At 39.5% G+C, this 72089-nt stretch overlaps 1 protein-coding gene and 1 non-coding gene across 2 annotated transcripts; both read left to right on the forward strand.

The window, feature by feature from the left end:
* Positions 1 to 353: 353 nt before the first annotated feature.
* On the forward strand, positions 354 to 36733 carry FMR1NB (FMR1 neighbor). The gene is made up of 6 exons (XM_058713515.1): positions 354 to 770; positions 14616 to 14735; positions 21072 to 21212; positions 22588 to 22684; positions 34943 to 35094; positions 36567 to 36733. Exons 1-5 carry the CDS (start codon positions 449 to 451, stop codon positions 35058 to 35060), a joined length of 798 nt encoding a protein of 265 aa, XP_058569498.1. The 5' UTR covers positions 354 to 448; the 3' UTR covers positions 35061 to 35094; positions 36567 to 36733.
* Positions 36734 to 53432: 16699 nt separating this feature from the next.
* Positions 53433 to 53560, forward strand: LOC131503324 (small nucleolar RNA SNORA70). Its single transcript, XR_009257414.1, has one exon. It is a non-coding gene; the product is annotated as a small nucleolar RNA SNORA70 (small nucleolar RNA).
* Positions 53561 to 72089: the final 18529 nt, after the last annotated feature.

The raw sequence follows: 72089 nt of genomic DNA on the forward strand, positions 1-72089 counted from the left end.
TGAATTAGAATTGACATTTAAACGGCCACATGTGGCTAGTGGCTACCGTCTTGAGCCCGCGGGGACTAACCGTAGGGACCGCAGAGCCCACAGCGCGTCACAGGGACTGAATCTGAGGGACAATCAGCAGGCAAGGCTGGAGCCGGATTCTCGCGAGGCGTTGTGCCGTCCGGGACGAGCGGACGCGCACGCGGCGCGGGCCTCGGGCCCCATTCGTTCGTTCCTTCGACGACGTTCCACAAGCGCTAGCGGGCCGGGCCTTGATTGGGGGAGGGCCCCAGGCACCACCCCCGCCCCGCCCATAGCCGTCAGAAAGGGGCGGGGCCTGGGGACGACCGTTGGCACGCGCGGCCGAGGGGGTGCCACGCCAGCGTCACCGCCCGGGGGCTTGTGGGAGACGGGCCTGCCGTCCGGAGGCGTCGTCTCGGCAAGGCTGCCGTCCGGAGCCATGCCTTCTGACAGGAGGTCGCTGCGGAAGAAGACCAGGTCGAAGATCGGCTTGCTGAAGGGGCCTCACTCCAGGGTGACAAGCTGCGACGCGGGGCGCACCAGGGAGACCCCGGCCGACAAGTCGCACCCGGGAGGCAGCGTCCCCGGGCGCGAGGATGGCGCGACGGCCGCGCCTCAGGCGGGCTGGCGGGCGTCCTTGCGCGCCGTCGGGGCCTCGACGCGCCGCGCTCTGCTGAAGCTGTGGGCCCACCGGTGCCTCGGGCTGCTCTTGCTCGCCTCGTGCGCCCTGCTGCTCGGGCTGTGCTACTACGTGAGCGCCTGTGAGTCCCCCCGCCCCCCGCGGGCCCCCTCACCCCCGGCCCCCCGGCCGCCGCCCTGGCCGGCCGCGTCTGCGCGTGTACCTTCGGTGGGACGGGTCGTTCCCACGGAACACGGAACCTGTGTCCTGGACCCAGCTTCTCCCGCTTCGCGTCGCGTTCTCGAGATTTACTCCCGTGCGAGCAGGCGTCGCCCCTTCCTTCTGTTCAGTGGCCGAATGATATGCTGTGGTGTGAATATTTCGCATTTCATGTCTCCGTTTCTCACTTGGTGGGCATTTGGCTCACTTCCAGGTGTTGGCTGTGGTGGCTAACAGTGCCGCGGATGTCCCCGTACAAGGTTTCGCGGTACCAGGTCTCTCGGGCCTGCCCCTGGGAGTAAAATTGCTGGGGCATGTGGGAATCCCGTGTTGAATTCTTTGAGGGAGTCCTAAACTGTTCTACAAAGCGATTGAACCGTTTTACGTGCCCACGAACGATGTGTGAGGGTCCCAAGTTCACCAGCATTTGGTATCCTCTCCCTCTTTGGTTATCACCGTCCTGGTTTGTATAAGTGATATCTTACTATGGATTTCGTTAGTATTCCTGTAAAGACTAATGATACTGAGCATCTTTTCATGTGCTTTTAGACATTTGTATGTTTGGAGAAATGTCTGTTCGTGTTCTTTGGCCATTTTTAACTGGATTGTTTGTGGTTTTGTTATTGAGTTGTAAGAGTTCTTTATATATTCCGGATATGTGAATTGGAAATATTTTCTCCCACTCTGTAGGTTGGCTTTTTACTTTCTTGTTAATGTGTTTGTTTGTTTGTTTGTTTGTTTGTTTGTTTGTTTTGGTGGACAAAAGTTTCTAATTTTGAGGAAGTCCAATTTGTTTTTTTAAATTATTTTGTCATTTGTGCTTTTAGTGTCATATCTAAGAATCCATTGGCAAATCGAAAGTCATAAAGATTTATTTCTATGATTTCTTTAAAGAGTTTTGTGGTTCTAGCCCTTCTAGGTAGGTTGTGGATCCATTTTGAATTAGTTTTTGTATATGGTGTGTGTTAGGGGCCCAGCATCATTCTTTCTATATGTGGATATCCAGCTGTCTCGGCACCATTTGTTGAAGAGACTAGTCATTCCCTGTTGAATGGTCTTGCCACCCTTGTTGAAAATCAGTTGACCATAGATTTATGGATTTATTTCTGGACTCTTAAGTTTTATTCTACTGGTCTGTGTATCTATCCCTATGCCAGTATCATCCTCTTTTGATTACTATAGCTTTGTAGCAAGTTGAGAAATTGGGATGTGTGAGTTCCCCAATTTTGTTTTTTATTCATAATGTTTTGAGCATTCAAGGCCCCTTGTAATTCCATGTGACTTTAAGGATGAGCTTTTCCATTTATGCAAAAAAGCCACTGAAGTTTGTTTTTCTTTTAATTTTTTTTATACATCCAAATTAGTTAGCATCTAGTGCAACAATGATTTCAGGAGTAGATTCCTGAATGCCCCTGACCCATTTAGCCCATCCCCCCTCCCACACCCCCTCCAGGAACCCTCTGTTTGTTCTCCATATTTAAGAGTCTCTTAGGTTTTGTCCCCCTCCCTGTTTTTAGATTATTTTTGTTTCCCTTCCCTTATGTTCATCTGTTTTGGATCTTAAAGTCCTCATATGAGTGAAGTCATACAATATTTGTCTTTCTCTGACTGACTAATTTCGCTTAGCATAATCCCCTCCAGTTCCATCCATGTAGTTGCAAATGGCAAGATTTCATTCTTTTTGATTGCTGAGTAGTACTCCATCGTATATATATACCATATCTTCTTTATCCATTCATCCATCCATGGACATTTGGGCTCTTTCCATACTTTGGCTATTGTTGGTAGTGCTGCCATAAACATGGGGGTGCATGTGTCCCTTCGAAACAGCATACCTGTATCCCGTGGATAAATACCTAGTAGTGCAGTTGCTGGGTCGTAGGGTAGTTCTATTTTTAGTTTTTTGAGGAACCTCCATACTGTTTTCCAGAGTGGCTGCACCAGCTTGCATTCCCAAGGCCACTGAAGTTCTGATAGGGATTGCTACGAATCTGTAGATAACTTTGGGCAGTCTTGCCATCTTAACAATATTAAGTCTTTCAACCCATAAATATGAGATGTCTTCAGCGATGTTTTGTCGTTTTCAGGGTACAAGTCTTTAACCTCATTTGGGTACATTTTATTCCTAGATATTTAGTTCTTTTGAATGCTGCTGTGAACGGAATTGTTTTCTTAATTTCCTTTTTGGATTGTTCATTGCTGGTGTATAGAAGCACAATTGATTTTTTTCATGTTGATCTTGCAAATTCAGCAGAGCTGCAGGGTACAAGATCAACATGCAAAAATCAAAGTACTAGCCTCCATTTTACCCTCCCTTAAAGCTCTTCCACCTCTAACCTCATCTTACTAACCCCCCTTACCTCACCTCTCAAATTCCTTTCTCTATCACCTCCCTTCACAGAGACCTTTCCTTGCTCACTTCCCCATACCAAGGCCTTCCCTTCTTTTATGGTTGCCTCCTCTGCCTCCTTTACTCTCATAATTGACTTCCCTCTTTCACCCTTTTCCTTAAGGAAGTCCTTTTCTTTACTTACACTCCTAAAAGCTTTCTCTTCATCACCGCAGTTCACAAATGTCTTCCCTCCATCATTATAGCTCAAAAATTCTTCTCAACTTTCAATCAAGGTCCTTTCATTCTTCACCTCCCCACAGACTTTTCTTGGCTCACCTTACAGGCCTCCTCTTCCCTCATTCAAAAGCTGGTCTTCTTTATCTCACAAAGCCCTTTGCTTCTCTCACACAAGGTCTTCCCTCCCTCCCCTCCCTTCGAAAACACCTTCATTCACATTGTCCTCTCTCTAACTTACCTTCACAAAGCCCTTCCTTCCCTCAGTCAAAATCCTTCTGTTACCTCCTCATTTACCCTCCTCCAGGCCTTCTTCACTCACTGTCCTCTTAGATGCCTCTTTCAGCCCTCCAAAGCCTCCCCCTGCATCTCCCCACTCACAGGTTTCTCCTCCTTCTCCACTCAAAGGCACTGTCTCCCTCTTCCCCCAAGTCTTCTTTTCCTTCATTTTACTCCGTGGTCTTGCTGCCTCACTCTCCTCGCTGAAAGTCTTTCTCAGTTCCTTCTCCAAATATTTCTTGCCCCCACTCGAATACTTTTCCTTTCCCCACAGCCTCTCTCCTTAGCTCCAAGTCGGCCTTCTCAAAAGGGCCTTCTCTACCTTACCTCCTGTGGCCTGCCCTCCCTCCCAACTCCCTCACAGTGGTATTCTGTCTCCTCATCTGTACAAAGGCCTTGGCTTTTCCACAGCCTTCCTCCCTCTCTCAAGCCCCAGCCTCAAGCCCAAAGCGCTTCTACCATCCCCACCTCTAATCTCAATGACTTCTCTCTCCCTGCCTGCTCCAGTGCCTTCCATGCCCCCAGCCAATGTTCTCCCACAGTCAAAGAAGGAGGCAAAAATTGGGCAGGGGCATTGTAAGTAAATGGAACAAAGGCTTCTGTATACTGTGTCATAAAGTTGTGGGTTTATAACTTTTGGTGAAGGATGAAATTCAAAGTTAAATAATGTATATCCTGTGCATTCTTTTATCAGCTATTTTACATAAGTTAGGAAAATATGATTTCTGTTCTTTGACAAATATCTTAAGGTACTTTTTAAATGATTGCTTGCAAATCATATTACTTCAAATTATTCATTTTTCCTACTATTCATCTAAAATACCAAAGTATTTCTGAATTACTTTTACTGTATTTGTAAATGTTAGTTACAAATACATTTGAGAGCCTTACAAACTGAGGGCTTTTTCATTCTCTGAAAAAGAAAGTTAAAAAAACAAAACTATAAATTGTACATCATGTTTTTCTTAGTCCATGAGTTCTTCATTTTCTGTTTCTATTTTGAGTAGAACTCTTACAAAAAAAGAATACTGTTATTCAGTGTGATTTCTTTATTTCCATGGGGACTTTTTCCAATATAGGTTTAACATGTTTTCTCCTAAAATAATCCATGATTCATTCTTTATATTGTCAGATTTCCCAGATTCTGAGGAGGTGATCTATGACTAGATGGATTAAGTATCATTTTGCATTTTGAATGATTTAACTTAATGAATGTAACTAAATGCACTGTGTTATGGGTGGAATTGTGTCCCTTCCTTCCATAAAAAAAAGTTGGAATTTTAACCCCAAGTACCTGAGAATGTGACCTTTTTAGAGAAGAGGTCTTTATAGAGTTAATCAAGTTAAAATAAAGTGAGCACTAATCCAATAGGACTGGTAGGTATCCTTATGAAAAAGGGGAAATCTGGACACAGAGTTAGACATTCATAGAGGGAAAGACCAAATGAATAAACACAGGAAGAAGATAGGCATCTACAAGCCAAGGAGAGAGGCTTTTTCTTCCATGCCTCAGAAGTAACCAGTCCTGTTGACATCTTAATTTTGGACTTTTAGCCACCAGAACCGTGAGATAATAAGTTTCTGTTGTTTTAAGCCACCTAGTTTATGGTGCTTTGTTACAACAACCCTAGCAAACTAATAAACACGGAAGGGTAAAATAATCTGGCCATAGGCTGGAGTTTAATGGTGAAAGCAGGGCATATGATCCTAGAGCTAAAATTTCCCTTCTCCTTTCTAGACAGACCCTTGTGAGTTCTCTTAGATTTAATGCCACAAATGGAAATTGAAGTTGAGGGACTTGAGGTAGCTCAAGTCTGGGATACCTCCAGTTTTGTATTGTCATTTGGGCTCCCAAGCCACTTTGCTTTTCAGGTTATATTTATGTAGAAGGCATATAGGCTAGTGGCATACAGGATGAGGAGACTAGCGGATTCGGGACTGGGAGTTTGATCCCCTCCTCCCCCACCAACTCTCTGTAACCTATTGGATCAGTCCTCACTGCACATCTTTTTCAGGGAGATTTAAAAAAAAAAAAAAGATTGACTAAGAGGTGGTATTTTCACAATGCTTTAGCTCCATGGACAAAACCATGGGACTGGTTTCTGTGTTATATTAGAATACTTCATTTATCTGCTATCCTTGGGGAGTGAATGAGGCAGTGCACATTGAGAGAGGGTCTGGCTACTGGCCATGTACCTCATTAAGCACCAAGCTTGCTCTTGCCTTAACCATTTGTGTACGTGGTGTGGTTGGAGGAGCTCTGAACTAAGAGCTAGGAGACCCAAGTGGTCTTGATTCTGACGTTGACTTGCTGTGTGACCTGTGATGAATCACTTTTACTCTTTAGGTTTCAGTTACCCTGTCTAAAAACTGAGATTTCACTAGATCAATGTTTCTCCTGCCTCAGTCACTTGTATAACACCTGCACAGCTCTTGGTTATCTTAACGTTACCAGTTTTTCATATTTTTTTAAACTGCCTCACTTTTTTACGTAAATATATTTATTTTATTTTATTTATTTATTTTTAAATATATTTATTTTAAAAGGACACACTAACTGTGTAGCACAATTATAATGGAAAGCTGGTCATATTTGCTATTAAGAGAATTATTTATAAAAATAAATATCCTGAAAACAAGATAATGTTATTAAATTTAAAATTATAAACAATAAAAATAAACAAAGGCACATAACAACATGTTTACTCATTTTACATTGTACTAAGCACTTTATTTATGACTTCATTTAATCCTTCTAATCCTTCAAAATAAATAGTATCCCCATTTTGCAGATGAATAAACTGAAGCATAGAGAGGTTTACTGACTTGAAGCTCACCAGCTAGTATGTGGCAGTGCCAGAATGCAAATTCAGGTCAAGGCCAAAGCCCAGAAAGACTGCAGCATAGGTAGACCCTCTACTTACTAAAGTCCCAGCAGAATCTTCTCCAGTGTGATACCATTAGCCATCAATATGCCATTAGCCACTGCTCCCATTCTGTCTCCTCACCATTTAATCCAGTTCCTCATCTGAGAGACCTCCCTGCAGAGCAGAGCTGGCAACATAATCTGCATAATGAAAAGGTGGGATCCCTTGTTCAAAACGTATTACACATTTCAAGAACATCGAACCAAGAGTAGGGTCCTTCTAAGAGCCAGACTGTAGATTACACAGGTCTCATAGCCATAGAGCCTGCAGCTTTGAGTTTGTTTTCTGAAATGTAGTTAGATTTTCAGTCTTTTATTTTTTAACAGGAAAATTAAAAATAAAATTCTTTGCGACTGGGAAACATAATTGGTTCTTTACCATTTCTTGCTGCCATTTAAGGAAGCTGGCTCCTAATCTTTTGTTTGCTGAGCATGTTAGTGAATGTACAGATGCAAATTAGAGGCAGAGAGGATGGAATTATTCTGCATATGAAAAGCAATTCAGGATGGGGAAAGAGTCTGGAGCCTAATAGGGTGGAAAGGAAGATCTGAGAAGACTTGGGTGAGGGCTGATGGGAGATTTTGGAGAGAGAAAAGGACAGTTGAGTTGCTCCCAGGGATGAAAGAACAGAGATGTTAAGGGGGATTTTATAAAGGTTTACCATGCAGTGAGTTATGTCAACCTTGTTTGGTGTCATGGTAGTTTTGATATGCTAGTCATATGGTAAGACAGAGAGAGAGACACACACAATTGTATGTATTTCTTTCTACACTTTTAAAATAAATACATAAATAGTAAAAATAAATACATCCATAAATATACAACTGTGTTCCTCCTGAAATCAACTCATGTAATGCTGTTGGTACGGGATATACTGCTCAAAGCAACTTGTAAATAATTGTCTTTCAGAGTAGGGAAGAAACCAGTGGTAGAGGGCAGGTTAAACATGCTGCAGAATCTTGGTTCAGGCTGCCACTGATGGTGCCTACCTGCGTAATGTTTAATTGCTTCCTCTATTTCAAATGCCCGTTGAAATGACTAAGAGATCTATAATGGTTGAAAACCAAGGGAACCAAGAAGGATGCCATCTGCCATCAATATGCCAGAAATTTGGAGGGATTTTTGAAAGATAGAGAGGAGGCCAGGCCAAATACTACTGAGAAAAGTTGCAGCGTCCTTCGTTTCACGTCGGGCTAAGGCCAAGCTTGTCTGGTAGGAGCTGGAGGCTAGGGTACTTTGAGTTGGGGATAATCTCTGTCCTGGAGGGACTCCAGAAAGCACACCACCTGTAGAAGATAACCTAGAGTGGAGACTCAGGCCACAGTATGCTATTACTGCCAGCCAACACTTCCTTCAGATGATGCTGGGACAGTCAGTTGGGGAAGGGGAGCACCAAGTGAACAAATGGCGGTGTCTGGTCCTGTCAGAGCCACTTGCGATTGTAGTTCCTTTCCTATATGGTGTAGGACAATGAGCCCTCTACTCGGTTGAAGTATGCCTGGCAATACTAATCTCATTTTTTGTACCCTGTGCTGGAAGCACTCTTCCAAGACCTTTGTGTGCCCAGCTTCTTCTAATCCTTTTTTTAAGCTTAAATATTATCTCAGCTAGGCCATCCTCTAGTTAAAGTAGGTCCCCTACCTTATACTGTATTGATACGACTTTCTTTGTAGCACTCACTGCAATTTGTAATTATTTAATTTGTTAGTTTACTTATTTTTTGCCTGTTTTCTCCACAGTACTTTAAGCCCCATGAGGGCAGGGTTCTTTTTTTTTTTTCTCCTTTTTTTTTTTAATATGAACTTTATTGTCAAATCGGTTTCCATACAACACCCAGTACTCATCCCAACAGGTGCCCTCCTCAATACCCATCACCCACCCCCCCCCCTCCCACTCCCCCATCAACCCTCAGATTGTTCTCAGTTTTTCAGAGTCTCTTATGGTTTGGCTCCCTCCCTAACTTTTTTTTTCCATCCCCTCCCCTATGGTTTTCTGTTAAGTTTCAAGGGCAGGGTTCTTATCTGATTTGTTCACTAATGTATCCTCCAAACCTAGAATATAGTAGGCATTAAATGTGTATCTATTGAATGAGTAGGAGTTAGGAAAAACAAACAGAACAAAATCGGTTATTTTAAATATTGTTAAGATGTGTAATATACAGTGAAGATAAAACTGTCATGAATGAACGTTTATGCATAGTGTTAAAATACATAAAACAGATGGTTTTAGAAATTCAAGTAGAAATGGACAGAACCACACTTGTGGTGGGAGACTGTAATACATATCTTTTAGTTCTAGAAAAAAAAATAAGGATATTGAGCATTTGAATAATACACTGTAACTTGATTTAACATGTATAATAAAGCTCATATTCATATAATAAGGTTCATATCATAAGAAAGTACCCTACAGGCTGAGAATACTTACTCAAGTGTATGTGTATGGAAATTGCTCTCATTAAAATGAGAAAGAGAATATTATCATTGATGTAAAGGAGATTTAAAAATTATAAGTGAATATTCCTATAATTCCATCCTAATAATAATTTTGTAAGTGGATGATTTCCTAGGCAAATAAAAATCTAAATTGGCTCATGAGCACAAAGAAGTGAAATGTTATTAAGGCACTATTCCCTCCACAAAATACAGTCAGACTATTTATGGATGAGTTTTCACAAACTTTTAGTGGATCAAATATTTCCTATGCTGTTTAAATAATTTCAGTATAGAAAAAAGATGGGAAGCTTCCCATATTATTTTATGAAGTAAATATAAACCCCATGCCAAATCCTACATAGATAGCACAAAAGGAAAGGCAGACACACTTTACTTAGGAATGTTGATCCACAAATCCTACATAAAGCATTAGCATTTGTGGGCTTTATTTCAGGAATGCAAGAATATTTTTTTTTGTCTGTTCAGAATTTTTAATTTAATTTTTTTTTAATTTACATCCAAATTAGTTAGCATATAGTGCAATAATGATTTCAGGAGTAGATTCCTGAATGCCCCTGACCCATTTAGCCCATCCCCCCTCCCACAACCCCTCCAGGAACCCTCTGTTTGTTCTCCATATTTAAGAGTTTCTTAGGTTTTGTCCCCCTCCCTGTTTTTAGATTATTTTTGTTTCCCTTCCCTTATGTTCATCTGTTTTGTCTCTTAAAGTCCTCATAGGAGTGAAGTCATATGATATTTGTCTTTCTCTGACTAATTTCACTTAGCATAATACCCTCCAATTCCATCCATGTAGTTGCAAATGGCAAGATTTCATTCTTTTTGATTGCCGAGTAACACTCCATTGTATATATATACCACATCTTCTTTATCCATTCATCCATCCATGGACATTTGGGCTCTTTCCATACTTTGGCTATTGTTGATAGTGCTGCCATAAACATGGGGGTGCATGTGTCCCTTCGAAACAGCACACCTGTATCCATTGGATAAATACCTAGTAGTGCAGTTGCTGGGTCGTAGGGTAGTTCTATTTTTAGTTTTTTGAGGAACCTCCATACTTTTTTCAAGAGTGGCTGCACCAGCTTGCATTCCCACCAACAATGCAAAAGAGATCCTCTTTCTCCGTGCCCTTGCCAACATCTGTTGTTGCCTGATTTGTTAATGTTAGCCATTCTGTGAGGTGTAAGGTGGCATCTCATTGTGGTTTTGATTTGTATTTCCCTGATGATGAGTGATGTGGAGCATTTTTTCACGTGTCGGTTGGCCACCTGGATGTCTTCTTTGGAGAAGTGTCTATTCATGTCTTTTGCCCATTCCTTCACTGGATTATTTGTTTTTTGGGTGTTGAGTTTGATAAGTTCTTTATAGATTTTGGCTACTAACCCTTTATTGGATATGTCATTTGCAAATACATTCTCCCATTCTGTCAGTTGCCTTTTAGTTTTGTTGATTGTTCCCTTCAGCGTGCAGAAGATTTTTGTTTTGATGAGGTCCCAATAGTTCATTTTTGCTTTTGTTTCCCTTGCCTCCAGAGACGTGTTGAGTAAGGAGTTGCAGCAGCTGAGGTCTAAGAGGTTTTTGTCTGATTTCTTCTCTAGGATTTTGATGACTTCCTGTCTTATGTTTAGGTCTTTCATCCATTTTGAGTTTATTTTTGTGTATGGTGTAAGAAAGTGGTCCAGGTTCATTCTTCTGCATGTCACTGTCCAGTTTTCCCAGCACCACTTGCTGAAGAGACTGTCTTTATTCCAATGGATATTCTTTCCTGCTTTGTCAAAGATGAGTTGGCCATACGTTTGTGGGTCCATTTCTGGGTTCTCTATTCTGTTCCATTGATCTGAGTGTCTGTTCTTGTGCCAGTACCATACTGTCTTGATGATTACAGCTTTGTAGTATAGCTTGACGTCCCGGATTGTGATACCTCCTGCTTTGGTTTTCTTTTTCAAGATTGCTTTGGCTATTCGGGGTCTTTTCTGGTCCCATACAAATTTTAGGATTATTTGTTCTAGTTCTGTGAAGAATGCTGGTGTTATTTTGATAGGGATTGCATTGAATATGTAGACTGCTTTGGGTAGTATCGACATTTTAACAATATTTGTTCTTCCTGTCCAAGACCATGGAATCTTTTCCCATTTTTTTGTGTCTTCTTCAATTTCTTTCATAAGCTTTCTATAGTTTTCAGTGTATAGATTTTTCACCCCTTTGGTTAGATTTATTCCTAGGTATTTTATGGTTTTTGGTGCAATTGCAAATTGGATCTATTCCTTGATTTCTCTTTCTGTTGCTTCATTATTGGTGAATAGGAATGCAACTGATTTCTGTACATTGATTTTATATCCTGCAACTTTGCTGAATTCATGAATCTAGCAGTTTTTTTGTGGAATATTTTGGGTTTTCCATATAGAGTATCATGTCATCTGTGAAGAGTGAAAGTTTGACCCCTCCTGGCCAATTTGGATGCCTTTTATTTCTTTGTGTTGTCTGATTGTGGAGGCTAAGACTTCCAAAACTGTGGTGAGTAACAGTGGCGAGAGTGGACATCCCTGTCTTGTTCCTGACCTTAGGGGGAAAGCTCTCAGTTTTTCCCCATTGAGGATGATATTAGCATTGGGTCATTCATATATGGCTTTTATGATCTCGAGGTATGATCCTTCAATCCCTACTTTCTTGAGGGTTTTTATCAAGAAAGAATGTTGTATTTTGTCAAATGCTTTCTCTGCATCTATTGAGAGGATCATATGGTTCTTGTCCTTTCTTTTATTGATGTGATGAATCATGTTAATTGTTTTGCACATATTGAACCAGCCCTGCATCCCGTATAAATCCCATTTGGTCGTGGTGAATAATTTTTTTAATGTATTGTTGGATCCTGTTGGCTAATGTCTTGTTGAGGATTTTTGCATCTGTGTTCATCAGGGAAATTGTTCTATACTTCTCCTTTTTAGTGGGGTCTCTGTCTGGTTTTGGAAGGAATGCAAGAATATTTTAATATTGGGAGATATATTAATATTTAACAATTAATAGTCAGGGGGAAATATCGTGGCAGTAAGTATTAAAAACATTTGATAAAATCCCACTTCCATTCTTAAATTTTTTTAACATTTATTTATTTTTGAGAGAGAGAGAGAGAGAGACAGAGCGTAAGCAGGGGAGGAGCAGAGAGAGAGGGAGACACAGAATCCAAAGCAGGCTCCAGGCTGTGAGCTGTCAGCACAGACCCTGACGCGGGGCTTGAAATCATGGACCTTGATTGAGATCATGACCTGAGCCGAAGTCGGACCCTTAACCGACTGAGCCACCTTGGCACCCCCCCACCTTTTAAAAAAAATTTTGTTTCACATTAAAAAAATTTTTCCCCACTTCCGTTCTTGAATAAAAATGAAAAAAAAAACGAGAAAATTTGTAGTAAACTAGGACTAGAGCAGTGTACCCTTAATTTAATAAAAAATATCTATCCTAAGCCAGTAGCCAAAATTATACTTAATGATGAAACACTAGTGCTTTCACATTAAAGTCAGGATCAACTGTAGTATGCCCATTATCATAGCCTTTTTTTTCTCACCATGGTTTCAGAAGTTCTAGGCAATGCAGTGAGAGAAAAAAAAGAAATGAGCTGTTAGTATTGGAAAGAAAGGAGGCATATATTTAGTGATATTTATATATATATATATATGCACTATATATATCATATATATCATATATATATTATATCACTATATATCACTCTATATTTAGTGATAATATGATTATGAAGAAATGAAATGAACTTTCATTTTGAGAGAGAAGGAGAAGAGAGAGAGTGTGTGTGCACATGCAAGAGCAGAGGAATGGCAGAGAGAGAGGGAGAGAGAGAATCCCAAGCAGGCTCTGTGCTGTCACATTTGACATGGGGCTCAGTCTCACGAATGTGAGGTCATGGGCTGATCCAAAATCAAGAGTTAGAGGCTTACCTGACTGAGCCACCCAGGCACCTTGGAAATCTTAGAATTTAGAATGTTTTTCTAAACATGACCTGAAAGGCAGAAATGGTAAAGGAAGAGACTGATAGATTTGATTACATAAAACATTTAAAATTTTTGAACTTTCCAAAACATCATAAAAAATATAAATGTAGCTGATTACCTTGAAAAATATTTTTAACATATGTGGCAGACTGAAGGTAAATTTCTCTACCATACAACCAATTTATGGAAGATGTAAGCTCACCGATAACTTAAAGGTGCAAATTAAACCAAAGGAATACCATTATTTTGGCACCAAACTGGCAAAGAACAACAAAAAGTCTAGAGTGCAAGAATATTGGTACTTGCCCGCACTACTGGTAGAAATGTACCTTGGGGCAGCCTTGCTGGAGGGTAGTGTGGCCAAGATCAAGAGCCATTCCCTACCAATTTATCCTAAGGAAATTTTCATAGCTGTTTGCAAATATATGGTTCCAATGATAATCATTGCAGTTTTCTTTCTGTTTTTTGTTTTGATTCTTGAAGTATAATTGACATACAACATTATATTAGTTTTAGGTGTACAAGATAATGATGGGATATTTGTGTATATTGCAGAATGATCACGGTAACTATAGTTAACATCTGTCATCAGACATAGTTACAAAATGTTTTTTTCTTGTGATGAACACTTTTAAGATCTACTTTCTTAGCAATTTTATGCAATACGGTTTTTTTACCTGTAGTAAGCATGCTGTACATTTCATCCCCAGGACTTACTTATTTTGTAACTGGAAGTTTGTGCCTTTAATTCCCTTAATCCATTTCACCTACCCCCACTGCCTGCCTCTGGCAACCACCAGTCTCTTCTTTGTATCTATGAGTTCTATGCAGTGTTCTTTATAATATGAATATCTTGTGATTAACAAATATCTTTCTATGGGGAGATGGTTAATTCAGTTGTAATAGAGCCACATAATGGAATACTGTGAAATTATTAAAGATAGTGTTGACAAATATTGAATGATATGGACAGATCCATGCTATGTGAACAAACATAGATATACTTTCCTCTTATATAGGAAGGAATCGTGCAAAGAAAACTAAATGCAGTTTCTTTGAGGTATTGAGGAAGAAGGAAAGGAAAGTTTTACATTGTCCAAGGCCTTGATTTTTATCAGTAAATACAGAAGGCAACATATATGCCAAGAGGTTCTGTGATGGGGTCTGATTTAGTTGGGATACATACTGTTTCCAAGTTGTTAATTGATAGGGCCTCTGAATATCAATGCTGTTTGTCAGAAGCAACTTCACTATTGTAATTTAGTTTACAGCACAGCAATGGGATGTGTTGGTAGATGGCTTAAGAATGTTAAAATTAATTAATTTTTTAAATTTAATACTTAGTTTTTCAGTTTCACAGCAGAATCACATTCTGATTATTAATAGTACCTAAGCTGTTATGAGATTTAAGTATAATATCTTAGCTCTTAGGCTTTCCGTAGTTAATTTAAGCAAAGGATAGTTACTGTTAAAGGACCATAGAGAGTGATCAATGCTTTATATATGTTGGGATTAATAATTTCACTTTTTCTTAAGGGTCCTCAAATTCTGTGTCTTCAAGTGAATATAATGTGTGGAGCAGTGAAAATGCTGATGGACAAACTCCAGAAAAAACTTCTGCATGGGAAGCTCTGTTCAATTTTTTCTTTCCAACAAGTAAGTTCTTTTTTTTTCCCCTCCCAGTGTCCTCATTTTGTAAAGAGTAGTTAAATGGTTAGGAGGCAGTGTGGTCTATTGGCCATGGAGTGAGATAGACCTGGGTTTTAATCCTGACTCAACCCTTTGCCATAGGCAAGATAGCATCTGTGAACCTCAGTGTCCTCAGCTTTAATGAAAATATTTACCACAAAGAATTGTGAGGATGACCTGAGACAGTATTTTTAAGACATTTCATAAATGCAGGTTACTCTTTATAGAAATACTTTTCCTTCACAAATATCTAAACCTTACACAACTTACCTTAATGGTATTGCCTGAAATTTAGTCACTGACCCAGTATTGTGAAATTAATGCCTTCTATATCATTAATCAGGGTACTGTGTGGCTCTGATGTTATGGAATATACCAGATGTTTTCCCATCTGTTTTAATGATAAAAAGTTCAGGTTTCGAGTCACATCATCTTTTTGTGATTCTGTATATAATGTGTTTATCAAGCACATGATGACCCCTGAGAATTATTAACCACAAATAAACATGTTTCATTTTCTGCAACATGTGGTACCCTTTCAAGGAGAAGCTTCAAATAAATTGACATATGTGAATTACAAAGATGAAGCTTTTATTAAAAATCATGTGGAATTTATTCTAACAGAATTTGATGTACATAAGTAAGCACAAAATTATATCCGTTTGTTTAGTTTCAGATTCTGCCACCGAATTCTTCTGTGATCTTGCAGAAGTCTCCTCATTTTTCTCTATACTGGTTTCATCAAGTACAAAACAGGCATTATAATACCTACTACTAATGAGAATAGCAAAATAAATGAGCCCCTTAAGTGAATTTTAAAAACCACCATGTTCAAGTTGAGTGAAGAAAGAGAAATTTGAGGGCTGCCTAGCTGGCTCAGTCAGTAGAGCCTGTGACTGTTGATTTTGGGTCGTAAGTTTGAGCCCTACACTGGCCATAGAGTTTACTTAAAAAACATAAAAATAATATAATCTTTAAAAAAGAAAGAAATTTGAGAAGGTGTTATGTTGTGAAGCTAACTGAATGGCTTAGTGAGAGTGCCAAAGTTGGTCATAAACAACAAATGATGATTTAAGCTTTTTTTTTAGAAATGTTTATTTATTTATTTTTGAGGAAGAGAGAGCACAAGCAGGGGAGGGGCAGAGAGAGAGAGGGAGACAGAATCTGAAGCAGACTCCAGGCTCTGAGCTGTCAGTGCAGAGCCTGACACAGGGCTCAAACTCACAAATTGTGAGATCATGACCCGAGCCAAAGTCGGATGCTTAATCAACTGAGCCACCCAGGTGCCCTGATGATTTAAGCTTTAGAGCTAATGAAGATAACAGACATAAACTGTTCCATAATTACCTCTAATAACAACATTATACAAACAGTGAAGCCACCTTTTCACTCTTATGTGTATCCTAAGAAACTTAACAGAAGACCATGGGGGAGGGGAAGAAAAAAAAAGAAAGAAGAGATTAGAGAGGGAGGGAGCCAAAACATAAGAGACTCTTAAAAACAGAACAAACTGAAGGTTGATGGGAGGTGGGAGGGAGGGGAGGGTGGGTGATGGGTATTGAGGAGGGCGCCTTTTGGGATGAGCACTGGGTGTTGTATGGAAACCAATTTGACAATAAATTTCATATTTAGAAAAATCAAAATTAAAAAAGTAAATAAATAAAAACAGTCTAAATAAGAATATCTGCATTTCCAAAATATTCCTTCAACCTGGCACAGTAAATTGAGTCAAAATCAATTGTATGAGATACCCAACAAAATCAGACGGTTCCATTTTAAGAGAAACATCTGACCCAGGTTGATTCAAATCTTTAAAAAACAGTGAGTAATTATTTATAAAATGTATATGCTGTTTCTTTGGAAAGAATAACTACAAGTTCATAAAATGGGAAATACTTTTAACCAATTTATTTCCTCTCCTGTATAATTGAAAAGGAACACTCTTCCCACTTAAGCACTAAAAAAAAGTCTGCTGTTTTGTCATTAGGCTGTTGTTCGTAAAAGATTTATCTCTTGCACATTAAAGTGATAACCTTGAGATAGATTGACATGGAAGCTTGAGAGGTCACACAGTCCTTCTCTCTTTGGACAAAATTATATACTTAACACCTGGTAAAAATTTTCTACCCTTTTTGTTCTTCAAAATACAATGTCTCAGTAATTTAAGTCTGAAAGTTAATTTTAGTATCTGGCATAAAGTCCATCAGATCCAACTGCAGTATAAAATAACAAGCTCAGGGGCACCTGGGTGACTCAGTCAGTTAAGCACCCAACTTTGGCTCAGGTGTTGATCTCACGGTTCATGGGTTCGAGGCCCGTGTTGGGCTCTGCGCTGACAGCTCAGAGCCTGGAGCCTTCTTCAGATTCTGCGTCTCATCTCTCTCTGCCCCTCCCCTGCTCACACTCTGTCTCTCTCTCTCTCAGAAATGAATAAACATTAAAAAAAATTTTTTAACATTTATTATTTTTTTGAGACAGAGAGAGAGACAGAGCATGAACGGGGTGAACGGGGGAGGGGCAGAGAGAGAGAGGGAGACACAGAATCTGAAACAGACTCCAGGCTCTGTCAGCACAGAGCCCGATGCGGGACTCGAACTCATGGACCGCAAGATCATGACCTGAGCCGAAGTTGGACGCTCAACCGACTGAGCCACCCAGGCACCCCCCATTAAAAAAATTTATAAATAACAGAAGCTCAGCATTAGATGAGATCTTAATCATCCAGTCCAGTCTCTTTTGTGATTTAAAATCTCTTCTATGATTTCCATTCCTGGAAAGTGATCTTTGAATGATGCCAATAGCAAAGAATTCTGCACATAGTAAGTCCATACCATCTCTGACCGGGCCCTGATCATGGTATTCCAGATGCACTCCAGCCTGGGGAGGGAAGTCACTGTGGGCCGGGTAGAATTGAGAATAGATTGCCTAGTGTATATAACAACAAAGTAGACCAAACTCTCACATGTCTAAAATGTTTGGGAAATGAATATGCAGGGCAACTGGTAATGCATTAAATTTGTGGCCTTGCACAGGTTACTTTGATCCTTCATTTCTTTATTTCCAGAATGGGGGTTGTAAAACTCATTTTGAGAGTTTGTTATAAAGATTAGAAATAACGTGTGTAAATCAAGGTACCTGGCCCAAGTAGGTGCCTAGTGAATGGTAGCTATTATTATTTTTACCTTAGTTTCGGGAACTGCAAATCTTTAAAAAAGAGGAATATAATAAAATATACCAAGAGATAAAAATATGCTTGTAAACATCATACTGTTCTTTGCTGATGTTCAAGTGCTTGAGAGTGATTATAAAACATCAGTTATTACTTTTCTAAGTCTGTAGTTGTTGACAGTATTGAAGATTGAACTGAATCTATGCTGGCCGTAAGCCATACTGTAGAAGTTTTCTTTTTGAATAAAAATCTGGTATCTGCCGTTTTGGTTGTCATTTGTTTCTCTTACAAAGCAGGATGTTTATTTATTTATTTATTTATTTATTTATTTATTTATTTTTTAATATATGAAATTTACTGTCAAATTGGTTTCCATACAACACCCAGTGCTCATCCCAAAAGGTGCCCTCCTCAATACCCATCACCCACCCTGCCCACCCTCCCACCCCCCATCAACCCTCAGCTTGTTCTCAGTTTTTAACAGTCTCTTATGTTTTGGCTCTCTCCCACTCTAACCTCTTTTTTTTTTTTTTTCCTTCCCCTCCCCCATGGGTTTCTGTTACGTTTCTCAGGATCCACATAAGAGTGAAACCATATGGTATCTGTCTTTCTCTGTATGGCTTATTTCACTTAGCATCACACTCTCCAGTTCCATCCACGTTGCTACAAAAGGCCATATTTCATTTTTTCTCATTGCCACGTAGTATTCCATTGTGTATATAAACCACAATTTCTTTATCCATTCATCAATTGATGGACATTTAGGCTCTTTCCATAATTTGGCTATTGTTGAGAGTGCTGCTATAAACATTGGGGTACAAGTGCCCCTATGCATCAGTACTCCTGTATCCCTTGGATAAATTCCTAGCAGTGCTATTGCTGGGTCATAGGGTAGGTCTATTTTTAATTTTCTGAGGAACCTCCACACTGCTTTCCAGAGCGGCTGCACCAATTTGCATTCCCACCAACAGTGCAAGAGGGTTCCTGTTTCTCCACATCCTCTCCAGCATCTATAGTCTCCTGATTTCTTCATTTTGGCCACTCTGACTGGCGTGAGGTGGTATCTGAGTGTGGTTTTGATTTGTATTTCCCTGATGAGGAGCGACGTTGAACATCTTTTCATGTGCCTGTTGGCCATCCGGATGTCTTCTTTAGAGAAGTGTCTATTCATGTTTTCTGCCCATTTCTTCACTGGGTTATTTGTTTTTCGGGTTGGAGTTTGATGAGCTCTTTATAGATTTTGGATACTAGCCCTTTGTCCGATATGTCATTTACAAATATCTTTTCCCATTCCGTTGGTTGCCTTTTAGTTTTGTTGATTGTTTCCTTTGCTGTGCAGAAGCTTTTTTATCTTCATAAGGTCCCAGTAATTCACTTTTGCTTTTAATTCCCTTGCCTTTGGGGATGTGCCGAGTAAGAGATTGCTACGGCTGAGGTCAGAGAGGTCTTTTCCTGCTTTCTCCTCTAAGGTTTTGATGGTTTCCTGTCTCACATTCAGGTCCTTTATCCATTTTGAGTTTATTTTTGTGAATGGTGTGAGAAAGTGGTCTAGTTTCAACCTTCTGCATGTTGCTGTCCAGTTCTCCCAGCACCATTTGTTAAAGAGACTGTATTTTTTCCATTGGATGTTCTTTCCTGCTTTGTCAAAGATGAGTTGGCCATACGTTTGTGAGTCTAGTTCTGGGGTTTCTATTCTATTCCATTGGTCTATGTGTCTGTTTTTATGCCAATACCATGCTGTCTTGATGGTTACAGCTTTGTAGTAGAGGCTAAAGTCTGGGATTGTGATGCCTCCTGCTTTGGTCTTCTTCTTCAAAATTACTTTGGCTATTCGGGGCCTTTTGTGGTTCCATATGAATTTTAGGATTGCTTGTTCTAGTTTCGAGAAGAATGCTGGTGCAATTTTGATTGGGATTGCATTGAATGTGTAGATAGCTTTGGGTAGTATTAACATTTTGACAATATTTATTCTTCCAATCCATGAGCAGGGAATGTCTTTCCATTTCTTTATATCTTCTTCAATTACCTGCATAAGCTTTCTATAGTTTTCAGCATACAGATCTTTTACATCTTTGGTTAGATTTATTCCTAGGTATTTTATGCTTCTTGGTGCAATTGTGAATGGGATCAGTTTCTTTATTTGTCACAAAGCAGGATGTTTAAAAGAATCAGCTGTTTGAGCTTGCAAGTCTTATTTATTTATTTATTTATGAGCTTGCAAGTCTTATAGATTCTGATATGTATGAATTTATTGCAGTTGCATGAATCTTCTTGTTCATGCCATAAATCATTGCCTGTTCACAATTATAGAGTCATAACTTAAGGTCAAAAGGAAGAATCTTAAAACATACCGTAGTGCCAATATGGTAAGTGTTCACAGAAAGTAGGTCAATACCAATAGTATCATTTACCTTACACTCTAACAGTAAACTGAATTTTACTTACATTCATTTTCATTGACACATTCAGTGAGTTTCTGTAGCTTAGTAGAATTGAGTGAGAGGATATTCATGGTATTATGTTATTAACAAGGCATTAGTTTTAAGGACATTTGGTATGTTCTTGTTATTTAGCTCCTTCTGTGTTATATTTGTATTACTACTACTCAGCTTATGATCTATATAGTCCTTTTAAAACTACCTTACCAATGACCTGTTAACAATTTACATTTTTCTGCCATTCATCTAGAATTGAAAATGTGATGTTAAATAACTTTGTGGTAATTTTTAGCTTAACTCTTTTTTTTCAACATTCATCACCATTTGTACATGTCATTCAGTCTTTGAATGTACCAGTTTGAGGGGCGCCTGGGTAGCTCAGTCAGTTAAGTGTCCAACTTTGGCTCAGGTCATGATCTTGCAGTTCAAGCCCTGCGTCAGGCTCTGTGCTGACAGCTCAGAGACTGCAGCCCACTTCTGATTCTATGTCTCCCTCTCTCTCTGCCCCTCCCCAGCTCATGCTCTGTCTCTGTGTTTCTCTCTCTCTCTCTCTCAAAAATAAATGATAAAACATTGAAAAACATTTAAACGCACCAGTTTGAATATTTTTCTTTTTTGTCTTGCAGTAATTATTTAATTAAGGAAAGTGCTTATTAACCATATTGAATTATTTTTCTTGGATTTTGTTGGTAAAAGCATGCATTCCAAAGCAGAATCAGGTGGTGAAGGCTTGCAATGAGCAGCAAGATTACAACAAGACTGAATGTTTGGGATATAAATGCTGTTACTCATCCTTCAAGATCAGTAACATCAACTGTTTTGTCCCATTAAAGGATAGTAAGTTCATCCTCTTACATTTATTATATTTATGTTTTTAAAAATTGAAGAAATAGGTCACAATGGCATAAGTTTAAATTTGGATCTCTCAGCTTAACACCTAAAGGGGGATCCCAGCCCTCGAGCAACACTGTCTGTAAAAGTCCAGAGGTGGGCAGGCCTCAATTCATCAACAGTTTCGGCTTAGCCTTTGATATGACTTTGGCAGTTCAAAATTAGTCTCCTCTTTTCTTTTGCTTTAGTCGATCTCTGTCTCGTTCCAGAGATTCCAGGCTCTGTGAGATCTAACCTTCAGTGCTTGGAAGAAGATACCAGTTGAGCATGCCTTAGCTTATTTTTCTCTTCTCACCTTTTCTTCCTACTTGAGTAGAATTCTTCCCATTTATCTTGTCTTCAAACATAACGTTCAAAGTATGTAACGATAGACTTGCATGTTCCTTGTTAAGGTTTGTTTATTAGTTTCTCTTTGTTCTATTGTTTTTGAATCAGGTTCTTAAGATTTGTTTTTTCTTTAAAAAGTTTTGAGAACTAGACCATCTGTTTTTGCTCCTGCATTTGGATTGTGGGGACATATTACCAGTTGGTCCCATGATGGACATATTAGATATGATTAAACACTAACAAATACTACAAAAAGGATGCATGCAAAACAATGTCTTAGGTTAATATAGTCCCTATTCAATTTACAGGTCTTTGTTGAACATCTAGTATTAATAATGGAAACTGAAACCTGATCATGAATACAGTATTACAGTTTCAGCACTGTCACATGGTGTTTATAATTCATTCATCAGTTTAGTCTTTATATTATGTGTGAAGAAACATTCAGCCTTTGTGGAGGGAAAAATTGTACCGTGACTTATAATTCCCCAATCATATTAGAATGCATTTCCAAATGAATATAAGAATAAAATATGCTTATTCACCTGCAAAGTCTTGATTTCTTATTTAATGTTCTATAATTTGAAGTAAACATTTAAGAAGCCATTCCTTTAACAAGTCAACTATTCGTAGTTTAATTCCCTCCTTGAGTGCTCTAGGATGTATAACATATGGCCAAGAAAAAAAACACACTTCGGCCATAGGAAGAAATATATAGTATGGGTCATAATAGTCTGTTAAGAAAAACAGTAGGATCATTTTGTTAAGGCTTCCTTAGGGAAGCATGTATTTCAAGTGTAGCTTTTAGTTGTATTTCAAGATTTCATAAACTCCTGCTACTGATAGAGTAGCAAAGATATTTACCTGTCATATAAGAATACTTCTCTTTTTTGCTTCATTCACTGATAGTTGTTTATAAAGGCTTTATGAAAGAGCTCAGATTTTCTTCTCTTGCTTAAGTCATAAAAGTAACAGAATATAATTAAACCAACAGAGCCTACACAGATGTTCCGGATGTTTGGGCTTGGTGTGATCGGCATGATCATCCTGGGATGTGTGCCCATTTTTTGCTGCTCTCTTTGGCGGAGGAGGTAGGCAAACATAAACTTTTATTTGCTGATTGCTGAGTGTATTTGGATATTTCTGTGTAGACACATTTATTCATATGCACTAGAAACACGGGGATTATGTTTGGGTCCCTTTTGTTTAAAAGAAGGTAGCTTAGGAAAAACATAAAATAGAGTTACCATAATATTTTTAAATTTTTTTAAATGTTTATTTATTATTCTGAGAGAGAGAAAGAGTGAGCGTGAGCGAGCAGGGAAGGGGAAGAGAGAGAGGAGATACAGAATCCGAAACAGACTCCAGGCTCTGGGTTGTCAGCACAGAGCCCGATGCGTGGCTCGATCCCACGAGCTGTGAGATCGTGACCTGAGGTGAAGTCGGACACTTAACCGACTGAGCCACTCAGGCGCCCCAAGTTACCATAATATTTTTAAATACATGTTATTTTCTTTTTCCATAAATTTAGACATCCTCTTGGAAGGAAAAATACATTAGTGATCTATCTGGGAGCCTGTGAGTGGAAGTGGTTATTAACTGCAAATCAGAAAGGTTCCTAGAAGTGTTATCACCATCTAGTAAATGGTCATCTGCCATTGGGTCTTAAAAGCTTTGGTCTCTCTTCAAACCAATTTGCATCATGTTTCTTCTTAGCATCTTATAAAATCCCTGTGGCCTATCAGCATGATACCTCTAAGGTTTTTTTTTTTTTAATTTTTTAAATATTTAATGTTTATTTTTATTTTGAGAGAGAGAGAGAGAGAGAGAGAGAGACAGAGCGTGAGTAGGGGAGGGGCAGAGAGAGAGGGAGACACAGAATCTGAGGCAGGCTCCAGGCTCCAAGCTGTCAGCAAAGAGCCTGACATGGGGCTCAAACCCACGAGCCGTGAGATCATGACCTGAGCTGAAGTCAGACGTTCAACTGACTGAGCCACCCAGGCTCCCCTATACATCTAAAGTTTTTTAAAAAAATAGCTCACTACCTCTTGGAATGGTGGGTGTGGAGACAGAGCAGGACCAGGACCAGGGTGGTGTGAGTGAGGCAATTAGAGCACAAAATTTAAGGAGATACTCACTCTGAAGTTTGTGCAAGTGGAGGGTCAGCACTAGCATGACCCTGAGAGTATTTCCTTCAGTCCTCTGGTAAAGAAAAGCTACCAGTTGAAGAGTAAGCATCTTTGATGTTTTTATTTGAGTTAATAAGAAAGTAGTGGTATTTGAGTTACCAAAACGTTGGTTAGATTTCACAGGAAGATTGAGACTATACACAAGTTACCTTATTTTCCATAAAGATCATTAAGTCTTTTTTTTTCTTTTTTGTACCTTTTCCTTGAGTTTGATGAATGTGTTATATTCATCACTGTATTTTCAATCCATAGCACAGTGCGTCATGTGTTAAGGTGCTTAATACATTTTTGTTGAATAAATAAATGGTTGAGCGAATACAGAAATATAGTGGATGGTATTGACTAGCCTGGAAGGCAGTCCTATAGTAATTTAAACTTCTCATCACTCACATCATTTTCTCAGACCATTTTGAAGATACAGTAGAGTCATAGCCTTTCAACTCCTCCCATTTGCTATATGACAGTTCTTCTGTCAGTTTTCACTTAGTTTTGTATACTGAGTGTGTAATCCCTGTTCTTAGGCCTCTCCCATTTTCTTTGTTCCCACAAGTAATTGAGAATAGGAGTGGAATTTTTTACCCTTCCTTCTTCAGAGTCTGATTTCAGAAAAAAGATAACCATGAACAAAAATGAAATAATATTTGCTAGCAAATGGTGGCTAGGATTATGCCATGCAGTCTAGATGTCTGGTATAATAGGCCTGGTGTAATAATTTCATTATGGCTCCTCCACTGTGTCTCTGCCAAGGAGTTTTAAAGGGATGTTCAGGGGCGCCTGGGTGGCGCAGTCGGTTAAGCGTCCGACTTCAGCCAGGTCACGATCTCGCGGTCCGTGAGTTCGAGCCCCGCGTCGGGCTCTGGGCTGATGGCTCGGAGCCTGGAGCCTGTTTCCGATTCTGTGTCTCCCTCTCTCTCTGCTCCTCCCCCGTTCATGCTCTGTCTCTCTCTGTCCCAAAAATAAATAAAAAACGTTGGAAAAAAAATTTAAAAAAAAAAAAATAAAGGGATGTTCAGGTACACTGGATTTTTCTTTAAAATTAATTTCAAAGAATTCTTCCCTGATAATATATTTTCTTCTTTATATATAGTAAAAACTGTTCGAGAGATTTGAACAGTGTGAATTGTGTATTTATTGAACACCAAAAATTTGGTTTTCTATAATTTATTTATTTATTTCTGAAATTTATTTGTTTCTTCAGACATCCTGGGTTGTTTTTTGCAACCCCAGAGTATGTGCTTAGTGCTTGCTGCTTAGCTTAATTTCCGGTAACAATGGGTGTGTGAGGGTGGATGGGGCACTGTCAAGATTTTCCTGGTAAGCTGATTTTAGAGGCAAGGAGAATAATTGTGTTCGAATAAAGACCCTATCCTTGATACCAAACAAGGAGCTTAAATGGAAGCCAAAGCCTGCTAACCACTCCTTTCTTTTTGGGGTCAAGATATCTCTTTAGAACTATCCCCTTAACTTGCTTCCTGTTCTTCATTTCCAAGAATAAAGAGATAGATAAAATATTACAGTAGGTAGAATAAATGACCCATAAAAGGGAAATAGATGCAGCAGTAAAATCAATATGTAGTGGTTTAAAAAAGAAAAGGAGGTAGCCAAACACAGTTGTTTATCTAAATCAACTAACTAGGGGCTAAAAGCCAGAAGCAGATCGGCAGTAACATGATCTGGGCCTATTTGTTGGAAGAACTCTTGAGGCATTGGAAGAAACTATTAAGCTCCTCCTCCTGCTGGGTCCTGTCCTTTACATTAAATATACGTTCCTTCAGATGTTGTAGCTCTCCCCTCTCGGCCTCCAGTTGTAAGCCAAAACAAGTGATGTTTTGACGTTCCGTAGCTCCTACAATTTGGACGGTGTGTTTTATTCACAGATCGCCTCAGGAGCTAACAACTGGCAAGGGTTAGAGGGATGAAACATGAGAAGTAATATGAGCAGGTGGGAGAAATGAAAGCAGTTTGGGGGAAGAGGATAATCACTTTCCAGAGCCAAATGCATTTTATTCTTTTGGTGTCTAATTCGTGCTTTCTACAGTTGAGCATATTTAGTTATTGCTTGTGCTAGGCATTGTGGACGATACAGAAATGTCTGAGACATAGGCCCTACTTTCAAAGAGCTTAAACCTACCTTAAAATAAGCCCCAAGCATGACATGTTAAATAATAACATATGATGGAATATAATTAAGGATTAAGAGAGTGGTGGCAATAACTTACCAAAGTTTTGAGGCAGTGGGGATCAGGATGAATGGGAGAGGGCACAGTGGGCTCTGTGGTGGAGGTACTATTTGAGCTGAGTTTTGAAGGGAGGACAAGATTTGGAGGGGGGGCTCTGGCATAATTCATTACATCCAGATGGAATCTCCTCACTATAGACCCCTTAACTGCTTGTCATTTCTAAGCAGAAGTGGCTGAACTTTGCCCCTGGAATAATCTGTAACGTAATCTCTAGTTTACTTCTACCTGACTCAAGTTCAGGTGAGGTGTGAACCAGGTACACCAAGAACTCAAGCCAGCTTGAATTGGTTGCACATGTACAGAAGAGAGCAGACAGCACTAGTGAAAGAAAGGCTTTCTAAGAATTTTCTACTAATAGCCTTATTAAACTTGCATATAAGATGCGTTTTGAAATTCATTACGTCTTCAAGGTTATGTAAGATCTATTTTTATTCTCATTAATAGGGATCAGAAACCTCGTTAGGTTTCAGTGTCACTGGCAGGCTTAAGACTTACATAGAGATGAAGGAAGGAGGAGATCAGGTGGATGAGGATGAAAGGAAGCAGGGGAGGGGGCTCTAGTGGGAGAGAAGAGAAGAGTGGTGGCTGAATTGTTCCCGTTACAGTAATGGAGTGCCAATAATTGTAGTCTCAAGTGCCACATTTAGTTTCTAATCTTTATCTGTTTTTAGAAAAAGTTTAATCTTTATACATAGACCAGTTAAACATCTGTGTATTATATAGTGATATGATACTTGAGTGTGTACATAGCTTTGGTAAGGTGGAAAATTCAAATATTATAATACCATGCCCATTAAACTCAGATGGAGTGCATTTTCTTGTGTTTCTTTCTTCCTCAGATTGGATTTGCAACTTTGAATTAAGAAAAAATCCAGAACTCAGTCTGAAAATGACAAAACTATGTTTTCTTTCAACTAATAAAAAGCCATGTTTTTTTAAGATTATAGATCATCTGATACACAGATGATGTAAATAGCACATCCCCCATACACTTTCAATGTTGCTACTTGCCAGATGGCTGTTACTGAAAATTTCTACATTTAGACAAATCCTGCTGCGTGATTCTCTGTATTATAATGTGGTTTTCATTATGCAGATAGTCTTAATACCACTTACTTTTTAGAATGGGAGGTAAAGAATTGGGAATAAATGTGTCAAAGATTGCCTAAAAATCATCACCCATTGAATTTTAAAAATAGGCATTCACATTTTCAAATCTCCATGTTTGTGTGTTTCATTATACTGTACAACATAATTAGTAATGTTATTTTGAAAAGCTTTATGCAGTAATTAGCCAACTGCTGAAAGGTTTGAAGTTCCTAGGATTATATACATGTGAATTCAGAGAAAGGAAATAAAGTCTGTAAATTTTATAAATTTTTTTTTTTAATGTTTATTTATTTTTGAGACAGAGAGAGACAGAGCATGAATGGGGGAGGGTCAGAGAGAGAGGGAGACACAGAATCGGAAGCAGGCTCCAGGCTCTGAGCTGTCAGCACAGAGCCCAACGCGGGGCTCGAACCCACAGACCGCGAGATCATGACCTGAGCCGAAGTCGGACGCTTAACCGACTGAGCCACCCAGGCGCCCCATGTAAATTTTAAAAGTATGGCTAGTCTGTAAGAACTTTGATAAAATATGATCAGATGAGAATGTGAGCAAACTGGAACCCTGCTCTAACATGACTCACTATAGATTTGAAACTCACATAAAGCCAGTTCTTCTTGGACCCTGTTCAAGGTAATTTAGTTACTGAAATAATAAGAGAATCTCATTATATGCAGATTATATGTCTGAAATGTTCCCATAAGAGAAGTCTGGAGTAGTAGGTACTATTAAAAAGAACATTTTGTTGCCAAGTAACTAATAACCTCAATGCAAAATGCAGTGGCCTTTTCTCAGTTCCCATCCAACTTGACCTTTTGGTCACATAGAACACTGTTGATTGCTCCCTTCTTGAAACTTTCGTTCCTTGGATTTCATTGTTCCCTTTACCATTCTGATTCTTCTCGGTTTGCTTTTCTTTGTTGTCTCAACTGTGGTTATTTCCCAAAGTCTTATTCTCATCTACCAGAGAATATTACAGGTATGTAGCAGAAAGAACATGTAAAAAAATCTATGTTCTAGTTCTGCCTTTTTTACCAGTTTTATACTGAGGTTAACTTCTTTTGGTATTGGTTTTCTCATAAAGTTAGGGTAGAGAATTGAGTTAGATAATTTCTAAGGTTCTTTCTTTTTGGCGTTTAAAAAAAATTTATGGGTGGGGGGGCAGAGAGAGAGAGAGAGAGAGAGAGAGAGAGAGAATCTTAAGCAGTATCCACGCTCAGCACAGAGCCCTATGCAGGGCTTGATCCCACGACTCTGGGATCATGACCTGAGCCAAAATCAGAAGTCAGATGCTCAACTGACAGAGCCACCCAGGCGCCCCTAAGGTCCTTTCTGATCATAATATTCTGGGCTTCTCTGAGTGAATGAGTCTTTTAAATCTGAATCCTGAAATCCTTACCTCTACCTATTCCATATTTCCAAATGCCCTCATGAATTAGATGTTCTGTTAGCACCTTAAATGCAACATGTACAAAAGCAAATTTATCTTTTTTTTTTCTCTCAAACCATCTCCCCTTGATAGCTGTCCATTTCTTTCAGTGATTTCTTTAGTCTCCCAGGCTAGAAACCTTAGAGTCATCTGTGACTATTTCCTTTTCGTTATTTTTAATATGTAATCTATTCTCTTAGTCTACCTGTAATTTTTTGGTTTCCTTTGGAATGAGTCTGAGATTTGCCTCTTCTTAAATTTATTTATTGTTACATTTATTGTTACCTTAGTCCAGGTCTTATGGTGTCAATTTCTGTCCTGGGTAAGTGGTTTTAGGAGAGGAGCAAAAACAAACAAACAACAACACCCCCCCCCCACCAAGGTGTATTATTCTTCTAGGGCTGCCATAACAGAATTTCAGAGACCAGGCAACTTGAACAATAGACATTTATTTTCTCACTGTGAGAAATCATGTGTCCATGATCACAGTGCCAGCTGATTTGGTTTCTGGTGAGGGCTCTCTTCCTGGTTTGCAGTTGGCCATCTTCTCACTGTGTACTCACATTGCCTTTCCTTGATGCATGTGAGAAGGAGAGAGAGAAAGAGTAAACTCTCTTGTTTTTAATTTAAAAAACTGAAAAATCAGTTTTTATAATGACATTAATTGTACTGATTGGGGCCCCACCCTTATGACCTCATTTAAACTTAATTACTTCCTTAGAGCCCCCATCTGCAAATTTAAACACACTGGAAGTTCGGCCTTAAATATGTTGAGTTTTAGGGACACAGGCGTTCAGTCCTATAACACAAGGCTAGTTGGCATCCAAGGGCATAGAAAGGATTGAGAACTGCAGAGGACATTGGAATGAGGTGTTCAATCCAAAGAATTTATACAAGAGAGACTGTAAGTAACTAGGATGGGACTGCAAGTAGGGTTTGGAAGATGGCTAGGAGCTGAGTCCTGGAGAAGGTTCCTGGTACTTTGATAGGAATATATGACTTTGCCCTTAAGAAGGAGGGAATTTGTAAGGGTACTTGCCAAGCCAATTTGAACATATGCCTGGACTCCTAATCTACTCTCCTTCTAATCTATTATGTAATATCCTGCCAGATTCATCTTCAAAAGATAGTATATTATTTCATTTCATTATATTATTCAGGAACTTCTAATCCATTCAAGAATATCTGGATTCCAGACCTTGTGTTAGGTGGTGTGAAGGACAAAATGGTGATTCAGATCATACTTTGCTCTCAAGGAGCACATAGTCTCATAAGGGCTATATACAAATCCCCAAAGTAAAAAGTCACACTTCATAAAAAAGTTAAAGGTAAAAACAATTAGCATGTTGGCCTTTTCTGGTTTATGTAAATTTTTCAAATACATTGTCTTAATATGACCTTCAAAACAGAGGTGCAGGGAAGTTTGGTCTCTTGCTCAAGATTACATGATAGAGCAAGGATTACAATCTATCTTCTGAGTTCCTTGCTTTTTGTAGTATAGAAAACAGGAAGAAAAGAAATGCAGATAAAAACACAATGGCATTTTGTTGCTTCAAGCCCACTCAAAGGGCTGTGGCTTTCAAAGTTTTCTATTTTAGACTCACTCTATAATTCCAATACCATTTCTTATAACACTACATGTATCTTTTGCTCCATCCAGGTAGCTATATTTGTTTTTCTTGGTATACCCCAGGCTTTATTCTTGCCTCTGTTCTTTTGCCCACGTTGCTCCCAAATCTTAGGATTGTTCTTCTTCATCCTCTTCATTCATTTGAATTCTTTCTTTACCTTCATATTGCAATTGCCCCAACTCGTCCATGAAGTGTTCTGCAAAGGCTCCTGACCCCAACTTTTCTCTTTTCTCCCAGCCTCCTTCTGGACTTGTGTTCTTAACCACATAGTCTAACACATAATTATCCTTTGTTTCCTGTTATTAGTTTTCTTTCTCTGGCTAAATTGTAACTTCTGTGAGGACAAGGGGCTAAGCTTCATACTTCTTTGAGTCTAGAGCTGTGGTTCCCCAAATGGGGTCCCTGTACTAGTCTCACTATCATCCCCTGGGAACATGTCAGAAATACATGTTCTCAGGCCCTACCCCAGACCTACTGAATCAGAACTCTGGGGTTAAAGCCCCAAGATTTGGGTTTTAACAAGCCCAACAAGTTATTCTTATGTATACTCAGGTCTGAGAACCATAGGTTTCTAAGACTGTTTGGTAGGCAACTCAGTAAATAATGATTGGAGTAATCTAGTCAGTCGTTTTGGTGGATTTTCTATCTTTTTGATGTTGCAAATGATAAATTTTTTGTCTATAAAATTGATGTTATGTTCTTTAACTGTCTTAAAGAATTTGTATTTATATCAATGAATTAGAGTTTGTTAAGAAACATGGAAAAGCCAACCTATTACCAGTATTTATCATATTCTAGTCTGTAGTTGGGTTCTATGGAAGTAACCTTGGAAATATTTAATAATATAGATTCCTAGGCTGTACTCACGAGAATCTGATATAATAAGTGGGGGATTTGGACCTGAAATGTGTATTTTCTAAAGCACCCCAAATGAATCTGATACATAGTCCATTTAGAACTACACTAGACTCTCCACTTCAATCCTTTTTACATTCATTCTTTCTGCAAACATTTATTGAGCTCCTACTTTGGTCTGGGAATTTGCTAGGTGTTGTGTTCTTCTCTATCTGATCATCTCCCTGGGCAGCCTCGCTGTCCATGTTATGAGCCATCTAAGCCCATAGCTTCAGAGTTCTCTGATGTACTCAATTCTGAGTAATCTTTCCTGTATTCTGTATTGGCCAGCCACTTTCATGCCCATATCCTGAATCTTGTCATTCATCAAAAATTGAACCTCTGAGGAGGGCCTGGGTGGCAGTCGGTTAAGCTTCTGACTCTTGATTTTGGCTCAGGTCATGATCTCACGAGTTCATGGGTTTGAGCACCACATTGGGCTCCTTGCACTGACAGTGTGGAGACTGCTTGTAATTCTCTCTCTCTTCCTCTCTCTCTGCCCCTCCTGACATGCTCTCTCTCACAAAACTGGTAAATTCCACAAAAAAATTAAAAAATTGAACCTCAGTGTCTGAAATTTTAAACTTCAAATCTCAAACTATTCTTTGACCATAGGTGCTTTGTCTTCTAGGTTTTTCCCTTCTTTTCTCTTGCTACACCTGTTCTCATTGAGACATCCAGGTTCTTTAATTCTCTGTTTTCCCCTGGTTTTCTGTCTTTTAGCATCGTCTCATTTCTTTATCCAGCCTGGATTCTATTGTCTGATACATGAATCCATTCTTTCCAGTTCCTTTGTTTCATTAAAATTGAATCCACACCATTTTTCTGTTTCTAGATCTAGGTTCCTGGGAATTCTTAGAGAAAAAAATCTCACAACTATATAGATATGCATCACAAGAAATTCCCATTGTTTCCACGTAGTGTTTCCAGCCACACCACTCTGCTTGATGTTTACAAAGAACATGCTTCTTCACCACTCTGATATTTTCACACAATGTACCACCCACTGATTGAAATGCTCTTATATTATCTTCCCATCTCCACTCTTATTTATCTGGCTCACCCCACTCTGAATGCAGGCCTATGCTTAAAGTTCATCTCCTCTAGGAAGCTTACCCCAAACCTCCGCCCCAGACTGGGTCGATCTGTTTCCTGTTTGTTTCCTACCAATCTCTGCTTACCTCTATTTAGATTATCTCAATGTGATATAATTATCAGTTTATATATCTCTCTTCCATTCTAAATTTTAAGCTCCTTGAGGGCAGGACCCATATATTATTCATTTTTATGTCTCTAGTATTTAGAATGGTGTTTGTTTCAGGAATGAGCAAGTGTGTCAATGAGTGAATGCATATGAGATAAGTCGATCTGTACATTTCAAGTGTGAGTATGCTGGCCACAGTATGACATTTTATATAAAAAGAGGAAAATCACCTCTAGGACTCTGGACAAATCATTTCAACCCTACTTTACCCCTTGGGCATTCTCATTAGATATTGAGTAGAATATCTAACTTTGGATCTCAGTAACAAATGTTAGAAGGCTGAACCTAAAACCTAGTTCTCTGCAACCTAGACTAGTACAGTACATTTTGAAATAATAAGGTCATGTTGCATTTTTCTTTGTCAGTTAAGGTGAAATTTAGGCCATTAAATTTAAAATAAAATATTTGTATAAAGAAAACATAGTCACTTTATTTATGTGAAATAAAATACATTGAAGTCACAACATTAGAAAAAAGTGTAAGTCCCCAATTTCTTATCTAAAATTCTGAAATCCAAAAGGTCTGCAAACCTAAAGCTTTTTTCATCTTTTGGCAGCAAAACCTGAGCTGACCTGACCTGAGACATTTTTAGTCCTTGCTTGATGCTTAAAATGAATATTCATATATTTTGTTGTAGAAATATTACTCTGTTTGATCATGAGATGTTGCCCCAGACTTCATGGGAGTATCATGTAATATTCAGTATGTCATGTCATATTGCCTTTCTAAAACCCCAAATATTCTGCATTCTGAAACACATCTGGCCCCAAGAGACTGAGAGCTACAGAGTTGTTTCAGCTATTATTATTTTTTTTGATACTGAAGTTAATAGCTCTACCAAGAGGCCATAGGTAAATCATAAATACATTTTTGGCCTTCACCCACTATTTCATTTATGCCTGGATATTTTTTTTATGATTTAGAAAAAAGTATTTATTTGCTCCATATCTATTCTTACCTAGTAGAGCTCAGTGACAACCTAGTAATGCAATTTGAGGGGAGAAAAGTGAATATTACCTTCAAAGTCATCATTTCAGGGGCAGGCTTAGCAATCTCTGGGCCCCACATGCTAAGAACCTGGTTGTTCTGTATAGCTAAGTAGCACCATCTGGAGCCAGGTGTCCTCTTCTGTACACTACCTAGCTTTGAGCTGAGGATAGGACTATGTATCTGTCATTCCCTGTTGGTAATATCATATGCAAATGTTTCTTTCTCTTTTGGGTTTCCATCCATACTTTTGCTTTGAGCATTTTCTAGTTTTTCTCCTTGGCTTGTGCTTAGGTCTTTAGAAAGTGAAAGCTCTTGGGGCACCTGGCTGGCTCAGTCAATACAGCATGCACCTCTTGATCTTGTGGTTGTAAGTTCGAGTCCCACATTGGGTGTAGAGATTACTTAAAAATAAAATCTTTTAAAAAAAGAAAGTGGAAGCTCTTATAAATATCAACTAACATTTCCAGAACCCTCATTGGGTACCAGGCTCTCTGGGATATATAAAGTTACAAGGTAAAGCTCTAGCCTGAAGTTATTTCCAAGCTCTGAGGGGAGAAAAGGACAGGTTTGCATAGTGAATGAGAGATTGTTTTTTAGATTTAGGAAGGTCTGGATTTGAATCCTGGCACCACCAAAGAGCATTCTGATGACCTCATGCAAGTTACTTCCCTTCTCAGTGCCTCAGTTTCCCTACCTGAAAAATGGAAATGCCTCATCAGGTCATCATGAAGATTAAATAAGATCCTGCACATGAAGTGCTTACACACAGGTCTTGGCACATGGAGAAGTCTATCACACTTGTTATTAGTCATTATCTGCTAATGCTGCAGTGGTCTAATGGAAAGAGTGCATTTTAGAGTCAAACAGACCTTAGTTCAAATGCTAGCATCTCCATTTACTATCTGTGTGTGACCTTGGGTGAGTTATCTTACTTCTCCAAGCCTCAGCTTAATTATTTGGAAAGCAGGAAACACAATATCCATCTTATAGGGTTGTTGTGAGGATTAAGTGAGATCAAGTATGTAAAACACCTGGCCAAGTTCTTAGCCTGTGATATATCGGCTCTCTGGCACCCCCAACCCTGACTGTACAAATTCAAGGAAGTACAAGATTGAATTCCAAATGATCGCAATAGTGAGTAAAAGTGCAAACTTGTAAAGTTGTAGAAGATAATATAATATGAGCTATTACTATTTAGTTTTGATATTCGTAGGAGGGAAGAATCCCTATAAGCTAGGAATAAAAGGGAAGGCTACCTAGGCAAATAACATAGAAGCTAGGTCTTGAAGGGTGAGTAACATTGATGTCAGCAGAGGGAAGGTAGGACAGCATTCCTGTTGTGGAGGATCAAATGATCAAAATGACGCTATACAGAGTGATAGTAATGGTGACAATGATAAATATGAGTGAGCCAGGTACAATGTTTTCTATCAGATTTGCTGAATATGGTGAGTTAAGCAGTCAGGTGGGAATGTGTAAAAAGAGTTATGTGGGTAACTAGCCTTTTCCCTGTACCCCATCATTGTTTTCTTTTATAACCCACCATTGTTATTGTTCTATCACTGTTGAGGAACAAGGTTTCACTTTGAACTTTTAATTTTACAGCAAATGGGCCAATCCTTTAGGAAGGAAAGTCAACAAAATTGTAAAGGGTGTGAAGAAACAAAAAAAGAAACTAAAGAAGGATGCTGAGATGTTAGGGACAGCAGCAGAAGATGAGTAAAGTTTAGGTGGTGGAAAGCAGTGAGAGAACAAAGGTAACTGGCGGTAGGATATAAAATTGAAGTGTTTAATATTTGATTATTGTTACCACCATCTTGGTTCAATGATGTATATATTTTTTTTACCCTACAAATGTTTAGACCACAGGATTATCAGGTTCTGAAACCATATTATCACTAGGGATATTTGGATGCAGGAAGGTGGGCAAGAAGTGTGCCAAGTTGTTTGGGTACAACATTATTTGGTTCAGCCCTTCAGAAGAAACAAATGGAATCTTCTTGCTTTGACTCTGAGGATCCATGAAAGATACCTTTGCTAAATAACAATGGTTATAGTTCCCCATATGTATTGACCATGGTACATATCCGGGGGAAGGAGGTTCAGGAATCTGACAGATCTGCAATTGAATCCTGGATTCTAGCTGTTAGTTTCAGCTCCCTGTTTCTCAAACTTAAATAATTCAGTATCATAAGTGATTGAGAGAGTGGATCCCAGAATCATACGCCAGGGACTACCTGGCCCTCAGGCTTACAGATCCCCCAGGCTTGGCCTGTGTTTCCACCTCCCAAAGTAATTATGAAGATCCAACTAAAAATAAAATGGTTGGTAAGAAAAGAGGTATACTTTGGGGAATAGAATATTGGAATGGGGGTCAGGAGACTCAGGCCACTAACTAGTGGCATTTTCATGGGCAAGTAAGTTAACCTATCAGCAACTTAATACGATCAGCTGAAATTTTTTGTGTAGCTTAAACAATATAATGTATGTGAAGATGCTTTGAAAATTATAATACAATACTCAAATTTAAATTGTTAATTTCTAGCCTCAGTTGCAGAGGAGAGGAGTGGAATAATAGACTGTTGATCTTAGTGTCAGGAGACTCTCGTTTTACTCTCAATTCTGTCATTTTGTACCATGGGAGCTTGAGCAACTCCCTTAGCTTTCCTGGGCTTCAGTTCACCAAGCTGCAAAATGAGAAGTTTGGACTAGATGAATAGGAAATGTGACTTATCTAAAAAGAATTGAAATCCTTACAACAAGGTAGTTGTATATACATATATATATATATATATATATATATATATATAATGATTTATGTAAGGTAATACATAAGTATATATAATAATAATCATACATGTATATGATTATACATACCTATATGTTACTGCTTTGTATAAGTTTAATGCAGCACATGCATGTGCATATGTATGCACACACAGACACACATATGTGACATAAATAGACTAACAAAACAATCTCTGTGTGCCGTTTACTGGGGCATGGAAGTTCACTTTGTTATTCAGAAATTTTCATTGTATTTGCCACAGTGTATTTTGTCTTTACACCTCACAGATAGTACACTGGCAAACTGAAAATACATAAGTTAAACATAACATTGAATACAGTTTGAGAACTCTGTTGCAGTCATTTCCTGTTCTAACAAAGTGTGATGTATGTATACTAGTCCTTTCGAGTTGTTTAACTCTACTTTACTTTTCTCCTGTAGCATTATTTTCCCACTGAGAAGAGTACAAACCATTCCAAGCAGAAGAGACTGTCCCAGTCATCTCAACCTGATGGAGCATTTTAGAAGGACAAAAATTTGTTCTTATTTTTGTCATGTTTACTTACAAATATGAAATAAAGTTGATAGTTCTGTTTTTGTGCATCAAACCAGGATCTGAATTCTTCTTATTAAAACTAGTTTCTACAGAATTAAAAAAAAATGTATGAAAAGCACCGGTGGCATTTCAGGTCCTATGTAGTGATTTTTGCAACTTGGGTTGTGTTATCAAGATATACTTCTGTTGGTGTTAAATAAGGCAGAGATTTCATGTTGTTATTCACCTTCTATTCAGTGAGGTGGGACAATGAGATGAAGGGCAGGTTTGGCAGGGGAAGATGAATGATTTTGGGATAGGCTGTTTGAAGTGCTTATGGACCATCAAGGTACAGATGACTAGTAGGCAGTTATATATAGTTTATATATAACTAGTAGCCAGTTATATATAAATCTATGGGTCTGGAGCGCAGGGAAAATGTCTGGCTGGATATAAAAGGTTAGGAACCATCAATATAAAGATGATAATTGAAATCATGATTTCAACCAAGAAGAATAAAAAAAGAAGGGACTGGAATAAACTGTAGAGGACCATAAGCATTTAAAAGATTATCAGAGAGACCTGAGAAGTATGAAGAAAAGCAGGAGAATACTGTTGGGAGGAAAAGTTTTTCTATACTTTTCAAAATTCTTTTGGCTGGTCTAAGAATTAAATTGACACGAGACAAATTAACAGGAGAAATAAAATTTAATTATATACATACAGAGGCTCCATAAAGAATTTGAGGCCTATAGATAGTCAGACAATTGAGGCTTATATGCCATTCAGAGCTACGGAGAAATGTGGTAGGAGTCTGGGACTTCAAAGGGAAGAAGATAATTGACAGGTAGATGAAAAAGAATAAATGTTGGGTCAACAAATGTTTTCTGGGCCGTACAAAAACAATGGGATATGGAGAGAAATTTTAACAAACAGATTTTGCTAGGATCCTCTCTGGCTGCCACACCTAGTTCATATTATACTATAGTTATCTATGGTAATAGCTCCTTTTCTGGAGCAGGTCCTCTATCTAAATTCTTTTAGGCAGTTAGCAGGAAGGCAAAAAAAAAAAAAAAAAAAAAAAAAAAAAAAAAAAAAAAAAAAAAACACAAAAAACGAGCCTTCTGTTTCTTAAAAATAATCAGCCTAAAATAATCCACATGCCAAAGGGACACATTTTGGGGTGCCAAATTTTGCTCCCCTACAGAGCAGTATAATGAATTCCAAGAGGCTGGCATGTTTCAAGGAAGAGGGAATGATCAACAGTATCAAAATTCTGATTCATTTCCACTGGATTTGGCAACATGGAAATCATTGGTGACTTTGGCAATAGCAGTTTCAGTGATGAGGTAGGAGCAGAAACTAGATAAGTTTGAGTTGCATAGTGACTGGGAAGTGAGAAAGTGAAAGTGTGGACAGCTTGTTGAAGAAATTTGGCTGTGAAGGGAGAGAAACAGTGGTATAGTAATGGTAGTTTAGGATAGGGAGAAAATCTTCAAGATAGGGGAGTAGGAGAACATGGAATGTAAAGGCTGGGGGTGTGGGGAAGTTTCAACCTGTCCTTCTGACCCCCAATTTATCCTGTTCTGTTTTTTCCATTGCGTTTATCACCTGTGAACACACCATATAATTTAGTTATTTATTATCCTTCTCATTTATTATGCTTCCCCTGCCAGAATATAAGCTCTCCTAGGGCAGGGAGTTTTATGTGTTCAGTTCAGGGATACATCCCAAGTGCCTAGGACAGTGTCTGGCACATATTAGGTGCTCAAGAAATAAAATACCTATTGTATGATTGTATTGAAAACAAAATATTTTTGTGGTATTCTTCACTTTTGCTATGATTATGGGTGCTTCCAAGGCAAACAGAAGTCTTAGGAAAAAAGCCAAGCTAAACTGTACAACAAATGATGACTAGAGTTTAGTAAACAAGTGGTTGCTTTTAAAGCCATTCCCCAAGAATCCGGTACTGCTGCTCTAAAATTTAAGAGCTGCATTTAGGGAAAACTAAATGAAAAAGACCAACCAAAGAAGTTCTCTGGGTAGAAATAGGAAGTAATAAAACAACTCATAAGGAAACAAATAATTTAGAATGTAAGATTGAAATTTTAGTAAAAGCAGTGGCAATCTGTGAATACAAACATAGTCTGATGCAGTACTTTGAAAGCTATAGATAGGAATGTCTGCAACTATTCTCTGACAGATTAGAAACTGGGTTGCAGGGGACACTGACAGAGATTACCATTAAGCGGTAATGTGAGGGGAAAGAATGTGAGCTTAGAGTGGCGGCCAAACAACTAGATATGCAGAATAAATGCTGGCCCCGAGATGAGAAGTTGAAGCGATTGTGGGTTGTTGTTATTAAAGATTAAAAGCCAAAAGGATCCTCACAAGAGTAGGAAGGAAATAAGGTTGTTCAGAATGCTATCTCCAACACCAGTGCCTGATACACTACTAAATCATGTCTGACATGGGTGACCAGGTCCTATAAGAGGTAGATTGGTAGGTCATAAGCGTGTGACTAACATGCAGACTTTAATAGTCACAGAGTCATTTCCCTCAAGCCATTACCGTATCTGTTCCAAATGAAAAGACACTAGCTACAGAAGAAGTACTTCTGATGCAGAGCCTAAACTTAAACTGATTAGGGTGACTGCTTTAAAATCAGAGGTGATACACTTTCTCCCCAACTCCACAGAGACATTGAGACTTTAAACCAAGAATGACCAGATGGTCAAAAACAAAGCTCTTTCTCCTTAGCCCGTGGCCAACCAGACATTGGTAGAGATCTGGATAGATGTAAAGTTCAGTAGTTTGGAAAATGAGGAAAAGATCTCTCTTAGATATCAGCATCATGGACAATGGAAGACATAAAATGTCTTCTTTATAAGAATACATGTTTTATTCATTATGGAATTTTGTAAATATTTCTTGACTATGGTCTAAATGATGCACAACTTTCCCTTGGGACAACTAGGAAACCTGATAATACTTACTATGGGATTGCCAGGCTGAATTTAAAGCCTCACACTACGCTGTAATATGTGGGTTACCTCCTGCCTGCCTCAGATTTCAGCCAGAGGGCTTGCCAAAAAAATGTAGCTGTACATGGGTTATAACTTCAGGGTAGAAAGAGCAGAGGGAGGTGAAACTTACTTGGAAAATATTTAGGACTTAATGGAAAATTGTTTAGGAATAGCAAGATTAGCTCTAAAATGTGTGGGGCCTAGTACAAAATGAAAATACAGGGCTTCATGTTTACAGTTCTTAAGAATTTCAAGAAGGTGGGATGCCTGGCTGGCTCAGTCTGAAGAGCACCAGCTTTTTTTTTTGCAATTATTATTTTTTAATTTTTTAAAATGTTTATTTTTGAGAGACGGAGAGAGAGAGTGTGAGTGAGGAAGGGGCAGAGAGAGAGGGAGGCAGAGAATCTGAGGCAGGCTCTGTCTGCACTCACAGCAGAGAGCCCAGTGCGAGGCTTGAACCCACAAACTGTGAGATCGTGACCTGAGCCAAAATCAAGAGTCAGACGCTTAACCAACTGAGCCACCCAGGTGCCTCAGAAAAGCACCAACTCTTGATCTCGGGTTCATGAGTTCAAGCCCCACATTGGGTGTAGAGATTAATAATAATAATAATAATATATAATAATAAATAATTTCAAAATGGTGACAGCAGAACATTAACCAAGCACAGGGCCTTTTTAAGAGCTGGGCCTGTGTATGACTGCACAAGTTGTATGCCCATGAAACCAGCCTTCAGGAATAGTTGTCATATATGGCAAATTGAGTTGTCATATATGGATCCCTCCCCAACCTTCACCCCTACCAATGCCCAAAAAGTGATAGAGAAGTTAATGGAACTCAGTGTCAAACTTAGCAACTAAAAATCTATCTTTAAAAGCTTTATGGCAAGGTCAGTACCTGAAGGGAAATGTAGGCAATGGCCAGGGCCTACAGATGGCAGAATGATTAGGGTAAGGGTTTGCACTCTTTAGTTTCCCCTCATTGTTCCCAGAGTCAACAATGGGGAGTCAACAATTTTTAAAGATGAATATTTTAAAGATGAATATTACTGAAATTTCAAGAACACATAATCCCAATCGTACACAAATTGATCCATAAAGTAGAATAACAGAAAAAGCTGCCCATCACTTTTATGAAGCTAGTATGCTATGGATACCATGACCAGAAGAAGATAGTGCAAGAATATATTAGAGAATACAAGAGACCAATTTAACTTAAGGACATAGATACAAAAATCCTACAAGTTGTGTGTGTGTGTGTGTGTGTGTGTGTGTGAGCGCGCGCGCGTATGAAAACCAATGGTGTATTTGTTCCAGGAGTACAAAGATGTTCCAATCCTCAAATGCATAAGAATATAATTACATTAATGAACTGAAGGAGAAAAATTACATGATTTTCTGAAAAGGTACAGAAGAAAGCAATTGACAAATATCAACACCCATTTATGATTTAAAGAAACCTTAGAAAACTAGAAATAGAAGGAAACTCCCTTAACCTTTTAAAAGTAAATACAATAAACAGTAAGTATTGATGAAGACAACTTAGAGGTGTTCCCTTTAAGGTCAGGAACAGGGCAACGAAGCCTGGTGTCACAGCCACTATTTTGTTTTGTTTTTGTTTTGTTTAAGTAAACTCTACCCCCTACATGGGGCTTAAACCCATGACCCCAAGATCAAGAGTCGTACCACACGCTCCAGGAACTGAACCAGCCTGCCCCCCACCCCATAAAGCGGCTATTTAATATAATACTAGAGGATCTAGCCAAAGAAATCATTTAATAGAAACAAATCTCTTTTAGGGGAGCTTAGGTGGCTCAGTCAGTTAAGCCATTCGGCTCTTCATTTCAGCTCAGGTCATGATCTCCTGGTCATCAGATGGAACCCCCTGCATCAGGCTTCAGGCTGAGTGTGGAGCCTGCTTGGGATTCTGTCTCTCCTCTCTCTCTCTCTCTCTCTCTCTGTCCCTTCCCTGCGTCTCTCTCTTTCAAAATAAATAAATAAATATTAAAACATTTTCTTTAATAAAAAAAGAAACATATCTTTTAAAGACTAGATGAGGAAATGTCATTTGCATACAGCGTCATCATTTACATAGAAAATACAAGAGAATTAACAAACAATTGGGACTAGTAAAACAGTTAAGAGTGCTATATCCAGCACCTAGAGTCCATAACAAGTCCATTGCATATCAGTTTCCCTTATTGCTTCGAGCAAGGATAACCACTGTTCTGATTGTCCAGAACTGAGGGGTTTTCTTGGATGCAAGACTTTCCATGCTAAACCCAAGACAGTCACCTTAGCTATGGCTCTGATTTCTTCTTTCCCCTTACAACCCCTGGAAATTTACTTTGCTTTCAAGCTAGTCTATGTACTAAAATTTGTTTGGGTATTATATTTTATCCAATATTCCTAGATATTTTTAGCATGAGGTATGGATCTACATCAGCTCAATCTGCTCTTTTGTCAGAATTCTCCTTATTGAACCTTTAAGAATAATGAAATGTTTAATGACATGGGAAAATGTTCATGTGTAGAGTGAAAAAGATTACATAACTGTATAGTTGAGTACTGTTTTTATTACAAAATATGTCATGTATTCATGTCTTTGAAAATTTTGAGACAGCTAATAGAATTTCTACAGACATAAATGACTTCAGTGTCTTTTGAAGGTGGATTATTGTGGGTAGGGGAGAAAAATCTGAGGTTGAGCAGTTTGGAAAAGGGGAAGGATGGTAGGGTAGGAAAAGCAAACTGGTGAAGATTGGGACAAGTAGCACAGAGGGAATGTTTCCATTGCAGTGAGAGGGTTTGTATTTTAAACATTTATGACCCATATCTCTTTCTCTTTTTTCACGTCGTATGACTTCTCTCACACTGGAGAGAGAAAGTGATCAACTGTTATTCCTCAGAGCCTTGGATCCAGATTGCATTGTCTTATTGAGCATGCAACTAGGTCCTTGGAGCAGGCATTTTAAACAATTGCTTACTAAGGGGATTTTGTAAAATCTATGCTTCAACCAGGACAAGTTAACTAAAATATATTTGAATGTTAAATATTCTTAGAAAGGCTCTGATATATGTCGGGTTTTTTTTTTCTTTTTATGGTAATAAAGCAAATAAATAGCTGTGAGTCCAGACTCAAAACAGCTTTGATGAGTTGTTAGGGATTTCTTGGTCATGAAAATGATGGAGATCTGCTCTTGGAATTTTTAGGTATATATGTGTCACAATAGGGAAATCCCGTCTGAGGCAGTTTAGTCTTTTAAGAGTTAAACACAGGTTACATAGAGAGGAGTGGGTGTGTATAACTATAAAGGAGTAGCACTAGGGAGATCTTTGAGGTGATGGAATAGTTCTGTATCTGGATTGCAGTGATGGTAACAGTGAACCAATACATGTGAAAAAATGAAAGAACTATGCACACACATTGTACCAATGTTAATTTCCTGGTTTTGATATTGCACTGTAGCCATATGAGATGTACCCACTGGGGAAAACTAGGTGATGGATATGTGGGAATCCTCTGTTCTATCCTTGCAACTTCCTGTGAATCTATAATTATTTCAAAATAAAAGTTTTAAAAATTAGGTCTTATAGACTAGCATCACCCAGGAAAAGCCAACAGGACTCCCAGATATTCTGTCTACTTTGTCTTAGTTGAACCCCATGGTTGGGAGAAGAGGTTTGGCTGACACATCTGTGTGTCTTCCTGAGTAATGTGTTAGACAATGAAAAGGTAAATATAGCCTGAAAATCCTTGTTCATCTTCACTGTTATATAGGCCAAAGTGTCTTGCTGCAGTTAGAGAAATGACATTCCAAAACATTCTTCTACAACTGGTTTATTTTGACAGTTTAGTCAATGACCAGTTGATTCACTGAAGGGTGGAAAAAATCACCTAATGAACTGAATGATTGATCAGTCAGAATGTTAAGCCCTTCACTCTGTATAGACAGACATGGATGCATATTCATGATAAAATTGGTTACAGAACAGCTTTTAGACAATTTGACTAACAATTTTTTAAAATAGAGGGTCATACTTGGAATAAGCATTAAAAATGACTAGTTCATTGGAAAATGGACTTTAACTGTCTAAGCTAAGTTTAAATGTAATAACATTTAGAATTAGAAAAGACGAAAAATTGTCTAATCCAACCACTTTATTTATTTATTTATTTATTTATTTATTTATTTGATTTTGAGAGAGAAAGAGTGTGTGAGCAGGGGAGGGGTGGAGAGAGAGAGAGGAAGAGAAAGAATCCCAAGCAGGCTCCACTCTCAGCATGGATCCTGATGCAGGGCTCAGTCCCATGACTGCAAGATCATGACCTGAGCCATTATCAAGGGTTGGATGCTTAACCAACTGAGCCACCTAAGCACCCCCAGTCACCTCATTTTATATGTAGCAGTTTTTATCTGAGTGAAAACTAAGATTTAGACATATCTAGACAGCCATTTTCATTGGTTCATTACATCAGGCCTGGGGCCTGGTTAGGTGTGTGTCTGGCCACTGGGGGCAGAATCTTAGTGATGGACCGGTGAGTAGAGTGTCTGTTCCTCTGATTGGCCCCATAGACTAGGCCAGAGTCCTATGGAGGGAAGAGCATTCTTTCCATTTCTCCTTGGAACATAGCATGTGTTAAAAAGAGAAGAAATAATAGGCATAATAAGTAAAATATGTGGTATGTTAGAATGTAATAAATACTATAGAAAAAGGTAAAAAGTAGAGCAGAAGAGGAGGGGTTCAGGGTGGCACTGACAGGAGGCACAGGTTGTGCTACTGAACAGTCAGGATAGAATTCATTAAGCAGGGACAATTTGAGGAAAGATTTGAAGGACTTAACTGACCTGGTATCTAATGGAAGTGGATTCCAACAGAGGGACAGCTACAGCAAAGGCCACAAGACAGGAATGTGCCTGGCATGTTAGTGGAACAGCAAAAAGGCCTGTGTAGCTCATTCAGAGAGCAAGGCGAGGGGTATGAGGTGAGGAGGTGAGAGTGGTGGTCAGGGCCAGAAGATAGATGGGGTCTTGTTGGCCATGATGAGGACTTGGGTTCTCTCTGTATGAGATGGGAACTGGTGTGGGGCTTTGAGCAGAGGAGAGATGGGACATGGCTTGTGTTTTAGTAACATCACTTAGGCTGTTGTGTTGAGAATAGACTGTAGAATGGCAAGAGGGGAAGCAGGGATGCCAGTGGTGAGCCTGTTGGAGCCATTCAGGTAGCTCAAACCACAGTGGAAGCAGGTGAGAAGTGGTGTTAAGAAGGTCTGATTCTGGGGATATTTTGCAGGAAGTGTTGATAGGATTTCCTGACAGATTGGATGTGAGGTGTAAGAGAAAGAGAGTAATCCAGGAAGAACTGAAAGGATGGAGTTGCTGTCAGTACTGATCTGGGGAAGGCTGCAGGAGGAGCAGGTTTGAGGGGGATGATCAGGAATTAGCCATGTTGAATTTGAGGTGATTATTATATATTCAAGTGGAGATGTTGACTAGGTCATTCGATAATAGCAGTCAGGAATTCAGGGCTGCAAGTTAACCATTTGGGAATTGTCAGCCTGTAGATGGTATCTAAAACCACAGGAGAGAATGAATAAGATAAAGAAAAGGACCAAGGACTAAGTCTTGGTACATATCACAGTTGATGTGGGGAAAAAGAGGAGAATCAGCAGACAGGGAGTATCAAGTGAGGTAAGAGGGAAACCCAGAGTGTATGGTGTTTTGGAAGTCAAGGGAGGGAAAAGAGGAAGATGTGATCCACGGCCAAATGCTGCGAATAGGTCAAGATGAGAGCTTACACTTGAAGGCTTGTCAATTCCGAGGTCATTGTAGAATTTGATGAGGGCAGTGTGGTGGAATGGATGGAGTGAAAGCCTGCTTCAAATGAGTTTAAGAAAGACTAAGTAGAGGAATTAGAGATAGCAGATATAGGCAACTCTTTTGAGAGGTTTTGTTTCAGAGAGGAACAAAGAAATCAAGCAGTGGTTGGTAGGTGGTGGGGACTGAGATAAAGTGTGGTTTTCTTAAGGTAATGTATTTCATAATTGGAAAAAAAGGTATTTCCCCGTTTGAAGTTTATTGACAAAGGCACAATTAATGCAGATCGTGTTGAATGAAGACATGACGTGTCAAATGGAAAAAGAGGAAGTAAAGCAGCGGTTTTGAAAGTGAGGTTTTGAACAGCAAGATCAGTATCACTTGGGAGATATGTTAGAAATGCCAGTGTTGGGGCGCCTGGGTGGCGCAGTCGGTTAAGCGTCCGACTTCAGCCAGGTCATGATCTCGCGGTCCGTGAGTTCGAGCCCCGCGTCGGGCTCTGGGCTGCTGGCTCGGAGCCTGGAGCCTGTTTCTGATTCTGTGTCTCCCTCTCTCTGCCCCTCCCCCGTTCATGCTCTGTCTCTCTCTGTCCCAAAAATAAATAAAAAACGTTGAAAAAAAATTTAAAAAAAAAAAAAAAAAGAAATGCCAGTGTTAGCACCCCCCCCCCAAGACGTACAGAGTCAGAAATCTGTGCTTTAACAAGTCCTTCAGTGTGATTCTGCTGCGCACTAAAATTTGAGAGCCACTGGTGAAAGCATTATTATCAGGTGAATGTACTTCAAATTCATTAACAGAGAATGTTTCCATTTCTTCATTAAGAGCAGAAGGTATACTTTTTGCCTCCCCCTTCCCATCTCTATGTTGTTCAAGTGTCTTTGCCCTAAAAGAAGTCTTCGTCTCTCATGGGAGAAATAAGAGCATATTTGTATGCTGAGGGGAATGATCCAGTACAGAGTAAAACATTGATGATATAGGAGAGAGGTTGTAAAATTGTCAGGGTCATGTGCTTCAGCAGATGAGAGTGGAGGGACCTGATGCAGAAGTGGCGTTAGACACGGGCAAGCAAGACTCATCTACAATAAAAGGCAAGGAGGCAGAGAGACAACAAAGGCCGTGGCAGTGGGAGTCTCTGGAAGTTCTTATTGCTCTGGTTTTCTCAGTTACGTAGGAAGCAACATCATTAGTTGAGAGTGAGGACGGAGGAGTTTTGGCAAGCTTGGCATCATATTCTGTGAGCAGCACTCTGTAGAAACAGCTGCTCTCAAACATTGCTTGTGGGAGTATGGAATCATTATCAAATGACTCCTGTGGAGAAAGGTTTAGCAAGATTTTTATCCCTTGACACAGAAGTCTCACTTCTAGGAATTTAGCCTGAAGATATCCCTCCACAAATGCAAAACAACATAGGTACGAGGTTATTTATTGCAGCGTTATTTGTAGTAGCAATATATTGGAAACAACCTCACTGACCATTCACAAGGGACCAGTCGATGCACTACCGTGCATCTGTAGAAAGAGTAAGGGAGATCCCTACAAGCTGATGTACAGTGATTTCCTGGCTATATTAAGTGAAAAATGCAAGGTACAAGAGAGTTTATATAATATGCTACCTTTTGTGTAAGAAAGAAAAGGGAATGAGAATATATACTTATTTTTACAAAAAGACACATAAGGATAAACTGGAAACTAAGAAAAATGATTACATAGAAAGGGTGGGTAGAAATAGGGTAAAGGAAACATGGATGAGGGTAAGAATTCTCTGAGTATCTCTTAGCATGGTATTCTTAAATAGCCTTACTGAGATATAATTCAATACATAAAGTTCACCCTTTTAAAGTGTACAATTCAATGGTTTTTAGTACATTCACAAAGTTTTTCATAATAACCACTATCTAACCCAGAATATTTTCATCAACCCCAGAAGAAACCCCATACCTATTAACACTTACCCTCTTGACTTACCTTCCCCAGCCCCTGGCAACAACTGATACACTTTCCGTGTCTATGAATTTGCCTATCCTGGATACTTCCTATAAATGCAGTCTTTTGTGTCTGGCTTCTTTCACTGAGTATATTCAAGGTTCATCCGGGTTGTAGCATATGTCAGTACTTCATGCCTTTTAATAGTTCAATAATATTCCACTGTATGGATATACCACATTTTGTTTATCCATTCATTAGTTTCGTGGCCATTTGAGTTGCTTCCAATTTGGGGCTATTATGAACAATGAACTTACAAACTTTTATGTACAACTTTTTCATCTCTCTTGAGTATATATCTAGTATATACCTGGAATTGCTGAGTCATATGGTACTACTGTTGAAGAACTGCCAAACTAGCAATGCATAAGGGTTCCAGTGTCTCCAAATTCTCACCAACATTTGTCATTTTCTGTCTTTTTGACTGTAACCATTCTAGTGCGTATGAAGTGGTAATGCACCGTGGTTTTGATTTGCATTTCCCATGTGGTTGTTGAGGTTGAGCATCTTCTGAGGTGTTTTTGGTCAATGCTAGATCCTCTTTGGAGAAAAGCCTATTCAGATCCTTTGCCAAGTTTTTAATTGGGTTATTTGTCTTTTCACTCTTGACTTATAAGACTTCTTTATGTATTCTGGATAAAAGTCTCTACTCAGGTACATGGTTTGCAAATATTTTCTCCTCTTAAGGAAAGGTTCCATAAGGTTGTCTTTTCACTGTCTTGATAGTATCCTTTGAGGCACAAAAGTTTTTCATTTTGACAATGTCTAATTTGTTGATTTTTATTTGGTTGCTTGTACTTTTGGTGTCATATTTAAGAATGCATTACCTAACCCAATGTCAAAAAATTTACTCGTAAGTTTTCTTGTAAGGCTTTTATACTTTTACCCCTTACATTTAGGTATATGATCCATTTTGAGATTATTGTTGTATATGGTATGAGGCGGGGGTTCAATTCAAATTCATTGTTTTGCATGTGGGTATGCAGTTGTCCCAGCACCGTTTTTTGAAAAGACTATCCTTTCCCAATTTGACTGTCTTGTCACTCTTGTTGAAAATCAATTGACCATGAATGTATTTATTTCTAGGCTCTCAATTCTATTCCATTAATCTTTTATTTCTATCCTTATGTCTATACCACACTGTCTTTTTAAAAAATATCAAAGTGGATGGAACTGGAGGGTATTATGCTAAGTGAAGTAAGTCAGTCAGAGAAAGGCAGATACCATGTTTTCACTCATGTGGAACTTGAGAAATTTAACAGAAGACCATGGGGGAAGTGAAGGGGAAAAAATAGTTCCAAACAGAGAGGGAGGGAAGCAAACTGTAAGAGGCTCTTAAATACAGAGAACAAGCTGAGGGTTGATGGCGGATGGGAGGTAGGGGAAAATGGGTGATGGGCATTGAGGAGGGCACTTGTTAGGATGAGCCCTGGGTGTTGTATGTAAGCAATGAACCACGGGAATGTACCCCAAAAACCAAGAGCACACTGTACACACTGTAGGTTACCAATTTGACCATAAATTATATTTTAAAAAAATAATAAACTTAAAAATTTTTTTAATTAAAAAAATTTAAAAAATACTAATCTATTTATTTTTGAGAGAGAGAGAGAGAGAGAGAGAGAGAGAGAGATAGCATGTGAGCATGAATAGGGGAGAGGAAAAGAGAGAGGAAGAGAGAGAATCCCAAGGAAGGCCTGCACTGTCAGTGCAGAGCCTGCCACAGCACTCAAACTCATGGAACCGTGAGATCATGACCAGAGGGAAAATCAAGAGTCAGAGGCTTAACCGACTGAGCCACTAAAGTGCCCCTGTACCACACTGTTTTGATACTCTTGCTTTATAGTGAGTTTTGGTTAGGAAGTGTGAGTCTTCCAACTGTTTTTTTCCTTTTCAGATTGCTTTGACTTTTCCAGACCCCTTGTATTTCCATTTGAGCTATAGTGTCTGCTTATTAATTTTTGTAAAAATGGCAGCTTGGATTTGGGTAAGGATTTCATGGACTCTGAAGATCATTTTGGGGAGTACTGCCATATTAAAATATTAAGTCTTCCAATCCCAAGACAATCTCATTTATTTAGGTCTTTAATATCTTTCACAGTTATTTCCTTAAAGCTTTCAGTGAACTAGTCCTGTACCTCCTTGGTTAGTTTTATTCCTAAGGATTTTATTTTTTTGTTGCTATTGTAAATGAAATTGTTGTCTTAATTTCATTTTCTTATTTTTTATCGCTAGTGAATAAAAATACTGTTGATATTTGTATATTGGTCTTGTCTCCTAAAACCTTGCTGAACTCATTTATTAGTTCTAATAGTTATTTTTAGCAGATTACTTACTATTATATATATAAAAGATAATATCTTCTATGTATAGACAGAGATAGAAAATATGGTTTTGCTTCTTCCTTTCTAATATGAATGCTTTTTATTTCTTTTATTGGTTAATTGCCCCTTCTAGAACCTCCAGTATAACACCGAATAGAGGTGGAAAGAATGGGCAGCTTTGTCCTGTTCCTGATCTTTAGGAGAAACATCCTAAACATCCTTTCATCTTTGAGTACAATGTGCAGTTTTTGTAGATATCCTTTATCAGGTTGAGAAAGATTCCTTTTATTCCTAGTTTATTGTCAATGGGGTGTTAGATTTTGTCAAATGCTTTTTCTGTGTCTATCAAGATTATCATGTGGTTTTTCACTTTGTTTTATTGATATGGCATATTACATTGATTGATCTTCGTATGTTGAACCAACCTTGCATTCTTGAGGTAAATCCCATTTAGTGAGGTGTATAATCCTTTTTATATACTGCTGGATTTGGTACTTTGATGAGGATTTTTGTGCCTATATTCATAATGGATATTGGTCTGTCGTCTTTTTTATTGTGATGTTTGTGTCTTTTTTTATCATGAAAAAATTCAGATTTAGCCAACTGGACTCAGTTTAGATGATCCAGTTTTGTTGGCAACAGCCAAAGGATCATAGTCAAGAGACAGTCAAACATATGCCTTTTTTTCTCCAAAGATCCTGATCAAGGTGTTGACGTTGGCCACATCAATGCCATAGAGCTTCACAGCTTCACAGCCTGGTACTTGTTGGTCTTGACATCCACCATGAACGTGTGTTGTTGCCTTCCATTTTCTTTTTTTTTCAACGTTTTTTTTTTATTTATTTTTGGGACAGAGAGAGACAGAGCATGAATGGGGGAGGGGCAGAGAGAGAGGGAGACACAGAATCGGAAACAGGCTCCAGGCTCCGAGCCATCAGCCCAGAGCCTGACGCGGGGCTCGAACTCACGGACCGCGAGATCGTGACCTGGCTGAAGTCGGACGCTTAACCGACTGCGCCACCCAGGCGCCCCTACCTTCCATTTTCTTTATGGCTGACTCAGTAGTCAGGAGGAACTTGATGATGGCATAGTGGTCAAGCTGGTCTCTCCTGGGGGTGTTCTTTCAAGGATATCTGGGCTGCCTTCAGAGACACAGTGTCTTGGGTCATCGGAAGGTAAGTGACATGTGGATATATATTTTTTGTGACTGTGGACACCTTTCAGCACCACTTTCTTGGCCTTCTCAACCTTTGCCTTGGCTTCAGCTTTGGTAAAAGGCGAAAGATTTATACGATCTGAAGAGAAACCAGAGTATTGGCTTCAGCTTTGGGAGGGGCAGGGGCCTCCTTCTTCACTTTCGGTACCATCTTCATGAAAGGGCTATGTCTGCTTTTGATATCAGAGTAATAAAGGCCTCATAGAATGAGTTGAGAAGACTGCCCTCTTCTCCTGTTGTCTGGAAGAGATTATGAAACTCAATGAAGCTATCTAGACCTGGGCTTTTGTTTGGGGATAGTTTTGAAATTACTAACTGAACCTCTTTTTTTTTTTTTTTAAATTTTTTTTTTCCAACGTTTTTTATTTATTTTTGGGACAGAGAGAGACAGAGCACGAACGGGGGAGGGGCAGAGAGAGAGGGAGACACAGAATCGGAAACAGGCTCCAGGCTCCGAGCCATCAGCCCAGAGCCCGACGCGGGGCTCGAACTCACGGACCGCGAGATCGTGACCTGGCTGAAGTCGGACGCTTAACCGACTGCGCCACCCAGGCGCCCCTGAACCTCTTTTTTTTAAAGGTGTATTTGGATTTTTGTATTTCTTCTTGAGTTTCAGTAATTTGTACCTTTCTAGGAATTTATCCCTTTCATCTAAGTTATCTAAGTTTTTGGCATCTAATTGTTCATAGTATTCTTTTTATTTATGTATCCTTTTTTAAATTTCTATAAGGTTGATAGTAATGTTCCTTCTTCCATTTATGATTTTAATAAGTTCAGTCTTCTCTCTTTTTGGTTGGTCAGTATAGTTAAAAATTTGTCAGTTCGGTTGACCTGTTCAGAGAACCAACCTTTAGTGTCATTGATCACTATTTTCAACTTGCTATTTTATTCATTTCTGCTCTAATCTGTATTGTTTCCTTCCTTCTGCTTGCTTTAGGTTTAGTTTGCTCCTTCTCTTCTTGTTTCTTAAGTTGGAAGATGAGGTTATTGGTTTGAGATCTTCTTTTAATATAGGTCTTCACAGCTATAAATTTTCATCTAAACACTGTTTTAGGTGTACTTTATAAGTTTGCTATGTTGTGTTTATTTTCATTCATCTCAAAGTATTTTGCAATTTTCTTTGTAATTTCTTCTTTTTAAATTAATTTTTTTAAGTTTATTTTTGAGAGAGAGAGAGAGAGTCAGAGAGAGAGAGAGAGAGAGAGAGAGAGAGAATGAGTAGGGGAGGGGCAGAGAGAAAGGGAGACACAGAATCCGAAGCAGGCTTCAGGCTCTGAGCTGACAGCGCAGAGCCCAATGCAGGGTTCGAACCCATGAACCATGAGATCATGACCCCAGCTGAAGTCAGACGCTTAACCAACTGAGCCACCCAGGCGCCCCTGTGATTTCTTCTTTGACCTTATGGTTATGAAGGAGTGTATTGTTTAATTTGTACTCTTTTAATATAATTTTGACTTTTGAACCATGTAAATATCTAACATATCCAAAGGTAGAGTCAAAAGATATTTAAGAAAAGCAAATCTTAAGTTGAATGCATATAAAAACAAATGTTCCTAATTTTATCAGGTTGATAACTTAATCACAGAAGACAGAATTCAAGTAGATTTTGATTCTGACCAATCTCAGTTGGATATATCCTAAGGATATAAAAATCAGTTGATTATATAATTATGGTTTGTTCCCATACTTTTAATTTTTTTATAATTTAGTTTTTAATGTTTATTTTTGAGAGAGAGAGAGCAAGTAGGGGAGGGGCAGACAGAGAGGGAGACAGAGGAGCCAAAGCAGTCTCCATGCTGAGAGTGGAGAGCACGATGTGGGGCTTAAACTCACAAACAGTAAGATCATGACCTGAGCTGAAGTCAGATACTCAACCAACTGAGCCACCCAGGTGCCCCTCCCCATACTTTTAATTTTGTTTCATATATTTATCTATATATTTAATTTTGTTTCATATCTATTTGCTGTCCCCAATACCATACTATCTCATTATAGCTGAATAGTGGGTCTTGATATCTGATTGTGTAAGTTCCTCCAGCTTTGTTCTTTAAGGTTGCTTTGGACTTTTGCATTTCCATATAAATTTAAATATCAGCTTGTCAGTTTTCATAACAAACCTGCTGCAGTTATTTAAAAAATGTTTTAGTTTATTTATTTATTTTGAGAGAGAGAGAGCACGAGTGTGAGCAGGGGAGGGGGAGAGGCAGAGCGAGAGAGGGAGAGAAAAAATCCCAAGCAGGCTCTGCACTGTCAGCACAGAGTCCAACATGGGGCTCGAGCCCACAAACTATGAGATCAGGCCCTGAGCCAAAACCAAGAGTCGGTCACCTAACCGACTGAGCCACCCAGGTGCCCCAAATTGGCTGTAGTTTTTATTGGGATTTCATTGACTCTATAAATCAAGGATGAATTGACATATTAACAGTGTTTCTCATGGGGGCCCAGTGTGCAATGGCTGCAAACAGTAGCCTCCTTGGTAGTGTATGCAGCCTATTGATTGTATGGGTTGCCCTAAGAGACCTTGGAGACAGCCCTTTCCAGTAGACATTGATGTCTGACCTCACGCTATCACCAATTTAGGCTCCAGACAGGTATGAGGTGTGCCAGGGTCCACATTAGCCAAATCATCATGTCCTTCTGTACCAAGCTACAGAACAAGAAGCATGTGATTGAGGCCCTACACAGGGCCAAGTTCAAGTTCCCTGGCTGCCAGAAGATCCACTTTCCAAGAAGTGGGGCTTTACTAAGTTTAATATAGATGAATTTGAAGACATGGTGGCTGAAAAGTGTCTCATCCAAGATGGCTTTGGGGTCATATGCATCCCTAATTGTGGCCCCTTGGACAAATGGTGGGCTCCACACTCATGAGAACCTCGGCACTGCCCCCCTCCCTGTTCATGCCACCAATAAATCCTACTTCCTGTCAAAAAAAGTGTTAACAATATTGAGACTCTAACCTATGAATATAGTATATTTATACATTTACATAGGTTTCCTTTAATTTTCTGTCAACAATATTTTCTAGTTTTCAGTGTAAAGATCTTACATATCTTTTGTTAAATTTATTCTTAGGTATTTGATTGTTTTTAAGTGGTACTGTATATTAAACAATTTTTTTTACTTATCCTGATCTATATAAATTAAATTGGTTTTTAAACTTTGGCTTTATATCAACATTGTTAAATACACTTATTAATTCATTGTTTTAGATTCTTTTGGATTTCCTATGTAAACAATCATGCCTCATGTCAATGATAGTTTTTTATTTCTTCATTTCAACTCCTTATGCCTTTTATATGTTTTCCTTGCTTGATTTAACTGTCTAGGACCTCCAGGACAGTGTTAAATAGAAGTGTTGCTAGCAGATATCGTTGTCTTATTCTTGACCTCAGGAAAAATTTAAAAAGTAACAATACAAATAAAAAACAATTTTTTTGGTAGTTACTATTTATTCAGACTAAAAAAAGTTGCCTTTTCTTCCAAGTTTGCTGTGAGTTATTTTTAAAGTCAATTGGGAGCACAATTTTATTAAATGCCTTTTCTGCATCTATTGAAATGATCATATAATTTTCTAGCTTTTTCTTGTTAATATGCTAAATTCCACTAATTGATTTTCTCATAAACTTCACATGGTACAGATGTATTATCATTGCTAAATATCACTGGATTAGATTTATACATATATATTATTGTTTACAATTTTCATTTCTTTCTTAAACCACTTTATTAAGTTATATTTGACATGTTGAAAGCTGTACATATTTAATGTATATGACTTGATGAGTTTGGGGATAAGTATGTACCTGTGAAACCATCACCACCATTAAGACCATAGACATACCCATCACCTTCCAAAGTTCCTTCCTGCCCCCTTCATTATTATGGTTCTGTGATTTTCATTTCTTGTAATTTCCCACAAGTTTTGGTTTATGCTGGCTTCATAAAACATGTTGGCAGATATCCCTTTTTTCTGATCTCTGGAAGTGTTTGTGTAAGATCAATGTTATTTCTTCTTTGAGTGTTTGAAAGAACTTATCAGTGAAGCCATTTAGGTATGAGGTTTAACTTTGTTAAGAGGTTTTTGGGGGGAGGATTTTTTTTTAAGTTTTTGAAAATATAATTTATTGTCAAATTGGCTTACATACAACACCCAGTGCTCATCCCAACAAGTGCCCTCCTCAATACCCATCATCCATTTCCCCTCTCCCCCACCCCCCCATCCACCCTCAATTTGTTCTCTGTATTTAAGAGTCTCTTATGGTTTACTTCCCTCCCCTTCTGTTTGTAACTATTTTTCCCCCTTCCCTTCCCCCATGGACTTCTGTTAAGTTTCTCAAGATCCACATATGAGTGAAAATGTATGATATCTGCCCTTCTCTGACTGACATATTTCACACAGCATAATACCTTCCAGTTCCATCCACGTTGCAGCAAATGACATGATTTCATTGTTTGGCGGGGGGATTTTAATAAGAAGTTTCATTTCTTACACACATATAGGAGTCTTTCTTCTTGTGTCACTTTTTTTAATTTTTTAATTTTTTATTTTTTAAAATGTATATCCAAATTAGTTAGCATATAGTGCAACAGTGATTTCAGGTGTAGATTCCTTAGTGCCCCTTACCCAGTTAGCCCATCCCCCCTCCCACAACCCCTCCAGTAACCCTCAATTTGTTCTCCATATTTAAGAGTCTCTTCTGTTTTGTCCCCCTCCCGGTTTTTATATTATTTTTGTTTCCCTTCCCTTAACATTAATCTGTTTTGTCTCTTCAAGTCCTCATATGAGTGAAGTCATATGATTTTTGTCTTTCTCTGACTGACTAATTTCACTTAGCATAATACCCTCCAGTTCCATCCACGTAGTTACAAATGGCAAGATTTCCTTCTTTCTGATTGCTGAGTAATACTCCATTATATATATATATATATATATATATATATATATATATACACACACACACACACATTGTGTATATATACACATACATTGTGTGTGTGTGTGTGTGTGTGTATATACACATACATCGATGGATGAATGGATAAAGAAGACATGGTATGTATATATATATATATATATATACACACACATTTGGGCTCTTCCCATACTTCAGCTATTGTCGACAGTGCTGTTATAAACATGGGGGTGCATGTGTCCCTCTGAAACAGCACTCCTGCATCCCTCGGATAAATACCTAGTAGTGCAGTTGCTCTACTGGTTGTAGGGTCATAGGGTAGTTCTATTTTTAGTTTTTTGAGGAACCTCCATACTGTTTTCCAGAGTGGCTGCACCAGCTTGCATTCCCATTCTTGTGTCATTTTTTATTGAATTGTGTTTCTCAAGATATTTGTCTGCTTCTGTGAGCACTGCTTCTGACCCCTTCTCTCACTTTTGTTTTCCTGGGTCACCCAAGTACACTTCCTACCATGTCTCATTTCCATCCTTTCTGCTCTCCATTCTTCTTTCTAGATATTATCTATCGACCTATCTTTTAATGCACTAATCCTGTTTTCAACTTTGCCCAACCTGTTGTTAAATCCATCTGTTGAGGTCTTAGTTTTAGTTATTTTATTTTCTGTTGCAGGCTTCCCATTTGGCTTTTTATTATAGTTTCCAGTTCTCTGGGGAAAATTTCTCTCTTGCCATGTATTTTCTTGAACCTCTTCATCACAGTTCTTTCAGAGTGTGTGTGTGTGATGACTCCAGTATCACCCGTGTTTCTGTTTCTATCTTCTCTCTATTGCTCCTGGTCTTTATTTGTATGACAGTAAATTTTGATTGAGTGCCCAAAATTATGTATGAAAAATTGTAGAGGCTCCAGATCATGTTATCCTCCTCCAGAGAGGATTACCCCTCTCCTCTGGGCAGGAAACAGAGATTCAGATCGGCTTACTTCAACTAGAGACTTTGCTGACTCAAGGCTAGTTTGCAGTTTTTATATGTCCAGGTTTGCCTCTGGTTCACCCCCACTTCTAGGGTGTAGGCCTCTAGGAATTCCGCGTAAGAATCAGGGTTGTTTGCTACAGCTCTTTCTTCTTGACGGGTAATAACCTCCTCTTTTTCTCTCCCCAACACTGTGAGCTTGTTATAAAAATGCTCTGCCTTGCTGATGTTTTCTGCCTGACTTCTTAGCCTCATTCTGTCTGCGCAACTTAAACTGTAAATGCCTCTAGAAGAAAACCGGTTCCAAGTGTTAGATTCTATTCTGTGTCCTATCTCTCTAGGATCTTGGTCTCTCAACAGTCTTGGCAACTCCAAACTTTATTGTTGGTCTTCCTAACCCCATGAGTTAACCTAAAGTTGATCTGCCGGCTTCTTTGTTTCATGATCTCTGCCGAAAAGATCTTGAGGGAAAAGTAATGTGCAGAAAGTAAGGCTTATCTTAATGAGCCTCTCTTTTTTCTTGATCTGGTCTCTCAAGTCTTGGCTGCCTCAGTAGTCCCTTGATTCCTTCCCAAAAGATTTTTTTTAAAACCCAACTTTTCTAGCTTTTCTTATTGGAATATTGATCTGCTAGAAGGCTGCTCTACCACAGAAGTCTTCTGAACTCATGATTAAAATGTGTGTGTATGTGTATTCATGCATTTCCCTCTATCTCTGTACATTGATCAAAAGGATATAGGAGCGGGGTGCCTGGGTGGCTCAGTCGGTTGAGCGTCCAGCTTCGGCTCAGGTCATGGTCTCACAGTTTGTGAGTTCAAGCCCAGCTTCAGGCTCTGTGCTGACAGCTCAGAGCCTGGAGCCTGCTTCAGATTCTGTGTCTCCCTCTTGCTCTGCCCCTCCCCTGCTCGTGCTCTGTCTCTCTGTGTCTCTCAAAGATAAATAAACATTAAAAAAAAAAGGAGATAGGAGCAAAAACTCTCCAGTAGCAGTGAGCATACCTACCACTCAGATCTTGGCTTCTATACATCATTTCCAACTAAGATGAATCAGGTTTCCTTGAAAAAATAGCTAATTTCAAGGAAAGTACAAGATGAGCCTGAGTATCTTGCTGGACCAGAAATTAAGAAAAAAATCAGAGGGGCACCTGGGTGGTCTCAGTTGATTAAGTGTCCACCTCTTGATTTTGGCTCAGGTCATGATCTCACAGTTCGTAAGTTCAAGCCCTGCATCAGGCTCTGTGTGCACAGTGTGGAGCCTTCTTGGGGTTCTCTCTCTCTCTCTCTCTGTTCCTCCCCCTGCTTGTGCTTTCTCTCTCTCAAAATAAAAAACTTAAAAACAAGAAAAAGAAAAAGATCAGAGAATGATGGGAACATGTCATAAGGACACAGAAGCCAAACTGAAGGGACACCAACTAGCTAAGCCTGGAATAATTTGAACATCAAAAATTATGATGGTAGGGGTACCTGACTGACTCAGTTGGAAGAGCATGCAACTCTTGATCTTGGAGTCATGGGTTCAGGCCCCATGTTGAGTGTAGAGATTACTTAAATAAATAAATAAATAAATAAATAAATAAATAAACTTAAAAAAATAATGATGGTAATACCTTATAATACATTGAGTTATGAAAATTCATGAATCCATGATAATATTTAAAATCAGAGAATAAAAGAGGAAAGCTCTGTTTTTGTTTTTATTGTTACAGAAGGATGCCAGCTATTAAATGTAAAAGGAATGGTTTAATTAGAAAATTGCTATTGTCTGACTTCGACTCAGGTCGTGATCTCATGGATGGTGGGTTTGAGCCCCACGTCCGGCTCTGTGCTGACAGCTCAGAGCCTGGAGCCTGCTCCTGATTCTGTGTCTCCCTCTCTCTCTGCCCCTCCCCTGCTTGTTCTCTGTCTCTCTCTGTCTCTCAAAAATACACATTTAAAAACTGTAAAATAGATATATATTTAAAAAGTGAAAATTGCTGTTTTATAACCCTCAAAATATTGAGGGTTATAACCCTCAAAATAGTTGGTTGAGGTAAAGATCATCAGATGATGCAAATATGACTGGGTAAAATGTTCCTGGGAAGTCTCAAATTATCACTCCACAGATTACTTTTAATAAAGGGGAGAATGTGCTCTTGCAATGGGAAATTCCAGTGGTCACCACCTTAACCAAGGAGCTAAGCCCGGCAGTGCCAGTAATGGTTTGGCCTGACACCGAGTGCCTTCAGTATGACCCAGTGGGAGGTACACGATGTCATTTGTGTGATGTTCCTGCTGGAAATGTTTTACCTGAATCTCATCATGAGGAAACAGACAATTCTGTAATGTGGGGAATGATGAAGGACAACTGAGCTGGAGTCTTCAAAGGATTTGATGTCATGAAGGACAGAAGGAGTCAGGAGGATTGTGCTGGATTGTAGGACCATAAAGAGATACAAACTAAATGATCTGAACGTCTTGAGTGTATCCTGGATTGTAAAAACAGAAGCCACAAAGGGCGTTTTGGGGACAATAGAAGAAATTTTAGTAAAGGCTAAATGCTGAATACTGAATTTCTGCTGATTTTTTTGGAGTGTGCAAATGTAGTTAAATGAAGGGATCTTATTCTTGGGAAATGGATACTGAAATATTTCATGGGGAAGTGTCATGATGAAAGTAACCTACTTTTCTATGATTTGAAAAAAAAAGGAAATGTGGGTGTGTAGCCAGATGGACTGGGTGTAGCAAGATGTTAACAGTTGGTGAACACAGGTGAGGGGTATTTGGGGTTGAAAATGAAAAGAAAACCCTTGTAGCTTTTTACTGTTTTTTTTTTTTTTTCCCAACAAAAATCCACAAGATGGCAGTAGAGGAACACTCTTAAAATGTGTTTCTCTGCAGCCTTCTATAAGGTGACCTTATTATCTGAAAAGCAAGATGTGAAATCCAACAAAGGATTGTTTTTGCTTTGTGAACACATTTATATGAAAAATTATACATAAGTATGAACACAAAATGCTATTTGGCTGTGTCATTCTATGAATTGTTTTTATTCAAATACCATTTTGTTAAATTTGGTCCAAACTGTATCTGAAATACTGTGTGTATGGGCATTTCTTTCTGGTGAGAATATCCGCAACTTTCACCACGTCTCAGAGTAGTCCGTTATCACCCCCAAACAGAGAAGGTTGAGGGGTTCAAGAAAGTGGCACTATGTCAATGCCTCAATGACATTAGAGTTGGTGGTAGTTTAAACCATTTTTTCTGTAATAAGTTCTCTGAAAGTGTTTGAGTTTAATGCAGTGCCTTGGCAATGAGTATTTGTTAAATGGATTGATGTAGGCATGAACGGATATGGATGGATGCAAGTCAGAAGACCTAGGTGTGACAAAAATAAACTCAAAATGGATGAAAGACCTCAATGTAAGACAGAAAGCCATCAAAATCCTCGAGGGGAAAGCAGGCAAAAACCTCTTTGATCTTGGCTGCAGCAACTTCTTACTCAACACATCTCCAGAGGCAAGGAAAACAAAAGCATAAATGATCTATTGGGACCTCATCAAAATAAAAAGCTTCTGCACAGCTAAGGAAACAATCAGCAAAACTAAAGACAACTAATGGAATGGGAGAAGATATTTGCAAACGACATATCAGATAAAGGTTAGTATCCAAAATCTATAAAGAACTTATCAAACTCAACACCCAAAAACCAAATAATCCAGTGAAGAAATGGGCAAAAGATACGAACAGACACTTCTCCAAAGAAGACATCCAGATGGCCAACCGACACATGGAAAGATGCTCAACATCACTCATCAGCAGGGAAATACAAATCAAAACCACCATGAGATACCACCCCACACCTGTCAGAATGGCTAACATGAACAACTCAGGCAACAACAGGTGTTGGTGAGGATGTAGAGAAAGAGGATCTCTTTTGCCCTGCTGGTGGGAATGCAAGCTGGTGCAGCCACTCCGGAAAACAGGATGGAGGTTCCTCAAAAAATTAAAAGTAGAACTACCTTATGACCCAGCAATTGCACTACTAAGTATTTATCCAATGATACAGGTGTGCTGTGTTGAAGAGACACGTGCACCCTAATGTTTATAGCAGCTCTATCAACAACAGCCAAAGTATGGAAAGAGCCCAAATGTCCATCGATCAATGAATGGATAAAGAAGATGTGGTATACATATACAATGGAGTCTTACTTGGCGATCAAAAAGAACAAAATCTTGCCATTTGCAACTACATGGATGGAACTGGAGGGTATTATGCTAGGTGAAATTAGTCAGAGAAAGACAAACATCATATGACTTCACTCATATGAGGACTGTAAGACACAGAACAGATGAACACAAGGGAAGAGAAGCAAAAATCATATAAAAACAGGGAGGCACCAAAACATAAGAGAGTCTTAAATATGGAGAACAAACAGAGGGTTACTGGACGGGTTGTGGGAGGGGTGATGGGCTAAATGGGTAAGGGGCATTAAGGAATCTACTCCTGAAATCATTGTTGTACTATATGCTAACTAACTTGCATGTAAAATAAAGAAATAAAATTAAAAAATTAAAAAAAGAAGACCTAGGTGTGAATATGACACTACATGTCCCTCCGCCCTACCCTACTCCCCAAACCCACATACCAAAATCACATGTATTTAGCAAAATATTTGTGGTCACATAAAGCAATTCCATGCCAAACAGAATCTGTTGTTTGCATCTGTTTATTGTTTTACTTCCCAAAGAAAAATAGTTTATTGGTCAATGGAGATGCTAGCCATATAAAACTTTCTCTTTATAAACAATTATCAAAGGAGTTCATTTTTAATTTTTAAAATATTTATCCCCCCCCACATATATATACATGAGAGGGGAGGGGCATGGAGAGAGAAAATCACAAGCCCGGTCCGTGCTGTCAGTGCAGAGCCCAATGGGGGGCTCGAACTCATACACCGAGAGATCATGACCTGAGCTGAAATCAAGAGTCAGATGCTTAACTGACTGAGCCACCCAGAGACCCTCAGGAGTTCACTTTTTCATGACAACATAAACCAAGCTTCTTGTGACTACAGAAAGGTTCTACTGTCTGGTGAGTGTCACCTGTGCCTCTTGGTTTCCTTCTAAAGTTCCTGGTTTGGATCAGGACTCAGTTTCCACAGATTGCAATATGAGCCACATAACACTCTTCTTTTGATTAACTAACCAAAGAGCAGGCTTTGTTTTCAGTGGAATTGAAAAACAACCTGGCAGATAGCTGTCTTCAAAACTTGCGTATTGACTTGATTGTAGAAGAAAATCCCTGCTAAACATCTTGATCTGGCTATCTGGGTGGTATGCATTTTTTTGTTTTGTTTTGTTTTGTTTTGTTTTTACTATCTGGGTGGTATGGATTTTTTTTTTAAAGGCTCATGTATTAGAATCAACCAAAGGAAAATAAAATGCCCATTTGAGCTGTGTTGGCAGTGTGCAGTTGGTTTAAAGTATCATTTACTGAATTCTTATCATGTTTTTGCTCTCTCAACTTCATTAATGTTAGAGGATTCTTCGTTGAGGATTATGAACTAACAGTAGTTAGCAATGTGACTGCAAGTGAGAGACGAAATAGTAAAATAGGTATATCTTTAGAAAGGAACTTTTAACTTCTTTCCCCCTGCACCTTCAAAGATGTTTTTTTTTTTTTTTTTTATGAGAACATAGTCTGAATAACTAATGATATAAAGGGAGCATATGTTGGCACAATCCTCTGAGACCTACATATGCTGAATATAATTGTTGCTCAGTATAATCAATTCTGTCATTCATCTTGAACAGACCCCAAGCCAAAGAATGCCAATTAATTAACTTATAAATTATATCCTTTCTACATTCAAAGCTATTTACGATATTAAAAGACCTGAAATGGAACAATAAAAATAAACGTATAAATTTAAAAAGACAAATTGTTTAGAAGGAATGAGATAACTGTACGAGGAATATGGAATGACTTCTCCACAGCAGAGAGCAGAGTTAGCTCTGAGCTTTCTGGTTCCCAAGCCAAAAAGGCAAGCAGGTTGGCTCTGTTGTTTGTATTTATCCTTGTATTTATACTAAAGGAAGAGTATTACAAGAAATTTATTGTATGGTATCTTGGGTAAGCAACATTGAGTGACATATTGGACAATGTTATTGATTAGACATTTACAAAAGACACAGAAACCTTTGACTGAGTATTTTCTCCATTTACCATCTCTAGAAACGCAGACAAAATATCCAGTTACAATTCAATCACTGAAAAACTTTCTTTGGAGAAACTGAGGGTATACAGTGCAGGAGCATATTTTCCTGAAGATCCAAACCAGTTGTTTTCAAATCTGGCTGCACATCAGAATCAACGGGGAAGCTCTTAGAAATTCAGATTCCATGGTCCATCATGCATCTCCAAAGATTCTCATTCTGAAAGTCTGGGTTTGGGTCCAAGAGCCTATAGTTATTGACGTATCCACTCATGCACATCCTGGTTTGGGGACTACTGATCTATGATACACAGTCGGCATAGTGTGTTTTCCTCTAGCATCTATTTTATTTGAAGGTACAAAATTAAAAACAAAATGTCCTATGAAAACAAGCAGATGAATTATGAATCAGAATTCCAATTTTGCCTTCATTTCTGAAATTAAACATGAGCCTGAGACCTTTAATGCTTGCGACAGTCATTTGGGGCTGTGTTCCCAGACCCTGAGGAGATGGAGTTCATGCCTCAGTACTGTTGAAGTATTTACGGTGTTTAGAGCACCTAGGGAATTGCATCAGTCAGGGCTCAGTGCCTAGAAAATCCTTGGAAGGACTCAAAGATTGAGGATCCGGAGGCACCACTGTAACTGGGACCCAGAGGCCAGAAGATGCTGCTCCAGCCCCTGCCGACGGTGCTGCTGCCTCCACTACTTCTCAGTGACACGCGACCAGCAGTGACGACGGCAGCAGGAAGGTGGTCTTCGCCTCGCTTCCACCTTCCAAATCTTGTGCAAGTGCATCTCAGTGGCTGTATGGAATTCGCATCGAGAATCCTGGATGTAAGAGAGCCTGGGAAATTGACTTTTTTGTTTTTCCATCCCCGTGGTCTGTAGGCAGGTACATGGAAGAGGGCAGGAATGGAAACTGTCCAAGGACAGTGTCAAACACAACCATGAGTCAAAAGTGCTTAGCGGCTGGATGTAACCGGCTAGGGAAGGCCCTGAGAGTTACAACAATGGAGATATTGCTGTCCATTTGTAAAGCCGAGTGAGATAGTCTTTTTAGACACTGGCTAAAATGGGAATTAATTTTTCACTTTTATGGAAGACATTCTATAGATGACTCTGTCCCCCAAATGGCATTTGTTATTGGCACTGGCATCTGAGCCAAATATCTTCAAGCGAGAATTTATAAATCACATTTTTTCCCCAAATAATAAGTTGTTTATGAAAAACTTTTCCTTGGGGGTGTCTGGGTGGCTCAGTCGGTTAAGCATCTGACTCTTGGTTTCAGCTCAGGTCATGATCTCACAGTTCGTGGGTTTGAGTCCCACATCAGGTTCTGCACTGATAGTGTGGAGCCTGCTTGGGATTCTCTCTCTCTCTCTCTCTCTCTCTCTCTCTGTCAAAACAAATAAACTTAAAAAAAAGAAAAGCTTTTTCCTTCAGTATGTATGTGATTGAATCTGAGTTATATTTGAATTGCTATCCTGTTACTTTGCTTCGCGTGCATGTGTACGAGTGTGTGCGTGCTTCCTGGAAGGCTTTACTGAGGTGGGAGATAGGCTGGCGATTCCCCTAGGATTGTCCAGACATGGGCTATTCAAGGCTGACTTTAGCCTGAGTGTATTTGTGTTGGTGTGGTGTCAGAAGGGAAACTTCTCTGAGAGGATCTCTTTAACAATAAATATTGAGCACTTGTTCTCTGCCTAGCATTGTGCTAAATGCTTGCCATATATTATTTCTCTAATCCTTACAGCTCCTCAAGGTATGTGTTACTACCCTCATTTTACAGATGAGAAGACAAGCACGAGGAGGTTAAATGACTTTCCAAGGTGACAGAGCTAGTAAATGGCAGAGCCAGAATTTGAACCCAGGTGTCTAAGGCCAAAGCATCACTGCCTTACGTGACACTGAGGAGAACTGCTGGGATCTCTTTCCTATTTTACTCGTATTATCCCCTTAGTTCCTCCATTTTGGCCCAATGTATGACCAGACTCTGCAATAGTGAGGGTAATAGTGCATTTAAGGGGGGAAGGGAACATTTTTAGTATGAGTTAAGATACCCACCCAAGGATTCAGGCAGGCCAAAAGTCTCTGGTTTTTATTCTGAGATTGTTCCAGCACAGATGTAAGACAAGAATCCTCTTATTTCCCCCTCCTTTCATGCAATTTGCAGTATCTGGTTATGGGGTGAGGCTATATAGTACCTTCTGTGTATTCCTATGATGCTTGGGATTTAGTGAAATATATTGGGGAAAATAATAACAAGGTAGAGAAATAACATGCATTTGTCCAGTGTCTTGTCTGAACAAATTCTGAGTTAAAGAACTTTCTCTCAGAAAACCATGAGTATTGAGGAATGGCAATTTGTTGCTTGTCATTGGAGTGATGGCAACAGAATTGGAGTGATTTCTGCTCATTCTCTCACTTGTTATCCCATAATTTCACCATCCCAGTTTTGTTTGTGGCAAAGGACCATACATGGTCAAAGAGAGCAATTTCTATCCATGATAACACATCCAACTCAACAATACAATAAGTACAGTTGCCCTTATCCCACAAGCATCTGGTAAAGTGCTTCTCAAATGAGGCACCGTTTGTTTGAGGAGAGATTTTTTTTAATGTTTTTTTATTTATTTTTAAGACAGAGACAGAGCATGAGTGGGGATGGGGCAGAGAGAGAGGGAGTCACAGAATCCGAAGCAGGCTCCAGGCTCCGAGCTGTCAGCACAGAGCCCGACGTGGGGCTCGAACTCACGCACTGAGAGATCATGACCTGAGCTGAAGTTGGACGCTCAACCTACTGAGCCACCCGGGTGCCCCCGAGGCACCATTTGTACTTTGGGAGGGACCGTTCTTCTTTGGGAAAGGCTACAAGTAGGTTGTTTAAGCGTTTCTGACTTCAGGGCACTAAGTGTCTAGAAGCCCGGACTCCGTTCTGGAGAGGCAGAATGGGCCAGGGCTCCGCCTCATCCATGCTGTGACTCAGAATAGGGAAGGCTGATTTTCTGTGGGACATTTCTCCAGGGAAAACTGCCTGAATCACAGAGAATTAGTTTGCTTAAAATAGAATCACCAGATAAAATATGGGATGCCCAGTAAAATATTAATTGCAGATAAACAATGAACAATTTTTTTTGTGTAAATATGCCTGCTAAATTTAACTTGAGCGCCTTGTATTTTTATTTGCTGAAACTGGCAAATAATCAGGCCACCCAAACACAAGGTCAGTTGCAGATCCATTGACTCAATGAGTGGTAGATCTGTGACTTGAAGGCAGGCCTGTTTTTTTTTTTCTTTTAATTTTTTACAATGTCATCTCTATGCCCAGCGTGGGGCCTGAACTCACGACCCCAAGATCAAGAGCCCCACGCTCTACCCACTGAGCCAGCCAGGTGCCTCAAAGGTAGGCCTGTTTAGAGTAACTTCAGCTTGCATGTTTTCCACTGCTCTGTATTCCGTTATATCTTTATTAAGCAGCTTGTATGTGCAAAAACCATGCCCTGCAGGATGCAAAGATAGAGGCATCATGCCTGCCTTTAAAATATTTGGCTTCTCCATAATGCGAGAAGACAGCTGGGAAGAACTGTGTATCAGGGTTACCTTCTCTAGGGCCTACGGTGTGATAAAGCTGTATCAGTTTATGTTCTAGAAGAATTTTGAAAGCTTAAACAAGGAACTATTTCATGCCTGCCTCTGATGAAGCTTGTAGAAACATTCAAGTTATTTTAGGGAGTGAGCTATCCGTAGAGGCAGTACCTTCCTGGGAGTGAGTTCCCGCTCTTCTTTGGTTCCAGGGATAGCTGATTAGGAGGCTCGACCAAGGTCTGAAGCTTATGTTTGTTAATGGGTTACACATGTTGGGCAGGGCGGTACTGCAGATGAGAATACAACCCATCCAAGTAGCTTTCTCAAGCTAACCAAGTCTTTGCTAACAATTCTCAGGATTTCAAAAACTGAAGAAGCACTTTTTAACATTTAAGCCTTCATCTTCGCATTTGCCTTTTTTTAATGAGGCTGTGTATATGAAAGTGCTTTGCAAGTTGGGAAAGATATTTAAATGAAATAACTATAAATACTATTTTGAGATCTGTATTTTATTTTTTTTAATTTTTTAAATGTTCATTTATTTATTTTTTTGAGAGAGAGAGACACACAGAGCACAAGCTAGGAGGGGCAGAGAGAGAGGGAGACACAGAATCCGAAGCAGGCTCCAGGCTCTGAGCTGTCGGCACAGACCCCGACATGGGGCTCAAACTCACAAACTGTGAGATCGTGACCTGAGCTGAAGTCAGACGCTTAACCGATTGAGCCTCCCAGGCGCCCCTGAGATCTGTATTTTTTTTTAATTTTTTTTTTAACATTTATTTATTTTTGAGACAGAGAGAGACAGAGCATGAACAGGGGAGGGTCAGAGAGAGAGGGAGACACAGAATCCGAAACAGGCTCCAGGCTCTGAGCGGTCAGCACAGAGCCCGATGCGGGGCTTGAACTCACGGACCGGACCATGAGATCATGACCTGAGCTGAAGTCGGACACTTAACGGACTGAGCCACCCAGGCGTCCCATGAGATCTGTATTTTAAATGTGAAGGGATAGGCATCACAGAAATTAAAGTTACAGAGGAGTTAAACAGGTAAGTAGTTGGTATCATTCTGCATGTATGATTTTGTAACTTGCTTTATTCACTCAGCATCATTTTTGAGATTTATTTGTGTTGATACATGTAGATCTAGTCCATTAATTTTAACTGTAGCATAGTATTCCACTGTATGCATAAAACACAGTTCTATTTATCTGTTCCCCTACTGGTGGATGATTAGGTTGTATTCACTTTCTGTTTTGCTGTTGCAAACAGTACTACAATGAATATACTATAATGTACATGTCTCCTTGTGCACGTGCATGAAAGGTTTCCTAGGACTGAAACCTACAAGTGGTCAGTTTGATGCTAGCTGTGCAAATTAAAAATCACACACATATAGAGACCAGAATGAGAACATTCATGGGGATATTTACTGTTGGACCCATTGCTTCAATAAACTGGAAGACAAGTAATTGTATATGGGTTAATAAAAAGCATGAACTTAAAAAAAATAAAAAGAACATTCATGGGAAAAATACACACCAACTTCAAGAAAGTGGTTATGGGGCACTTGGCTGACTCAGTCGGTAGAGCATCTAGCTCTTGATCCCAGGGTTGTGAGTTCAAGCCCCATGTGGGGCGTGGAGCCTACTTATAAGGAAAAAAGAGAGAAAAGGGGCACGTGGGTGACTCTGTCAGTTAAGCGTCTGACTCCTGGTTTCGGTTCAGGTCATGATCTCACGGTCATGAGATGAAGCCCCGCCATGGGCTGTGTGCTGGGCGTGGAACCTGCTTAAGATTCTCTCTCTCCCTCTGCCTCTCCCCTACTCATGCTCTCTCTCTCTCTCTCTGTCAACGACAACAACAACAACACAGAGTGGGTTACTCTGGAAAAGCAAAAGGAGGGAAGACATGGGAGGGGGTTGGAGCTTGAGCTATAACATTTTATATCTTAAAAAACAGAAAGTTCAGAAGCGTATGTGGCAAAATGTTAACTTCTGTTAAATCTGGGTGGCGAGTACCTGAATGATGTATAATTTTACTTAATATAAATATTTAATAAATGATAATGAGAAATGAAGTTATAAAACTAAAATGATAAGTTGAAGGAATTCAGGGCATCATCCTCCGTATCTGATGAAGAGTATAGAATTCTCCTTCCCTTTGCCCTGCATAGGGTCACTTCCTGACGTTCCAGACTCCCAGAAACAGGGTCATGCTTGTTCAAACCGAAGCAAAATATACCAAAATAAAAAAGATGTGCAGAGCTTTCCTAAACACATCCCTGTTCAGTCATATTTCATGCTCTCTGATGGAGATCAGGATCCAGTCAAAGATCTTCTGAGCTGAGTGGTTTAAAATGGAGGCGTGGCATGGTAAAACCGAAAGAGCTGGATTTTTCCATTGGCAGTTTCTTAACAGGTATAGTGACAAATCACACGGGGGAGCTCTGGGCAAAGGGAACGAGGAGAAGGTGCTATGGGAGGAGGGATATTCTGCCCTAGAAACAGACACGAGCCCTGTCTGAAAGCGGTGTCTAACTAGCTTTCTTAAGCCACTTGCTTTTTGAGCAAGGGTGAGTGTTCTCTTCCAATTGCACAGCTGATCTGAAAATAAAAACGCAATAAGAATGTTTTAGCAATTCCTCAATCCCAAAGCCAAACCGGATCAAAACAATAGGTAACTAGGGCCCAAATGCTAAATCTCAAGAATAGACATTTTCCTCCCTAATTAAATACAAGGCTATGTCCCTATTTGATGTTACCGGCCAGGAGTTGTAGGGGAAATTACTGAACGCTGGCACATAGATATTTGATTAAGAAATGTAATAACATTAAGAGACAAGAATAGAGGAGTCAAATCATTTTTGTTTAATGCGTAAGAATATACAAAAAATAAATAAAACTTGCTTTTTGGTCTTCCAGTAAATTAAAAGGATTTTCATTGAGGGGCACCTGGGTGGCTCAGTCAGTTACGCGTCCGACTTCGGCTCAGGTAATGATCTCATGGTTCTTGAGTCCAAGCCCCGCATCGGGCTCTGTGCTGACAGCTTGGAGCCTGGAGCCTGCTTTGGATTCTGTGTCTCCCTCTGTCTGCCTCTCTCCCATTCACACTCTGTCTCTCTCTGTGCCTGTGTCTCTCTCTCTCTCTCAAAAATAAATAAAACCAAAAAATGTAAAAAAAGAGACAGGAATAGAAAGCCAAGGCCTCTATAAGCAGGGAACAAAAATCACATTGGTGCCCAATCATAAGGTGATTTAACATTAATCAGAGGTCACTAAGTAATTAATGTAACCTAGCAAACCAGGGAGTAGTTTATTATGGTTTGCTGATCAATGCTTAATCAATGCAGAAGCCATTTTACTTTAGATAAAACCACATTCACGTGGAAATTTTCTGCTTTATATTTTACTGCCACACAAACTCATCCCCCACTGTGTTTCACAGATCAGCTTAATCTACCAATATTAATAACAGAGGTGAAATCAAACACGAGATCCCAGCCAGTCATGCAAACTACTTAACCAGCACAGAATTAAGAAGGAGCCCCGTGTTTTCCTTTCCCTGGAACCCACACACAGCAGAGGGCCTTGTTCTGGTTGCTGATCTGACCACCTAGGAGAAATTTGCTAAAGCGGCTTTTGTGCAGCGGTGGCATCATCGGGGCCTGCCGCTGCTGTGCTTCTTTGCCAACAACTGCTACTGAGCATTTGCCCCCTTCCCTGCTGCTGCCGGGGCCCGGATTAGACGCGGGGAAGCCAGCAGCCCTGACAAGTTCATCTGTTGGCGCGGCAGGCAGGCCGGAGCCACGCAGCACGGCAGAGGGAGAAACCTTAGAAATCATGTTTGAAGTCGGAAGGGGAAGGGGAGGAAATGGGACCCGAATTCAAAGCGCTGGACCGCTCCAGAGAGGGAGCCCTTTCTGAGCAGGCTGGGGAGAGAGGGCCACTCTTCCCATGGGGACAGTGTGGGAGGCAGACAAGGTTTTTGGTTTTTTGCTTTTTTTTTTTTTTTTTTTTTACTGTGACATAAGGGTTCTCCACCTGGCACTGTGGGCCGATTTCTCCTTGTTGCAGGGGGCTGTCCTGTGCTCTGTAGGAGGTTCACAGCATCCCCGGCCCTTCCCCTCTGGATGCCAGTCACACCTTCCCCCACTCCACCAGATGAGACAACCAAGATGTCTCCAGACATTGCCAGCTGTTCCCTCCCCCCACCCCGCCCCGCTGGTGTAGCACACGATGGCCTTGACAGCAGTCTGCATTGTGGGTTTGGGTGAGGCACACGTGGGCTAATTCACATCTATTACGAGTTGACTTGTGTCTCCCCCCAAAAGATATATTGAAATCCGAACCCTCGGTACCTCAACATGTGACCTTATTTGGAAAGAGGGTTCTAGAGACGCAGGGTTAAGATGAGGGAGGTCCTGTTAGTGTAGGGTGGGCCCTGATCGATGACCCATGGATGTCCTTATAGGAAGACAGCCCGGTGAAGACGGAGAAGCACACAGGGAGAAGGCCACGCGAAGATGGCCACAGACTGGGGTGAACCCAGGGAAGGCCAGCAGCGCGGAAGCTAAGAGAAAGGCGTGCTAAGATAGGGTGCCCTGCCGACACCTGGATCTTGGATTTCTAGCCTCCAGAAGTGTGAGACAATAAATTTCTCTTGTTTAAGCCATCTGGTTTGTGGTACCTTTTTTATGGCCGCTGTAGCAGATAAATACAACATCCTTGCTAACGTGGGTCTGTTCATGAAATTGCGTCGCAGGGAGGATGTTTTCAGGCAGGGGTGTCACAGGCTTGCTAGCTCTCTCTGGGCCCACGTCTGCTTCCTTGTGCTGTGTCTCATCCCCGCCTTCTATCCCTCTCCTGTATCTTCCTCTCCCATTATTTCATCCAAACGCAACACTCGCCAGAGGGTTATGCTAGGCAAAATAAGTCGGGCAGAGAAAGACAGATACCATATGATTTCACTCATATGTGGAATTTAGGGAAAAAAACAGATGAGCATAGGGGGAAAAAAGAGAGGCAAACCGGGAAACGGACTCTTAAAGATAGAGAACAAACTGAGGGCTGCTGGAGCAATGTGGGGGGTGGGGGATGGGCTAGGTGGGTGACAGGCACGAAAGAGGGCACTTGTTGGGATGAGCACCGGGTGTCGCACATAAGTGATGAGCCACTGGGTTCTACTCCTGAAACCAATATTGCACTGAATGTTACCTCGCTGGAATTTGGATAAAAACCTGGGGTGGGGGAGAAAACCTCAGAAGCCGTAGAGTAAGCATTTTTCTTATTTCCCTGACAACGGCATTAGTCTATGGGAACCTCCAATCCAACCAGTCTTCCGTGCTTGTGGTCAAACAGTGGCAAAATTAGTTCGGATCTCAAGTGCCCGGCACTGCTTCT

This window comes from Neofelis nebulosa, chromosome X (genome assembly GCF_028018385.1).
Source record: "Neofelis nebulosa isolate mNeoNeb1 chromosome X, mNeoNeb1.pri, whole genome shotgun sequence".
In the NCBI taxonomy this organism is placed as follows: Eukaryota; Metazoa; Chordata; class Mammalia; order Carnivora; family Felidae; genus Neofelis; species Neofelis nebulosa.

What these genes read in the sequence shown, in the direction of transcription:
- FMR1NB (XM_058713515.1), top strand. Translation starts at nt 449, where the DNA reads ATGCCTTCTGACAGGAGGTCGCTGCGGAAGAAGACCAGGTCGAAGATC. An exon ending in GTGCTACTACGTGAGCGCCT is followed by an intron (nt 771 to 14,615) that starts GTGAGTCCCCCC and finishes CTTTTTCTTAAG; the next exon opens with GGTCCTCAAATTCTGTGTCT. An exon ending in CAATTTTTTCTTTCCAACAA is followed by an intron (nt 14,736 to 21,071) that starts GTAAGTTCTTTT and finishes TGTTGGTAAAAG; the next exon opens with CATGCATTCCAAAGCAGAAT.